Source organism: Anabrus simplex, chromosome 1 (genome assembly GCF_040414725.1).
Source record: "Anabrus simplex isolate iqAnaSimp1 chromosome 1, ASM4041472v1, whole genome shotgun sequence".
Lineage (NCBI taxonomy): Eukaryota > Metazoa > Arthropoda > Insecta > Orthoptera > Tettigoniidae > Anabrus > Anabrus simplex.
The window spans coordinates 1787994615-1788066703 of NC_090265.1; positions in this window are offsets into that span (position 1 = coordinate 1787994615).

Sequence of the window (72089 nt, forward strand, 5' to 3'; positions counted from 1 at the left end):
CTTATGTTATTGTTGCAAGATGGATTGCAACGACGCGTCATACTCCCATTACGCCCCTAGGCGAATAAAATATGGAATTGAAATAAAGAGTATCTAATAAAAGTTATATATTAATTTTATGAGTAAGTGCTGTCCAGGTATTATGTGACTAGAGCGAAGAGGGGGAAATTTTTAAGTGTGTGTGGTTGTTCAGTTTGGTTAAGGTAACCTTTTTTGCGAAGTAAATTTCAATTGCTTCCTTTATATTCAAAGATTTACTTTTATTTTCGAGGTGCAAAATTGTTATTACTCTGTTTATGTCTTTGAAATGGTGTGAAATAACGTAAATGAGCTCCGTAAAGGCTGAATTCCTATTATATCTGATCACAATTCTGTGCTCTTTGTATCCTGTGTGGAAAGTACGTTTTGTTTGACTTATATGTATGACATTGCATGTAGGTTCTTGGAACTTGAGTTCATAGGCTCTTGACTTCGAGAAAGGGTCTTTTCTTGTTAAGGTAGCACTTGTTGATGTGTCTCTGCAGTATGTTGCTCGTTCTAAAGGCTACTTTTAAAACTGGTTTCTTGGAACTATTAGCTACTTTTTATGTGTTTCTGTTAACGTAGTTGAGAATCACGTATTTTTTCCTGTAATATGTGGTGTTTCCCTGATAATTTTTAATGTTTATTTAATAGTTTATCTACTGTGCCTGGAGGGTGGTTGTTTCTTTTCGCAATTTGCTTAATGATTGGTTAGGTAATACTTCAAAGTACTTACATGTAAGGTGGTTAAGGCTGAGATTATTTAAGGCATATAGGTGAAACGTAACTGGAAGTATGTCTATCTATATTTTACCTCGTCCCGAATCTTGTTAGAGAAAATGAGGAATGTGTAGTAGTAGTTTAAAACCTGGAAACAATTTGGTCAGTATTTATATTCTGAGCGGATTTGCTCTGTGATACTCATTTTTATTTTTTATTTGGTAAACCGAAACAATGATATGCCGAAATATAGAATTCCACAATGAAAAATATAATTACAATGGAACAGATCAATGTAAACTTAAAAAATAAATGAAAGAACAACGAAGAAAATCTATTAATAACAGAAAAAGCGGAGGATAATTAAAAACTAACAAGGTAACTGCAGGGGCACAGCAATTAACAATAAATCATAAAGGCAAACAAAGATAATTAGGATAATTAAGGACTGAAATTAAAACGAAGAGAAGAACTTATAGCTAGGCACAGTAAGATATACAGATATGACTCAGATAAGTAACGGTACAGTGCCATAAGAAATAGATATTACATTATGCACAATAGAGGGGACAGCAATGAGAAAAGAAAAAAAGAAATATGAAAGAAATGAGTTAGGTTAAGGAAGAATCGACTAAAGGAGGCATACGAAGAAAAAATATCCAAATTCCTTTCAGAAGGTAAAGAGTTGAGGCCGGTTGGAATGCGGATAAATAAAGTTATTTGAACAAGAGAGAGGCAGGAATACAGAATATGAAGGGGCGGATTTGTGTTCGTTTTGCGAGTTGAAACATGTTAGGGGAAAGAAGGATGCAGATTCAGGAGAATGAAATAGACCGTTAACAGAGTTACATAGGAATTTAAGGCCGGCTATTTTCCTGTGAGTAGATAACGGGTGAAGGTTTAACTTATCTAGTATCTGATTGCTGCTGAAGTTTCGACAATCAGATACTCTGGCTCTAATTATGCCACAGAAGAATGGCTGTACGTGGTGAATGTGATTTAGATTAGTGAGTGAAGAGGCAGATAATTAAACAAGTTGATGAAATGATGAGCCCCTATCTGAAGAGAACAGTTCTAAAATTTGTGCTACCACTGGAAAGTCTAATCATTACACATGCAAGCTCCATGTGCAAATGTGCCAACATGACATTTCCGAAATACATGACTTTTGCTGTTAGCTTAATTATATTGTTGGAATATATAGTATAATCATATGATTTATACAAATTGTGCTTTTATGTTGAGTCCTCAACGCGAAGGCTGTGTGGAACCTCAAAAGATTCACCAACAACTGACATGTGTCTCTGAAAAAGCGTAGTAGGGATATGAGGAGTGAGGTAGTTACCCGTTGCTTTCCTCCCTAGCGAAACAGTCTGCCAAATCCACTGAATTGCATAGACCAACCTACTCTATGAGTTACACTTTCACACCATTCATTACAGGGATTGGCTGCATAAGGAATGGCGTTATTAGCATTACCCATATCTCAGTCATATTATCAAAGTCATTGATGAGACTAAGACAGGTAACAAGTTTTATGTAGCCCAATCCTGAAGGCACAGTCAAGTCTGCACTGTGTCGTCTCAGAACTCTTAAAACTCACGAGTATCAACATTCACGAATTTCAAGAACAGGATTAGTAAGAGCAGGTTTACTTATTTGGACCAGTCGCGAAACTCACGAGCCGGGCCAGTTCTTCTTTGAATAGATAAATGCGGACCGAAACTTCGTAGCTCTTTGCAATTGGCACCTATCTCTTCAAAAGGTGGGCCTGTCGTGTGGACTCGTACAGAGTATATGCAACAAGTGCTTGAGAAACCCACCGACATCAGGTACACACTGGTGGGTTGCTTCACTTAAAACGCTATTGTCACTTGCAATTATAACTTAAACGTCACACGCGGATGACAGTCTTTTATGACAAAAGCACACTGTTTCGCCTGAATTGTTTTCTCTCACCTTACTAAACCTATAACCGTTGTAAATTAAATGTTGGGCACTGCTCGGTGACACCAATCAGTGTTATACTCGGAGAGTTTGCTCTGTGGTATGGAGATAATTCCTGTTAACAATACATGGGATATCCCATTCGAAAATTGCGTGGACAACCAGGGTTTGAAGAGCAGCAGCGTGAGTCATCACAGGGACCTGATGTCCTCAGTCGTAAGTTTTGAGACCTGAGTTTTGAGCCGTAGCCGCCTGCACACTGTATCTAACCAGAGATAGACCCGGACAGATACACAAATCACTCTCTGATATAGTATCCTATGATTTTTCGACATGATAACAGTACTTGAAAAGATAAACAGGCGCCTTGAGTTTGCCTCAATAGTTATTTTCTCATTGAGGAAGTGCGGCAGTCTAAGCCCGGTACAGAACATTAAGACCAGCAGGGAAACTAATGTAGATAAAAAGGAGAACGTTGCTTGTTTGCTACGTACAAGAGATTAACGTAGAAAGTGGCCATTTCTTTGTCCGGTGGAGGGTGAGGGCTGTGTAACAGATAACACTCTGTTCGGCAACGCTTTAAATTACAAGGGAGGAGAAAAAGAAGGAAACTAAATACTTCGGGAGCTCTGAACAATGCACTATTATTTTCATCCATGGTCCGATGTGTAGATGCAAGTCTACATCTTCACCTACAGGGGATAGTTGAAAGGTCAGAATCTTCGGCGACATTTAGTGATATGCATGCAGAGTGAATACAGTTTAATATACCGTGTCATTGCCACTTTAGTTATTCACTACAGCCTTAAGCATGTTTCCTTTTCATCATAGTATAAAACACACTTCGCTTTTATTCCACTAGGAATGTGGATTTCTTAACTCTGGTTGGATTTCATGGTACAGCGGTTCACTAAAATCAAATGAAATCCAGACGTAAATCACGTATCCTATGTTTTAACCAGACAAATGCATAATATTTGGTGTTTATAAAACGTATACGTTTATATTCAAATAGTGATATAGAAACGTCCAAAATAATTTGTATAATTAATATTCTACTTCAGGGATATAAAATATTAATGTTGAGGTGATGAAGAAAATTTCGTATATATACTAGCAAATGTACCCATGCTTTGCTACGGTATTCTACACCATATACGGATATCGAAGTAAATTACTGAACACGCAGCGAATAAGGTTTATTTTTAAACTTCACGTCTCGTAGCGTTATCCAAGAAACAGCGTGGGGAGGTCCCCGTACATTGTTTCCAACGTAAAGTGCGAGTTGCGGAGTTGTAATGATAACGGCAGGCTCACGTGCCTATTGCCATTCTCAATCGACTTAGAAAGTTATCATTTTAACAGAAGGCCATTGTCTACTGTGCGGTCATAATCGATTTCTGGAGTTTTCGTTACAATGCTAGATCTCCTTTCCTACTTCAAGACAAAATCAGGTAGGGGAGATTTGTGGAAAACTGCATGCTTTCTTGCTTTCTGCCAGACAAATTGAGAAGGGAATTATTCAATACAATGGTAGGCCATGCTTACCAATGCTAGTTACACAGGAGTTGCTATATTTTTTTGCTACTTTGCTTTACGTCGCACGGACAAAAATAGGTCTTATGGCGACGGTGGTAAGGGAAAGGTCAAGGAATGGGAAGGATGCGACCGTGGCCTTAATTAAGGTACAGCCCCAGCGTTTTTCTGGTGTGAAAATGGGAAACCACGGTAAACCTTCACGGCTGACGACAGTGGGGTTCGAACCCACTATCTCCCGGATGCGAGCTCACAGCTGCGCGCTCCCAACTGCACGGCCGACTCGTCCGGTACACAGGAGTTGGAGAAGGACCCCATTCCTGCTGCCAGTCAAAGTCGATGTGGAGAGTATTGATTACAAACGCACACACCCTCCTGCTGACAGTCAAAATCGATTTGTAGAGTATTAAGAATAATGAAAGACACACACCCTCTAGATCGCCACAAATCAACTTAAAATAATATACTGTATATAGGTTGACATATACGTTGCTGCTAAACGGTACGTTATATGGACAAACGGATTGCACCATAAGACGCCACTTTTAACTGTCTAAATGACTGACATTTTCTCGTATCTCTTCTATTTATATGTTACATTGAGTTAGAAACTTTGAATAGGGAGAAATTTGTGTAAGGTATTCACACACTGCATTACTTTTCGGACACTTATGTGACAGCTAGGAACATATAATTTGGCTCATATATGGCTACTAAGATGGCCAATGTTTCTGCCTAATTTGATGACTCTTTCTTTCCTATAGGTGTGTCAAACTATGAATTACAAGTGTAAAAACTGAAAAATTTACGTACAAACACAGTCAAATCTAACGCATAAGAGACAGAAATACGACAAAAAGGCATAGGACCAAGGTTGTAGATCACACCAAATTAAATTGAGTGTGTGCCATCCATTTTGTGATACGAATTACGATTTAGCCACGAAATACCTCGAAACGAAGGTCTGCACCATCATTAAAATTGCCTCCGTACGTCGATATTTTGCGGGGATAAAAAGTGAAAAATAAAAACATTACGGAATTTTTCCGTCGGCTACAGGCAAAAACATATAATTTTGCCAAATTTCAATTTTCTACCTCGTCGGGCACATTGTGCCGCCATCTTGATTTAGGGGAGAGGAGTAAAAACTGAAAAAAAAAAAAAAAAAGGAAATGAAAGCTAAAATATATGCAGATGGTCATTATTAGACTTGAAACGGGTAGCTGTACGAAAATTTTGCCACAATAGTCAATGTACAGACACACGGTCGTTGCGAATTTATTTATGTAGATGAGTATCATAATAAAAATACTTCAAACCCTATGTCTCTTCTTTTCAAGCACCACCCCTTCAGTGGATCTTCGGAAAACTAAAAATACGAGTCTCTGTACTTTTAAAAGAGATTCAAATTAACGATATTCATGTCTGTAATATCTTCAGTTTGTGAGATACATGCATCCTCATAAGAGGTATTTAACCCGTTTTTCATTCATTTCCACAGCCTCCTCCCACATCCCTTAGGTGGAGTTTGCGAAAATAAAAAAATATGTGTATCTTTATTTTTAAAGGAGATTCCAAATACGAATGTTGACGTCTGTAACATCTTCAATTTTTGTGATATAAGTATCCTCATAAAGGGTATTGAACCACTCGTTCACCATTTTTCACCCCTCTTAAGGGAATTTCATGAAAACTTAAATGCAGGTTTCTTTGTTTTTAAAGTAGATTACAAATACCAATTTTTGCGTCTGTAAACTGTTAAGTTTTGAGACTCATTTAAACAGTTCACCCCCCACCCCCATCCTTTCACTCCCTTAGCGACGGAATATCCAAATATCACCGCTTAGTTAGCACCTATACTGTTATATCAACATATCCCCAAAATTGCATTTCTTTATGTAACGTAGTTTTGGCTGTACGTTGATTACAGCCAGTCAGAGTTAGCCGTTTATATGAATAATAATAATAATAATAATAATAATAATAATAATAATAATAATAATAATAATAATAATAATAATAATAATAATAATAATGTTATTTGCTTTACGTCCCACTAACTACTTTTACGGTTTTCGGAGACGCCGAAGTGCCGGAATTTCGTCCCGCAGGAGTTCTTTTATGGGCCAGTATCTCTACCGACAAGAGGCTGACGAATTTGAGCACATTCAAATACCACCGGACTGAGCCAGGATCGAACCTGCCAAGTTGGGGTCAGAAGGCCAGCGCCCCAACCGCCTGAGCCACTCAGCCCGGCTTTATATGTAGAGAGAAAAATGTATATGTACAATTTAGGGTCCAACCGAATGAATAGTAGGATATAAAAGGGACAGAACGTGGAAACAAAGAGAACAAATTATTGAAACGCACATTGAAAACGAAGAACAATATATGCATCACCCGCTCCAGCATATCCAATGGGATTTCCTCCACTGCTGCCAGCCTGCATATTGGCGGGAATTAGATAGGGAGTTAGATCTCTCTCTTCCTTAGCATGCCATTCCTCTGAATCACACATATTCTGATGCTACTGGTACGTAACACACTGGTTCATCATAGAATTCCAGGTAATCAATCCCTATTCTAAAGCACTGATTGGAATGAGCAGTGTGTTCATTTAAAGGAATAATGGCAGAGGAGTATTCACGGCAGTCTGCGGCCCTGGAACTTAGGGCTGTTAGATCGGCACTGTAGTACTGTTCGTTAATAGTGAGAAAATGTGCTTTTTAATTTGTTCGAGTATTTTATAACATTGCTTTTAATGGTTGCATTCCTACTGACATCATTGTTAATGACCTATGTTGACATCAGTTGAGAAATCCACAAAGAGAGCCTTTCTGAGAATTCCGTAGCGAATCACGGGTACATCAACTAATTGAGAAGAATAGTAGACTCGATATCTACTCTCAATAACTGTACAAAATGTTGTGAGATGGACAGTAGGCAATGGTATGTTGATAAACGGGGTTAAAAGTCAGGTTGCGAGTTTCATAAATAGTAAAAGTCCTCTCAGTTTTAATTAATGCGTTGATGGGGTGAAAGTTCCTTTTAGGGATCATTGTAAGTATCTAGGTGTTAATATAAGGAAAGATCTTCATTGGGGTAATCACATAAATGGGATTGTAAATAAAGGGTACAGATCTCTGCACATGGTTATGAGGGTGTTTAGGGGTTGTAGTAAAGATGTAAAGGAGAGGGCATATAAGTCTCTGGCAAGACCGCAACTAGAGTATGGTTCCACTGTATGGGACCCTCACCAGGATTACCTGATTCAAGAACTGGAAAAATTCCAAAGAAAAGCAGCTCGATTTGTTCTGGGTGATTTCCGACAAAAGAGTAGCGTTACAAAAATGTTGCAAAGTTTGGCCTGGGAAGAATTGAGAGAAAGAAGAAGAGCTGCTCGACTAAGTGGTATGTTCCGAGCTGTCAGCGGAGAGATGGCGTGGAATGACATTAGTAGATGAATAAGTTTGAGTGGTGTTTATAAAAGTAGGAAAGATCACAATATAAAGATAAAGTTGTAATTCAAGAGGACAAACTGGGGCAAATATTCATTTATAGGAAGGAGAGTTAGGGATTGGAATAACTTACCAAGGAAGATGTTCAATAAATTTCCAATTTCTTTGAAATCATTTAGGAAAAGGCTAGGAAAACAACAGGCAGGGAATCTTCCACCTGAGCGACTGCCCTAAATGCAGATCAGTAGTGATTGATACCAAGTGGTTTCTTTGGGTGCCACACTATATCTCTAAGTGAATGAATTCCTCTTCTTATAAAAACGATTAAACATTACAGATCATCGGGGAAGTATTTCGGGTACTGTATGCTTAAAATATGTATCGTTACGTTTGATTTATACAATACAGAGTGGCTTCTTGTGTAGTTACAGAGGATTATATTATTTTTGATATTGGGTGCCTTACATCCGTTGTTTATTTCTGTTATGGACATATATGATTCCACTCATTACTATAGGAAACATTTGAAAAACATTATAGAAATCGAAAGGATTCATTCACGAAGTTCAAACATTTTAATTCGATCGCGAAATGTCGCTACGTATGAGGAATAAATTAAATGAAAGACATTCTAACGAATAGAACGGTTTGTCAGAAGTCCAAAAGTTCAAAATGGTGAGCATCAAAATAATTATCGGGAGAAATCTGTACGTGTGTTAAGTTATCTAGAGCACCTTCAGCAATTTTCCTGTAAAGCAGCTTGCCCTGCATCAGGTAAACAATGAAGAATTTGAATAAAAATTAATTGTATAATATATTGAACTTTCTTTGTCGTCCACAGTAAGGAGAACAGTGTTACGTAGTTACAGCAAAGAGCTGAACTCACAAATTACACGCGCGGTGTTAAGTTACGGAGATTAATGTATCCTGAGCGTGACAGTCTGGAGTTAATAATAAAGTTTCCTATGAATAATTTTCAGCGAGGCTCATATGCATGTGCCTGTGTTCGAGCACCAAGGGTGACTGCTGAAGGAGAAAGAAAGGCACCAGCTTCACAATTCGAATTCCTCCATATAATGTTAAGGGAGTACAGGGTCACCTCATATAATTCGATAACCGGATAGCACGTTTACTGCCCTCTCTGGCCCAATTTATTCAACCAATATTAAGCGTAAATACTTCTGTTAAGTAGACTTGAGACATAATTTAGCAAAATGGCCGTCTCATCAACAATTGCTAACACTATCAAACCGTTAATATAGTACTAGTCACATAAGGCTAAAAGAGCAAATACCGCCACCCTAATCCCTTTTTTATACTGCTCATCACTGCTGCCAACTTCACTAATTGCACCAGATGTGTGGGATCTGGTAAATGCAGCACGGGTGAAGTTTAAGAAAGCGGAGATTGTTATTAGTGGAATACTGTGTAGGAGGGATACTGACTGGAGGGTGATTGGGGATTTAAATGAGACTATGGAGTGGGTATGTGGGAAACTGGGAGTGAAATTTCTAGATCCTAATGTGTGGGTAGGAGATAGGGATCTGCGCTCGGATGGCCTTCATTTAAACCGCAGTGGTACGTATAAGTTAGGAAATTTGTTTGGAAGGGTAATAGGGAGGTACATTCAGGGAAACGGGATGGCCTAGGGAGCGGTGATAAGGGAACAGGGAACTGGAAATCAAGTAGGGATGACATAAAATTGTTAGTGCTGAACTGTAGAAGTATTGTAAAGAAAGGAATAGAATTAAGTAATTTAATAGATATATATTTACCAGATATTGTAATAGGAGTTGAATCATGGCTGAGAAATGATATAATGGATGCAGAAATTTTCTCACGGCACTGGAGTGTGTACCGTAGGGATAGGATAGGAAAGGTGGGAGGGGGAGTTTTCATTCTGGTGAAAGAAGAATTTGTAAGCTACGAAAAAGTTAAAGATGAGACACATGAAATTTTTCGTGTAAGGCTCATTTCTAAAGATAATAGGCAACTTGATATATTTGGAGTGTACAGATCGGGAAAGGGTAGCACTGATGCGGATTCGGAATTATTTGATAGGATAGTCAGCTATGTGGGAAACGACATGGAAAGAAATGTGATTGTAGCGGAAGATCTGAATTTGCCAGATGTAAATTGGGAAGGAAACGTGAACGACAGGAAGCATGACCAACAAATGGCAAATAAGTTAATATGGGAAGGACAACTCATTCAGAAAGTGATGGAACCAACCAGAGGGAAAAATGTCCTGGATGTGGTGCTGATAAAGCCAGATGAGCTCTATAGGGAAACTGAAGTAATAGATGGTATTAGTGATCATGAAGCTGTTTTTGTGGTAGTTAAAAATAAATGCGATAGAAAGGAAGGTCTTGAAAGTAGGACTGTTAGGCAGTAACATATGGCTGATAAAGCAGGTATGAGGCAGTTTCTAAAAAGTAACTATGATCGGTGGAAAACGGTAAATAAAAATGTAAACAGACTCTGGGATGGGTTTAAAGAAATTGTTGAGGAATGCTAAAACAGGTTCGTACCTTTAAGGGTTTTAAGGAATGGTAAAGACCCACCTTATTATAATAGAGAAATAAAGAGACTAAGAAGGAGGTGCAGACTGGAAAGAAATAGAGTTAGAAATGGCTGTGGAAGTATGGAGAAATTGAAGGAACTTACTAGAAAATTGAATCTAGCAAAGAAGGCAGCTAAGGATAACATGATGGCAAGCATAATTGGCAGTCATACAAATTTTAGTGAAAAATGAAAGGGTATGTATAGGTATTTTAAGGCAGAAACAGGTTCCAAGAAGGACGTTCCAGGAATAATTAATGAACAAGGGGAGTGTGTATGTGAGGATCTTCAAAAGGAAGAAGTATTCAGTCAGCAGTATGTAAAGATTGTTGGTTACAAGGATAATGTCGAGATAGAGGAAGAGACTAAGGCCAAAGAAGTAATAAAATTTACATATGATAACAATGACATTTACAATAAGATACAAAAGTTGAAAACTAGAAAAGCGGCTGGAATTGATCAGATTTCTGGGGATATACTAAAGACAATGGGTTGGAATGTAGTGCCATATCTGAAGTACTTATTTGATTATTGTTTGGTCGGAGGAGCTATACCAGATGAATGGAGAGTTGCTATAGTAGCCCCTGTGTATAAAGGAAAGGGTGATAGACATAAAGCTGAAAATAACAGGCCAGTAAGTTTGACATGCATTGTATGTAAGCTTTGGGAAGGCATTCTTTCTGATTATATTAGACATGTTTGTGAAATTAATAACTGGTTCGATAGACGGCAATTCGGTTTTAGGAAAGGTTATTCCACTGAAGCTCAACTTGTAGGATTCCAGCAAGATATAGCAGATATCTTGGATTCTGGAGGTCAAATGGACTGTATCGCGATTGACAAGTCTAAAGCATTTGATAGGGTGGATCATGGTAGACTACTGGCAAAACTGAGTGCAATTGGACTAGACAAAAGAGTGACTGAAAGGGCTGCTATATTTCTAGAAAATAGGTCTCAGAGAGTTAGAGTAGGTGAAGCTTTGTCTGACCCTGTAATAGTTGAGAGGGGAGTTCCTCAGGGCAGTGTTATCGGACCTTTATGTTTTCTTATATATATAAATGATATGAGTAAAGGAGTGGAATCGGAGGTAAGGCTTTTTGCGGATGATGTTATTCTCTATAGAGTGATAAATAAGTTACAAGATTGTGAGCAACTGCAACGTGACCTCGAAAATGTTGTGAGATGGACAGCAGGCAATGGTATGTTGATAAACGGGGCTAAAAGTCAGGTTGTGAGTTTCACAAATAGGAAAAGTCCTCTCAGTTTTAATTACTGCGTTGATGGGGTGAAATTTCCTTTTGGGGATCATTGTAAGTATCTAGGTGTTAATATAAGGAAAGATCTTCACTGGGGTAATCACATAAATGGGATTGTAAATAAAGGGTACCGATCTCTACACATGGTTATGAGGGTGTTTAGGGGTTGTAGTAAGTATGTAAAGGAGAGTGCATATAAGTCTCTGGTAAGACCCCAACTAGAGTATGGTTCCAGTGTATGGGACCCTCACCAGGATTACCTTATTCAAGAACTGAAAAAATTTCAAAGAAAAGCAGCTCGATTTGTTCTGGGTGATTTCCGACAAAAGAGTAGCGTTACAAAAATGTTGCAATGTTTGGGTTGGGAAGAATTGAGAGAAAGAAGAAGAGCTGCTAGACTAAGTGGTATGTTCCGAGCTGTCAGCGGAGAGATGGCGTGGAATGACATTAGTAGACGAATAGGTTTGAATGGCGTTTATAAAAGTAGGAAAGATCACGATATGAAGATAAAGTTGGAATTCAAGAGGATAAACTGGGGCAAATATTCATTTATAGGAAGGGGAGTTAGGGATTGGAATAACTTACCAAGGGAGATGTTCAATAAATTTCCAATTTCGTAGAAATCATTTCGGAAGAGGCTAGGAAAGCAACAGATAGGGAATTTGCCACCTGGGCGACTGCCCTAAATGCAGATCAGTATTGATTGATTTATTGATTGATTGAAATCACGAGACATACCCATCAACAAACTAACCTCAATGTACGTATCAATAATAATAATGGAGAATCCTTTACCCAAGCAAATTATTAATCAAGATATTCATAACTAAGTCGGCTTTCTAGCTCAATGAGGAATATTAAGGAAATGTACACACTCTCAATACTTCATCTCCCTTGTTAAAATTTGCTATTACTTGCTGGATTGAAGAGAAACCACGCTGTTGTTGTACACACAAGCGAATACATTACATGTACATTTGCCATAAGTCAATAAGAATACACAAAGACTAAGTCTGCAAGCCGTACCGAAGTCCTGACCAGACAAGGTTAGGTTAGGTTGGACCGGGCGAGTTGGGCGTGCGGTTAGGGGCGCGCAGCTGTAAGCTTGTGTCCGGGAGAAAGTGGGTTCGAATCCCACCTTTGGCAGCCCTGAAGATGATTTTCCGTTGTTTCCCAGTTTCACACCAGGAAAATGCTGGGGCTGTGCTTTGATTAAGGCCACGGCCGCTTCCTTCCCATTCCAAACCCTTTCTTATCCCACCGTCGCCATAAGACCTATCTGTGTCGGTGTGACGTAAAGCATATAGCAAAAGAAAATTAAATTGAAAACGAAATTTCCTTCCACTTGAACTGAACTGATCTATTTAGAGGAGGTAATAATGCTGCTTTCCTTTTCGGAGGAGTTCATGCAGATTTTTCTTGCTTCGAAAAAGTCCGGAATTAATAAAATGCTGTGTTCGTCATTTAACCCCAACTACGTTAATAAATGCATTACAAATCGAACATGCCACAGTTCTACTCATAGAGTTAGTAAATGAAACACTAGAGGTAGCATTGGCGCTGCAGTCGCGAGCGAAGTTGAACGAGCGCGCTGTTTGGCAAAAGCTGGATTGTTTGGCACTGTCACTACTGGAGCTTCCCGATAAATTGAAGTATATACTTCTCCGAAGGAAAATGCCAGTCTCCTGTGCAGCTTATGGCTGCGTAGAGAGGTTCGCAAAGGGCCATAGCATATCATTTTACAGGTATTTTCCTTGAAATTAATTTCCGTACATATAAAATAATACTTTGCATGACACTCATTGTCATGTGAATTGGCCTCCTTGGGCTGACTTCGCGACTGATTCCCCTGTCGACGTGAGTGAGATTCTTTGGATCTTACCTTGAAGACTGAAATTAATGTTTTACGAAATATAAGGGATGGCATTACCCTTTCACTGAATGGTCATATGCATGATACCGAGCGAGTGGCTGCAGGTTTTAGGTCACGTAGCTGTCAATCGTTTTCTTTCCACTCCTAGCCCTTTCCTGTCCCATAGCCATCGTAAGCCCTAAGTGTCGGTGCGACGTAAAGCAAATTGGTAGAAAAAATAAAATAAAATAAAATAAAATAAAATAAAATAAGGAAAGATGTGCGTGATAGCCTGGAAACGTGGTTCGTTTTTCACTCTTTGTGTGTATGTATAGTGGGCCTATTAAAAGCTATTGAATGTATTTTCTTTATACACAGTTTGTTGCTTTCCCTTCATACAATACCATACCTTACCACATTTTACAATTTACATGTGCCACACCGTGTGAACAACTGAGTCCTTTACTTTCGTCAATATTATTGTTCCTTTAAATGTCACATAGCACTATATACAATTATAATGTATTATTGACTGAGCGAGTTGGCGGTGCGGTTAGGGCCACGCAGCTGTAAGCTTGCTTTCGGGAAATATTGGGTTCAAACCCCACTGTCGGCAGCCCCGAAGGTGGTTTTCCGTGGTTTCCTATTTTCACACCAGGCAAATGCTGGGGCTATACCTTCATTTCTCTTTAACCATTGTTTCGCAACAAATGTTGGAAATGTGTTCGTGAAACAATGGACTTTTCTCAGAAGTGTTAATAACAATTGTTAGTTAACATTTGTTACGTAAACATTAACACAGAGTTGGAGAAACCGGGCATCTATCATATATATTCCGTTGCTAAGAGTTCTTTTCTCTCCTCCTTTCTTTTGGCTTTCTCCCAATCAACTGGAGATTAAGTCTAGTTTTACGACCAGTTGCCCTTCCTGACGCCAATCGCATGTGAAAGGTTCTATTGACTATTGAGTGTACCTGTAGATGATCATAAATACCCAGTCCCCGAACCAGATGAATTACGCACTTAAGATCCTGCACCCAACCAGGCATCGAACCCGCGGCCCTCTAAGTTGAATGTCAGTACGCTGACAATTAAGCGATGAAGATGGACCTCAAATACGAGGGCTGTAAGTTAAGTAGCTGCAAGGTAGTCCAGACGCTCGCAGGACATCGGGCATGCGCGAATAAAATATGGGAGTGGTCAGGTGGCGCTGTTGTCGATGTGTGCTGTCCATTTGACGGGCATCCATGTGGGAGTGTTGTTTCTGTATGGCGTTGAAGTGAAGAATGTCGATTTCACCGTTCTAAAGCGTGTTTTCAAAAAGTGATCAGCGTTCGTGAATTAAAATCGAGGTAGACCGTGGCAAAAATGTATCATAATGTTATCGAGGATCACGGTTGTACGGTGGATCAGTCCTTATGACTTGAACCTGTTTCGGAAGTTGAAGGAACCCCTCCGAGGCCGCCGATTTCCTGGCGTGGCATCTCAACTCCGCGTAGTAGGGCGCTCCGTCGCTGTCATCAAGAGAGCGCCTTGCCGACGGCCCCCAACGGCTTGCCGACATTTGGCGAAAAACTTTGCGGGTGACTGCATTGAAGGATTGCAATTGTACTTGATAATTCATTAAATATTGCGTTCTATCAATATTGTCAGTACGTTATTTTCAGCCCACGTATGTTATCTATCCATACTAGTTTGCTTATACACGTAGCCGAATCTTAGGAACCACTGGACTGATTTCAGTAATTCTCTTGCCATTAGAAAGCTTATCTATTTCATATTATAATATTATGGTAGCTTGCCAGGGGAGCGGATAATTCAGATATCGTGTGAATCTAGCAAATATTGACATATTTTAGGTGATTGAAAGCATATTAGCGGTTATATTCGTACACAGCATTATATTTCAAAATCAGCTGATTGATATTATAGTGCAGATTCAAGAGGCAAGCGAATATTAAACTAAAGCAGGTATGGGATTTGTGTGTATATCAGATGGATTTACATTCTTCTTTACGTTTCAGGACGAAGAGCATTATACGAGAGCTCTAATATTCTATTACTAAATGCTGAAATGAGTATAATAAGGTAGGAGAGAATGTGCGCAATGACGACTGACGGATACGGATGATTAACTCGAACGAGACAGCATTGATCTCACAAGTTAAGTACGCCTGGACTTGTTTTATTATCTCTCGTAGAGTTGTGAACATCATTCCTCTGTACAGTTTTCCTTTATGTCTTTGTAATAACTTTCTTTCTTTCTTAATACATTTACACTCCATGGTTGGTTTCTCTCTCGGACTCAGCGAGGAATCCCACCTCTACAGCCTCAAGGGCAGTGTCCTGGAGCGTGAGACTTTGGGTGGGAGATACAACTGGACAGTAGGACCAGTATCTCGGGCAGGCAGCCTCACCTGCTATGATGAGCAGGGACCTTGTGGGAGGATGGGAAGATTGCAAGAAATAGGCAGGAAAGAGGAAAGGAAGTGACCGTGGCCTGAAGTTCGGTACCATCCCGGCATTTGCCTGCAGGAGAAGTAGGAAACCACGGAAAATTCACTTCGAGGATAGCTGAGGAGGGAATTGAACCCCCTCTACACAGTTGACCTCCCGAGGCTCTGTGGACTCCGTTTCAGCCCTCGTACCACTTTTCAGATTTTGTGGCAGAGCCGGGAAATAAACCCGCGCCTCCGGGGGCACAGTATTTATTTACTTTTTGGGGGCTTCTTTCTAGTGGCGAAGTTAAGGCGCATGACCCTGTCTTACACTTAACCATATTTTCTACATTTTCTGCCTTGTAATTTAGAAAGAGCAACATCAGCAATAAGAACAATCTACTACATTCAACAACCACAAAATCTTTCAACAGAAAAAGCAATGATACTATTTAAAAGCACCTTTAGCATCTATAGCAACTTACGGACTCCGTATAATCTGGGATAAGCTTAAAATGAATGACCTGACAGCACTATAGAAAGTTAAAGCTCGTTATATGAAACGAATCCTGAGCATCGGGAAGACAGCTCCATCAAGGCTGACCTATGTCTTACTAAAGAAAACTTTCTTCATAGAAGACATAAGAATGCAGATACATCTGCTTACGAGAAAACATCCCAAATTCTCATAGAAATACGCAGCTATATCTGGAACGACTTTTATTCAGCAGACGCCATAATGACGGCTGATATGAAACAAGCAAATTACGAACTTCGACACGTACCAACGCCATATGTAACACGTGATTTTCATCACAAGTTCTGCCAAAATAAGAGATTTCATCACCCAAATGAAAACTGTGCAATGAACACTGCGAAAAACATCACACAAATATTTGCACTAAAAGAAAAATATAAATTAAAAAACTAGCACTAGTGTACTGTAATATAGATTTTGTATTTTGAACATTGTGGACATTTTCGTTAATAATAATTTAGCAGAATTGCATAAGGCTAAAACTCTTAGTCTCAAATTTATAAAATAACTACAGTAATATACTCTACATTAACCAATATGAAATAATATTGCTCAAATGCACACTCATGTAATAAATATAAGCATGTTATTTCTGTTGATTTATAGACTGAAGATGACTTATATATATTTATTGAACGAATCAACGACTTCCCGCAATTACGGGTTGCCACAATGGACAAAGTAAAGCATATCAGGATAGAGAAAGTTTTTATCATATAGAAATATAGTGATAATAAGGATTTCTTAGATTATGGAGGTCCGAACAGGTGAGATTTCAGGATTTGTACTGATCCACGTATGGTGGTGGTAACTATTCTTTCAATGCTGTTGATGGGCAGGTCGAACTTTTTCCAGAATTCTACGAACAAGGCAGGTATTGTGCCACGAGCACCAATCATTAGGCCGATAATCTCTACTTCATTCAGCTGGTATTTATTTTTGTAGAACGGAATGGTGGGCGCGTAGATGTTCTGTTTTTCAAGATGAACTTCAGTAGACTGGCCGACATGGTGCTCGAATCGGATAGTCGGATCGATAATGAAGCCTTTCGTGTCGTTATCTTTAAAGGCAATTATGTCAATTCGTCTTGTGCTCCCTGTCGTAGACAAACCGTGGACTTCTTCATATACACGGAAGTTTTTGCTACGGAGTTCTTCTGCAATCAGTGATCTTATCTTGTGGTGACGTGAGTTTCTCAGTACTTCGCCGTAGGGGCAAGAACCCAGGACGTGAGCCAGTGTTTCTTTCTCTCTGACGCATCTGCGACAGAGGTTTCCGTCCTGAGTTCTGCCCGGGATAGTTCGTACTGCAGAAACATTCGATGTCATCTTGATTGCCTCTCGCCATTCGCTACAAGAAAGTCCCTGGTGATGTCTAATCCAATTATTGGCCGGTGTGTACTCTTTATACAACTCTACACCGATCCCCTTCTGAGGCAAAGAGCACCAAGTTGCCATTTCACGACTTCTTAGTTCTTGGCGGATTTTTCTTGGATTTGGAAGGTCACTGCCTTTATTGGAGAATCGGTTAATATCTGTGATGTTGAGGGCCTGTAGACAATGCGTCGTTTCGGATGTCAGATCACGCATCTTTAAAACGTAGCTATTGCTGGCTCGGCGAAGAGCGTTGCATGCGCTTATTTGTTGCAGGTGTACTTCCCAGGTTGCTTTGAAAAGTCCGAGGCCTTTGAATCTTAAATCAGAATACAGAGAACTATCGGGTGTATCCGTGGGTAATTGCAAAATTTCCTTTAGGGAGCTCTTTACCATTTTGTCGGCGGTTTTCAGGAATCTAAGCGGTACTTGTCTAATTTCAGCGGTCTGAAAAGCATACACGAGAGTGGGACTGACTGCTTTGTTCAAAACAGTGAACTTTTGATCTGCCTTTAACAAAGGTGAGGCTGTAAGAGCATCTAACTTCTTGTGCAAGGTTTTTAAAGAAGTGTTTGCATCAAAGGTGAGTGTTTCGTTAAAAGTGACACCAAGATATCGAATTTCTTCTCTTTCTTTAACAGTACTGACCTTAAAATTGTCATGAATATCGAGCACTCCGTCCACGAGTTTCCCCTTTTCAATACATATGCCCACACATTTGTTGGCATTTATCTGTAGGCCGATTTCCTGGAACAACGTGATAGCGATGCGTGTCAACTCAAGAGCCGCTTCCTTATTTTTGCCAACAATAACTGTGTCATCGGCGAAACCTATAATACTAAGAGGGGGCAATTCTGCAGAAACTGATTTGCCATATGCTTGTAGTAGGTTTTCTTCTGTTATCTCATCAAAAATGAAATCTGTGGCCAAGTTATACAATGCTGGCGATAATGGTGATCCCTGCATAAGTCCTCTCAACAAGCGAATTGGCTTCGTTTTACCCTTAGTGGTTTCGATCTGTGTTGTATTGTCGGTCTGTAGATTGATGATTAGTTCCTTCAGTTTAGATGGAAGTGGCTCGCCAGCTAGTGTTAGATTTAAGTGCTCATGTCCGATGTTGTCAAAGGCTTTTGATATGTCTGGAAAGATCACGGTAACATCTTGCTTATCTGTCTTTGCTGTCTTGAGGAGTTCTCTGAGAATGGAAGTATTTATAAGGCATCCTGGCTGGTCGTTAAAGCCTCTTTGGTGTTCGCTGAAAGTTACAAAGGAGCGCAAATGCTGATCTAATACCCTTTCGATAACACGTCTAATTACCGAACAGATCGTTACCGGTCTCCAGTTTGACATACATTCGACATCGCCTTTCTTATGTATCAAGACGGTTCTAGCACTCTTTAGACACTGGGGTATTTTGCCTGTTGAAAGCATTCTAGTCGCAATGATTGCTATGATTTCGCATACCGTGTCGTCCCTGATGACACGTACTAAGACACGGTCAGGACCAGGAGCGGTATCTACTGCAATTCGACGTGTTGCGGCGGAGATTTCTTCTTTCGTGATTCTGGGGCTGTACGTTTCATCTAGCTCTACACGGTCTACGTCGCTGATTTTGGAGCAGTAATCATGCCTTATATTGGAATTTTCAATGGAAAATAAATCGGAGTAGGTGGCAGATATTTTGGAAATATCGACGTTGCAAGATTCGGATTTTGGATTAAGTACCCTCCGCAAGGCTTTCCTTCGCTGATTGTAGAACTGAAACTGAGTGATCTGATAGTCATATTTACGTTTTCTTTCTTGGCGTTCTCTCTTGGTCGCACGTTGTGGATTCGAGGACTTGCTATATGTTTTACCTTGATGTCCGAGACGTTGTTTTCTCCTGGCTTCGTAATATTTCGGGGTGTTTTGGACCAGGTAAGAGATGGATAGAGTTACTCAGAAATTCCGACAACTTCCACACGAGTGTGTCGAACTCAGAATCGTTTTCACTGGAGAACTGAATGAATTTGTTCTTCCATTCCTTTAATTCTGACTGGAAAGTAGTCTCCTCTTGAACAGGATATTGCTGCTCAATGGGAATAATATCATCTTCTGACTGAGATACGCGTTGACTGAAGTTGGTTAACAAGATAGTTCGATGTATTTGTGGATGAGAGCGACTAATGTGAATGTTTACACCTCTCGCTCCTTGAAAATATCCACCACAGTGAGGGCATTGGGTTCTTCGTGTATCGGAATTATCTTCCGGTCTGTTCACAGTATCCTCGTTTTGTTCATCTTGTACATCTTCACTTTCTGTCTCGGAGTCCGAATATTTATATTGTGGTCTAAAATTTCTTCCTAACGAAGACAATATTCCCGTGGAGCCCTTAGAAGTAGTAGGTCGTTCCATCAGGGCGTAGTACTGATTCTCATTCTGGCGTAACCTATCTTTATGCTTCTTTCCCATGTGGACAAGCAAGCCTTTATGAGAAAAGGTTTTATCACAGATAAGGCATTTATTTCTTGTTTCTAAATCGATCTCCATTCTGAATGAGGACGGTGGTTAAGCGAAGTGCCAAAGTTTAATGGTATAGCAATTCATGGCAGAGTACCTTCTTCGTGGTAAAATCTACATCTAAAAACCCATCGTTCGGTCAGCTTCATTGAGGAAATATGTAGGATGATGTACTTCTAATGTGCTTAGTACACGTCTATAGAGCACAGCCAGTTGAAAATGAAGAGGGGACGAAGAATTCTTCTCACAATGATAGCGTTTATATCATTTCTATTGTATAACTTGAAACCATTGTTGCCAGTGTAATGTGGAATTCCGCTTGATAAGGCAAACACGAATGTGCCATTACTGATTTACTCATGAGCGTGAAGATAAGATGAATTAACTGAATTATCACTTTCGAAATGAAACCTTGTGAATGCCTCATTGAAGTGATTCAATGAGCTAATATTCTAGTTCAGATATCTGTCAGTCACTCTGGAACACTCAATTGGTTTGATGCAGTTTCAATTCTTGTTTTCCCTTGTGTGCAAATCTGGGCTTAGTTGATATTGAGAACATGATGCACAGGATGTTTCAAAACTTTCGTTCAATTATCATAGCCATTTTTATGTGAAACCTATAGATACATACATGATTATAATTATTTCAGAATTTATGCACATTCTGGTTTTCCATCTGAGTAGGATGAAACCTAATCACGATTTTGCAAATAAATATTATTGCTCGGAAACCCAGTATTCGTATTTTAATACCCACCCACTTGCTAACTTCTTCTCCACAACTTCCATGAGTAATGTAACCCCCGTAATGTACTTTTATGGGTCATGATAGGTCGACAGCTCAATGCATCACCACTAAGTCCTCCAGAATAATTGCAGTGAGTCATATACCAGTATTTCATGTGTTCATTTATGAACAGAAATGTAGACACTAACATATGCTCGCATTTTATGTGTGGAACAATAAAGATATGTCTTCAATGATAATATCGCAACAGACTAGTTAGCGTATCCCTAAACTTAACAAGATATGACAGATTCTTTGTAGATATATTGCTGGGGCACGTTAATCTAAATATCATGCAGTTCTAGATGGAAAAGTAAGATGGCGCAAGTTTGTGTTTCGATACCACATTCAGTTTCTTATGGAGAGTTGTGAAGTATAGACAAGTTTCGTCGAAGGAACAAATAGAAGATGTAAGAGAGGGAAATCACTCCAAGAATTTGGTACAAATGTAAACAGATATCATGTAACTGTACAGTGCGTTATAAATAGATAAAAAGTTACATGGTTTGTACCTAATTTCCATGCAATTTGTCCTTTACCCGCTTCGCCGGAGATGAGTTTTGAGACTCCTAAAGCACGATTCTTTTTGTAAAGATTGAAGCAATACTCTCCAGTGTCGACGTGTATGTATCTTAAAAGCTTTTCAGGCTGTCGCACCCACAAGTTCAATATAAACATTACACTATAACATACCTGTAAAAAAAGCACATTATTACACAAGGAATAAAAATACATAGCTAGCAACGTCACAGATATTAACCTCCATATCAAAAAGGTCTGGAATAAAGATCGAACTACTATAGTTCAGTTCTCATGAGATTCAACTTGACATTTGAGCACTGCCTTTTGGCGGAGGCTAAGTTAATTAATAAATAGGCAATAATAGGCAGCCCCGATAGAGCGAGTTAGACTCTAGTTCCTGTTACCAGTGTTGTAGATCTGTTATTTACTATAACCACGTGCTATCAGCCGTGTGTTGTAGTGTCCTCGGTTCTTGTCGCAATCTTTGTCAGTTCACTCAGTCATTCTTGACAAAGCACCAACAATGACGACTAGAAATAACGAGTTGACAGAGCGGTTGAAGGATCTCAATATTTCGGTTCGCGATGACATGAGGTAGGTGGGATCTCATGCACCTTGTGAAACAAAACAAACCCCAGTGCCCAGTTTAAGTTGTGGATGAAATAGCCAGGAGGCATGGGCATAACAATGTTCGCCTTCCACCATACCATTGCCATTTTAAGGCCATGGAATTGAGTTGGGCCGCAATGAAGGAGTATGTAACTGCGAATAACCGGCTGTTCACAGTTTCGGAACTTGAAAGAAATTTTTGGGAAGTCGTAGGCCGTGTAAGTGCAGAAGATTCAAGCAAGGTTGTGAGACATAATCCGAGATAGGTGAAACTTGGGAGATGGAAAGTACCACAGACGATTATGATGAAGACATTATTATCCCATTATGGTCAAGCGAGATGATGATCATGCCGATAGTGACTCGAAATGAGTGGTGTATTCCCTTTGCAGGATTTTATCTTCCTTAGGAGAATTGGAATCGATTAGCAACGCGAGCATTTGTAGATGGTGAGTAGAAGTTTGATTTCATTTTCTCGCGTTTTATCTGTTCGAGCAGTGATCTATTTTTATCCTACAGTCTTATCGTAAATATGTTACGTGTTATTGGTAACCGTAGGTGAGTTATGCTTGGTACTACAAAGAATAATTGATTCTTGACTTACATTCTAGTATATTTGTACATTGTGTCGTGAATCAGCTGTTTGTACTCGTAACAATTTTACACCAATATCTGACTTCCGGTTAATTGTCAAGTCGAAACTCATAGAAACGCAGTTTTCCACCTCAGCTACATGGTCCCAAAGGCACGGGTATAGTGTTGCGTCGCACCTGTAGTCGATGCTTAACAGGACCAGAACCAATTATGGTAGATGTGCTGAATTGTTGTACACATGGGGAAAATATCCTGAGTCCAATATGCGAAAGCGGATCTCTCACGATTAACTTACTTCATGCGAGGTCGCGAACGGCCATTGGTGTTGGCGGAGTTCGAAGCCGGCACAAGAAATCTGTGAGCGAGGATTGCCGCCTTAAATTGCGAGCGTGTTAAGGATTCCAAATAGTGATTTTGGAAATTTAAATTAACATGGAGTGTGAGTGTTTAGTACGCCATTCCAGTGCTGTAGGGGTAGTGGGTCTGCCTCACATCCGAAGGCCCAGCTTCGATTCCCGGCCGGATCTCAGAGAATTAGAGTAGGCAAGGCTTTATCTGACCCTGTAATAATCAAGAGGGGAATTCCACAACGCATTATTATTGAACATTTATGTTTCCTTATATATATGTAAACGATATCGGTGAATGGCAATGGAATCTGAGATAAGGCTTTTTGCAGATGATGATATTCTATATAGAGTAATAAATGAGTTACAAGATTGTGAGCAACTGCAAAATGACCTCGACAATGTTGTGAAACTGACAACAGGCAATGGTATGATGATAAACGTGGTTAAAAGTCAGGTTGTGTGTTTCACAAATAGGAAAAGTCCTCTGAGTTTTAATTACTGCGTTGATGGTGTGAAAGTTCCTTATGTGTATCACAGTAAGTACCTAGGTGTTAATATAAGGAAAGATCTTAATTGGGGTAATCACATAAAACGGATTGTAAATAAAGGGTATTGATCTCTTCACATATATGTGAGAGTGTGTACGGGTTGTAGTAAGGATACAAAGGAGAGGCCATATAAGTCCCTCGTAAGATCCCAACTAGAGTATGGTTCCAGTGTATGGGATTCTTACCACGATTACTTGATTCAAGAACGGGAAAACGTCCAAAGGAGAGCAGCTCGATTTGTTCTGGGTGATTTCCGACAAAAGAGTAGCGTTACAAAAATGTTGCAAAATTTGCGCTGGGATGACTTGGGTGAAAGAAGACGAACTGCACGACTAAGTGGTATGTTCCGAGCTGTCAGCGGAGAGATGGCGTGGAATGGCAATTAGTAGACGAATAAGTTTGAGTGGTGTTTTTAAAAGCAGGAAAGATCACAATATGAAGATAAAGTTGCAATTCAAGAGGACAAATTGGGGCAAATATACATTTATAGGAAGGGGAGTTAGGGATTGGAATAACTTACCAAGGGAGATGTTCAATAAATTTACAATTTCTTTGAAATCATTTAAGAAAAGGCTAGGGAATCTGCCACCTGGACGACTGTCCTAAATGCAGATCAGTAGTGATTTATTGATCAGTTCAGGGATTCTTTCTGGATCTGAATGCTGGTTCGAGGTCTAACCAGGCGACGATATTACAATTGATGAGCCATCTGACGGTGAAATACTGGCCCCACTCTAGAAAGCTAAAGATTCGGCATGCCGACCACATGACTCCTTCGGTCTGAGTTCCCCCTCTGGGTGGGGGCGGTAGGAAAACACCCACGGTATCCCCTGCCTGTCGTATGAGGTGACTAGAAGGGGCCACAGGAGCTCTTAACTTGGGATTGTGGGTTGGTGACCACGAGCCATTAGCTGAGTCCTGGCCTTCCTGCCACTTACATGCACCAGGCTTCTCACTGCCATCTATCCTATCCGACCTAACTTGGTCAATCAACTCTTGTTCTCTTCCGACCCCAACGGTATTAGGTATCGACAGCTGGGGAGTCTTTCATTTTCTCGCCCTTCGTGGCCCTTGTCTTTCTTTGGTCGATAACTTCATTTTTCGAAGTGTCAGACCCATTCCATGTTTTCCCTTTGATTAATGTTAACAGAAGATGTTTGCCTAGATGTACTTCCTCTTAAACCAATAATCACCACACTCAACTATCTTCGGACTGCGCAGGGATCGCTTGGAAGGCTATGCACATTTTTGCGTCATCGGGTTTGATATGGTTTGGTTTGGTGGGTGTTCAGTAGACTAAGTAAAGAAAAGAGTCTTTCAGGAGAAGAGCCTATGCAGAGGAGCTTTAAATAGTGTATTCGTTTCGTATATTATATGCACGAGGAGCGGGTAACCTTAATCATACCAGAAATATATGAATTGGTTTGTTAATAAGAACAACCGAAATGTTCATCTTCGATAAAGGTTAAAATCCACACAGGAGCTGTAAGGATTGAATTACGTTAATATCGATTAAACTGAACAGGAGTTGATGGTTAAACGACCGGAAATTTAATTTTATAGATGCAGTACCAACCCAAATGTATACAGATTCAAATATAGGAAGTGGACATCATCCAAAAGTAGAGTTTTGTGATAGATTGGACCGCATGAGAAGGGAAGAATGAAAAGCTAGAGATTACGGAAGTTTCAATCTCACCCCAGAACCACTGTTGTGCTGTATATCCTGTTGCTAAAACTTTGGTCCCAGTGAGTTGCTGCTAACTCTTGTGAGACGGACTCGCTTTGAAAATAGTCACGTACATCATACTCTGTTCTTTTTATATCATCTGTTACTGCATATAAGTTCTGTTCGTTGTCTTCATTCACTGCCGCAAACAATTCAACTCCTGTGCGTGGGAGTTAATACAGGTTGTAAAAATATTTATTTTAATGGAAAGTTTCACATTCACTTCCATATATGAGTGTAATATTCATACGTGTTCCACCCAGAGGATTGCGATGTGCTGTGATTAAATATCACCCTGAGGCCTGTTTGTGCGTGGAGCGTCAAACGCAGGAAAAATACAACGCACACAAAATTTGCTGATTCATAAATACTGTATGCAATATAGCTGGTTGATATATGCAGTGTGTCAAAGCGATATCGAAGTTGATGCTCTCATTCATTCAAAAAGACATAATACACCAACTTTTCTGTTACGGTGTAAATGACTCGGTATGTGATTACTGCGCAAGTCCAAGTAATGGCACTACCAAATTGGAACTCACTTATTGTATGTGATGTTATGTTTTGGTGTACTGTACAGTGAGACGCACAGTGTTTGTACTCTGCGCTACGGCAGCTGCCTCAGCCCAACTTATGTCGCAAACTGCCGCCCTACATTAAGCGTGTATACAATCTTATATGGAATCTTACCTTCTAACCGGTGCTGGAAATGTCAACCTTCCTGGATTATATAGGCATTGTGTCTCGTAACCACATTCTGTCACTGTGTTGTTTCTGATTTCATGTCCGGCTCCATGGCTAAATGGTTAGCGTGCTGGCCTTCGGTCCAGAGGGTCCAGGTTTCGATTCCCGGCCGTGTCGGGGATTTTAACTTTAATTGGTTAATGCCAATGGCTCGGGGGCTGGATGTGTCTTCAGCATTAGATCTCATCAAAGGTAGGGCACCATCCTCATTGACACGCAGGTCGCCTATACGGCGTCAAATTGAAAGACCTGCACTAGGACTCTCCGGAGGCCACACGCCATTATTATTTCAGTTCCTCCAATGTGTGAGGATTTGTTCGGTACACATTTTGTTTCACTTTACCCCACAAGGAAAAATCGCACACTGTCATATGTGGAGGACGAAGGAGAAATAGACCAGCACTGATCACTCTGTCTGCAAACACTTGCGATATTGCAAGATGGGAATCTTCTGCTGTACGAGCAGGGGCGGAATTTTGTCGAATCCACCCACGCGATTTTTTTCCGCTAACTGATAGACGAACGGCGTTGTTACCGCTCTACATTTACTATTGTCTCGAAAAAATTAGACCCAAATATTGGTCTTGCACAAACAGGACATCTTCCTATCTTAATGACGGAGTTCATAAACACAATTGGGATTGGCGGCCGCGTCGTGATGGGGAGGGCAGAGTTGTTAGACTTCCGATCGCTGGGCGGCCACTGTGGTGCCTAACACTCGCGTTAATTGGAGACATTGCATTGAACCCCGGACCTCAGCACTGTACAATATGCGAAAGCAGTGGGCGTCGTAACTATTTGTGAACTGTAACATTTTTGTTCGTCAAGTAGTCACAGGACATGCGCACAAATTTCTACTTCAGAATACAGGAAATTAAAGAAGGGGAGAAATACGTGGACTTGATGGCAATGCGAAATGCCGCCACTAACGAACTCTTTCTTTTCCAATACCAGTGACTCTATAGATATTTACAACTGTTAATCTGTAAATAATAATCTAACTCTCTTTGCGTTTAACGCACGCAGCATTTCACGTCCAGGTAGAAAAGAATATATCCTTGCTTTGCTCTCAAGCCTAGATCCCTCTATTATGTGTATCAGTGAAACATGGCTTTCAGACACAATTAATGACTCAGAAGTGCTACCAGATTCTTTTTTCCTGCTCCGTACAAACCGGAGTCGTCGCAAACGATGAGCGATGCCTTGTTCTCCTCTCTGGATCCTGTGCAACAAGTACAGAAAAATTACGATGCAACAGTAAATTTAAAAATAACTTCAATACTGACAAGGATGGAGATATGTTCACTACAAGGACAACCCCTCCATTTCCACCCCTAACTAGCTTGTACTTCACTGCTAACGAGGTCGCAACAAGTCTTCGGAGAACTAGACCTCATGCTGCGAACGGCCCAGATAACGTGCCAGCCAGCATTCTCTATCGCTGTGCAGAAGCACTAGCAGTTTCTCTTTGTGCAATGTTTAACATTTCAATGAACAGTGGGACCGTGCCAGAAGATTGGAAAGATCGTTCCAGCTGGTGCCGGAAAAATTATGTGTTGTTCTGGAGTGGAGTTTTGGAGATGGTTTTGTGTAGGTCAAATTAGAAGCCGTGTGGGTGGAAATTAATTGCGGTGGTAATAAATTCGTCATCGAATCAGTGTATCGTATACCGAAGCAAGATGTGGTATTAGAAGATAAAGAAAAAGAAACAGATTTCACCAATCTTTTTCAATCAAACCATGTTATTTTTTTTATCAACTGATAACATTGCAGAAGTACATACTACATCAAAACAAGTCCTTCCGTTCCCTACACATCAACTGTCTACACGTATTAGCAAAATTCTGTTACCCTATGCAGATGTAAGATACTGTAAAGACATTTACGTACTCGTTGAACGATTACAACTCCTAAGAGCTTATCAAGATGCCGAATACACAGTGTATGAACGAGAGATTCAAGAAAGAGAAGATGAATTACGTCGTAGGCGTATTATTGTGTAATAGCTCTCAAGACAACAACAACGAACTCATTGCAGCTACCATTGTAGACGGTAAAATCACATGTAGAAATAGAATAAAAACCCAGTAGTTTGCAAATAAATATTTTATTAAATTTAAAATGTTCTACTTATTGCATTCCCTTTACAGCTATCATAAAGGCTTGAGTTTACTAGAGAATAATCTTGATAAAAAAACATGAGTATAAATGCATAATCATAACGATGGAATCGCTGCGGAGGAGGAGGAGGGACTGAGCTGAACTCCATAACGGTGAGGAGGACGATGAGGTACTTGTTCAACAAGTGCACCTGGTTAGGACCTGTCGTTAAGATGGCAGCAGTGAGATTAGGCCCTGTTAAGATGTTAGCACTGAGGTTAGCAATGTTCACTTGTTCAACACGTGCACGTGGTTAGGACCTGTCAAGGTAGCAGCTGTCAAAAGCACGTGAATTTTAAATTCCGCGCCCTCTACGTCGTTAAAATTACAGCAGTGAGGTTAGGCCCTGTTAGGATGGTAGCACCGAGGATAGCAACATTCAGTTTTTCAAAATGCACGCCCACGGGTTTAGGACCGGTCGAGATGCCAGCTGTCAAAAGCACGTGGATTTTCAATTCCGCGTCCCTACGTGCTTAAGGAGGCAGCAGAGAGGTTAGGCCCTGTTAAGATATTAGCACTGAGTTTAGCAATGTTCATTTATTCAAAATCCGTGCCTACATGGTTAGGACCTGTCATCTTGACAGCTGTCAAAAGCACGTGGATTTTAAATTCCTCATTTTTGAGTGGTCAAGTTGGCAACAGTGAGGTTAGGAGCTGTCAAGATGGCAGCAGTGAGGTTAGCGATGTTGTCTTGCCCAAAAAAGTGAGGTTAGTGTCCGTCAAGATGACAACTGTCAATAAGCACGTGGTTTTGTTTGTTAACAATCGCACGTGGTCGTGACGTCACGCTCACATGGTCATGACGTCATTGTGTCAATGACCTTGGCCGGGGTTAATGTTCTCGTGTGCTGACTCAGCAGGAAAAATGCTGACGCCGTGTTTCAGAACCCGTCTAGCCCTACTACTCATGATGTCTTGGTTGGCGGACACAAAGATCATTCATTTTTATATTGCAGAAAAAAGCTTATTAAAAATAAATCTTTCTGAATTATAGACGAAGAAAATAGAGGAAATTAAAACAAGTCAGTTCGTATAGTTTCAGATAATTCACACGTGAAGTAGACAACGTGGATGGGAAACGTATTGTCACTGATAAACAAATCCACGTTTAATGAATTCTAGTGCCCTGTGACTGCAAAGAGCACACGCCCAACTAATCATTGTTGATTATGAACAATACCGGCTTCCGTAAACCTGTTAATGCAAGCGACTTCAATCCAGCTGATTACCTGTATACAAAACACATTACCTCAGGTAGCGGGAATGAACAGACAAACACATTAGGGGTGTACGGTTTAAGTTGCTATATTACCTCAACTTTGTAATGGTAAAACCAAGTGACTTGTGTCATAAAAATAACTTTCTGTTATCTTACCTTACTAAAATCTCCTCAAATATTCCTTCCCATTCATTCATTTTCGATGGGGCATGGTTGTAAAAGTCCGCTTCTGTGGTTTGTGGGTTAGTGTGATTAGCTGCCACCCCCGTAGGTCCTGGTTCGATTCCCAGTACTGCCATGAAATTTGAAAAGTGGTACGAAAGGTGGAACGGGGTCCACTCAGTCTCGGGAGGTCAACTGAGTAGAGGGGTTTCGATTACCACCTCAGGAATTGACCGGTTGGCTGAGCCTCACCAATACCTGGGACACTTGCTGGCTGTTTCTTTCTGGCAAATCGCGACATAACTTTTACGTGCAAATAATAGATTACCACAGACGTGATTGAGTCGATAATTCAGGAGATGAATGAATTCTCCCAACTTTCCTTTTGTTTCATTAAAACGACTTAGGGGTTTCAGGCATGCACACGACTACCAGAGGACCGTGCGTTTTCCGTGGTTTCCCAATTCTCATCCAGTCAAGAGACGGGATGATTCCTAACTTAAGGCCACGGTCGCTTCCTTCCGTCCTACTTGTCTATTTCTTCCAATCTTCCCATCCCCCAACAAGGCCCCAGTTTATCATAGCAGGTGAGACCGCCAGGATGAGGTAGTGGTCTTCTCCCCAGTTGTATCCCTGATCCAAAATCTCACGCTCCAGGATATTGCCCTTGAGAGGGTAGAGGTGGGAACCCTAGCTGAGTCCAAGGGAGAAACCAACCCTGCAGGGTAAATGGATTAAGAAAAAGAAAGTAAAAAAGATGTGTGTATAAATTATAAAAGGAGGTGTATATGGCCTTGAGTTCCAGGTTAATTCCTGGGGTCAAAAGCGGCCGGGCGTAGAGGTAACTACCCAACCCCACCAAGTGACGAGGTTTCACCCCTCCAAGGGCCTTCATGGCCTGTACGGAGAAGGCGTAGGACGTTGTGCGGTTGTGTGATACAACAATATGCCAAATCAACCCTGGCCAGGTCATCATAACAGGACATCAAGGAACTTCAGCTCATATGAAATGTGGAAACCCATCTGATATCGTGTTTCTCGGAGCAAAACAATAAAGAAATATTGGCTCTATGTTTGACGAAGGCCTCTCAACGGCACAGCGTGTGAAACACACCTGTTCGAGAGTATACCGATCCCTCCATCCGTTGAAAAGAGCCAGAAAATTCCTACATGTAGCAGAAAAAAAGTTAACGTCATCAACACTACAGTGATGTTGTGTACAGAGACCTTGATTCGCAGATAGCCAGTAGATTGCAAGGAGCTCATAACTGAGAAGTGTCTGTTCCAAAGGTGCTATTTCCACTTTGAAAAAAAATCAATATTGCTTCCACGTCATTACAGTAGTTGCATACTACGGAATGCCTTGAGCAGTTCAGACCAGAATGATGCCTTTCCTTAAAAGTTGTACCTCACCCGATCACGGGTGGCGCTTTTCACACAACATTCCTTGTGGTGGAAGTAAGGCCTTATTAAAAGACATTTCTCAATTCTTGCATTATTTTTTCAATTTTAGTATGAAGCCGTGACAATATGTCAGCCAAGTGTCAATGCTAAACGTGCAAACGAGAAAACAACTTCATGCCAAGTGTCTACTGTACAACACTATACTTACAGAGCTCAGCTCGTAGCACCCAAGTACACCAACCTCTTTAAGATTAATCAACTAAACATGTGCTCTCACAACAGAACAATAGAAATAAAAATTAACAACACAATCAATTATAATTTTTAACCAAATTTGGAGCATTTTCCTGTTAAGACAGATACGGTATCTTTCATATTAGGCATATCAAGGCCAAAGCCATTCATTGGCTACAAGTCCACATACTTTACAATGGCTGCTCCCATACAGTAGTGCTCGAGTCCGCTAAAGAAACCTGCCTCTGTTTACCAGAAAACACTTTACAGAATTAGTGCTTACATATGACCCAGAGCAAGATACACTGAAGAGTACTGCGTACAGTAATTGGCGTATTCCGCGATGGAGAAGACGATATAATTATGATTTTTACTTCATGCATAAACATACAGCTATATTAATCTCAGCAAGTACAGATTTGGCTTCGGCTTACCGGTGGGCACGGAAGTTCTGAGAAATGTTTACCGTGTGTTACCATTCTCTTGCACTAAGGCGAATGGCGAGACAGTTCCTAGTATAGGCCAAGACTGCCAATCCCCTCACCTTGTCTGAACATGTCCTTCGCCGAATCAAATGTATCTGGCCTGAGAGACGGCGTCACCGTCTAGGAGGCCCGCCGTCCCCTTCAGGGCCGAAATAAAAACTGTTCAGTAGTAGTTGTAGTGGGCATGTGGTACGGATGAATAATGCGCACGTCCAGCCGGGTGAAGCTTGTGCTGATTGTAACATACGACTGCGAGGGTGATATTCTGTGCCAGACGGACAAACTGTCAACAGTGACTGCTGTTGGTGCGACATCTACGTCCGGCTTATTCCACGTCGGCGTTTATTAAAAGACGATCGTCCTATAATGTAGCATGACATCGAACGTTGTCGTGTTGTAAACAATATCAATCTCTTATTTTAACGATGGCATTGGGAGGTTTTGGAACACCCTCCGTACTCACCACACCTGTTTCCGAGGCCGCCAATTTCGTGACGTGGTCTCTGTACTCCGCGCTCCGTCATCAACAGAGAACACCTTGCCAACGGTTTCAGGACATTTAGCAACAAAACTTTGCGGTGACTACGTCGAAGGACTGTAATGAACTGTACTTGTAAGTTCATTAAATATTGCGTTCAATCAATAGTGCCACTAATTTGTATATAGAGCTCGTATTTCAAGTATACACCTGAGCTCTGCGCGTAAGTTCATAGTGTGAAGTAACTTCTTACATTTTCCTTTCCGAAGAAATACATTTGAATGTTCCATGCTCTCAGTAGCGTTAACAGCAATAACTAATGATCTGTATATCGTAAATCTATGCATCACAACATAGATAGCACGACCTGCGTCTTCCTCTCTGACGCTGTCCTACATAATCATCCATTTCATTATCCTTCATTTTGTCAGAAGAATTCGCATTTGACTAGGCATCTTATTTTACATGAATGTATAGAGGAGAAAAATAATGCTGGAAAATACATATTTTTATCATTTATGGACAAGCAGTAGTTTTGTTTCCCATAAAGACAAATTATATATATATTTGATAAAAGCCACGTATGTTCAAATTTATTTCCAATAATAAAGAATAATATTATTTGAATGATTCGTCATGTAATTTATATGAGAGTCGGTAGTTGGGGATTGCATTACACGTTCCCAGTGTGGCCAGATTAAGGGACATTGCCTACAAATAAGGAAAGATCTTCGTCGGCGTAATCACATAAATGGGAATGCAAAAAATGGGTACAGATCTCTGCACATGGTTATGAGGGTATTGAGAGGTTGTAGTAAGGATGTAAAGGAGAAGGCACATAAGTATCTGGCAGAACCTCAACTAGAGGATGGATCCAGTGTATGGGACCCTCACCAGGATTACTTGATTCAAGAACTGGAAAAATCCAAAGAAAAGCAGCGCGATTTGTTCTGGATGATTTCCGGGAAAAGAGTAGCATTACAAAAATATTGCAAAGTTTGCGCTGGGAAGACTTGGAACAAAGAAGAAGAGCTGCTCGACTAAGCGGTATGTTCTGAGCTGTCAGTGGAAAGATGGCGTGAAATGACAGCAGCAGACGAATAAATTTGAATGGTGTCTTTAAAAGTAGGACGATCAGAATATGAAGGTAAAGTTCGAATTTAAGAGGACAAATTGGGGCAAATTTTCATTTATAGGAAGTGGAGTTAGGGAATGAAATAACTTACCAAGGGAGATGTTCAATTAATTTCCAATTTCTTTCAAATCGTCTAAGATAAGGTTAGGATATCAACAGATAGAGAATCTGCCACGAGGGCGACTCCCCTAAATGCAAATCAGTATTGATTGATTGATTGATTGGTTGATCCTGAGGAAATGGAAAACATTAAAGAATGTCTGAAATGCGTGGGAATTTTAAAAATTCCCGCGCCCTAATTGCATGGAATACTATACTGTTTCTGTACATGCACAAAAAATGAACTGTCCTTTTAACATTGTTGTAACCACAAACACACGCACAGGAGATGCTGTCAGTTGTGTACACAGTTTTATTTAAAAATTATATACACATATTAATAATCAGCCATTTTGGGCAAAGCACTTGTACAAATAATAAGAAGAAGACCGCAACATTAGCATGTCGACCAACTAGCAAAACAACAACATCACAACATGAGTTCACACACTCGGCTAACGACTTCCACTACAAGTCCCGCTAACAACTCAACTCCCAAGACTGCCTCTTTATATACATTGCCTGGCCAAACTTCTAGAAAAGTATGACACAACACGTTTTTTGGTAATTTCTCTTGTCTCCAATAACCTATATAAAGGAATCGAACATTCGTTAAACCCCTGTTGATAAGATGCGTTGTTCTGAATTATACTCTGTGCTGCACAACATTATACTGGATTTATACGTCATAGTTACAGGTAATAATAAATTATATATTATTAATTACATCCTCTTACATTAAATAAACTCGTATTAATATACATACAGCAGACGTGTCGTGACATAACCACACATGTTTTCTTACACAAGACAGATCATATAACACAAAAAAATAAATGATACCACCACAATATACACCAAATAAATTCCATACATAATCACGTAAATAATAATACTAATAGACGTAAAGAACTTCATAGCTACACCTCACAAGTAACAATAAAAACAGTTACTAATCGAGCTCTATAGTTTTACTATTTACCCATGGGTCTAGAGAACTGTTTCCAAGTTACACTAGTCCATTACACTTGCATCAACATTATATCGATATTTTTGTTTTGTCTCTCTGTTACGTCATCAGTCAGAAGGCTGCTTGGTAGGGATGCGATAAACTACTTTTTTTCTTAAAGCAGCTTCAGCTGCTTCTGCATCGTCCGCGAAGCAGCTTCAAGAAGCAGTTTCATTCCCTCGTTGGTAGAACAATTGAAACTCTTTGGTTGAAGCTGTTTATTATGATTCTTTATTCTGCTAGTTGTGAACTGAAAACAGCGGGGTTTTGAGATTTGATACCGCTTTGCAATAACAGTTGTTTAATTTTCATCGTGTGTATTAAATGCTCAATGCTACTTTATCAGCAAATATTTATGTTTTAATTTATACTAAACAAAAATATACAGCTTACTGTTTGTGATAAAATTTGGATTATTGGATAAACTGGGTGATGCCTGTAAATTGACACTGGATTATAATGCTTGTGAAAAGTGATACTTGAAAGAAAGAGAAAAATACAGTTTAAGAATGAATGTACGTCTTGAGGTTCTCCGAGAACACAGAAAAACCCGTAATACCGTGATTTTATATATCTACATACGAAAATGAAAATGAAAATACTATCAAGGTAATTTGTGAAATATGTTGGTACGAATGAAACTTATGGACAGGAAATGGTATTTCCCCCCCTAAATTACCGTAAGTGTACATAGTGATACAAAATTACAATGTTTATCTATATTATGAAAGTGGGCTGGTAATATCAGTCAGTACAAAGAAATAAGTTCTCACTACACCGTCAGGTAGATTAACTGTGACATTGCAGACAGATTAAACTCTTCATATCAATTATTTACTCCTCCTCCTTGTTATTGCCATATACATCCTACACTCTTGCTAATCCATAGTACTGATTATGTAGGCTACTTGCTGAACGCGTTTATAAGTATGGTAGGTGTTATCATTAAACATTGAGATTACCGGGCGAGTTGGCCGTGCGCGTAGAGGCGCGCGGCTGTGAGCTTGCATCCGGGAGATAGTAGGTTCGAATCCCACTATCGGCAGCCCTGACGATGGTTTTCCGTGGTTTCCCATTTTCACACCAGGCAAATGCTGGGGCTGTACCTTAATTAAGGCCACGGCCGCTTCCTTCCAACTCCGAGGCCTTTCCTATCCCATCGTCGCCATAAGACCTATCTGTGTCGGTGCGACGTAAAGCCCGTAGCAAAAAAAAAAAAAAAAAAAAAACATTGAGATTAGTTCTGTACATAATTCTGATGATGTTGACAGGGAGAAAACATTCATTTAAGATCCGTCTGCGCTTTTATAATGCGTAGAATCTGGAAGCTATTCAAGTGGAGGTATGTTCAATTGCCAATCAATTACTTTTCCAAAATCAAAGAATTTATCATATTTGTACAATCAAATTTCGTACATTCTAGGAGGCATGATAAATAACTAAGGTTACAAGGTCAATATTACTGGAGTTTCGTCTGTTACAACTCTAATACATGCCGTAGGCAACTGAGCAGAGCTTCAGCCACACACCACCTAAAACGCTAGTTGTAGATAACCACAAATGGCGACACGTTTGGAAAACTGGCCTCGCGAAGAAATCCGCTCAGATATTCGATTTCTGTTTGCGAAACATGTAACCGTGAATAAAATTCACCGAAAGATAGCAGATGTTTACGGAGAGACTGTATTGCCTCGTCAGGATGTCGCAGATCGTGTCGAGAGTTTGCCGGGGAATCGCAGTGGCCGATCTAGCACGACGTCAATAGATTTGAACACTGCTCGCGTGGAAGAGCTCATTCAGGACAACAGAGTGATAATGTTACGGGATATGACGAGGACGTGAAGCGCTATATGGAGGCTATGTCGAAAAATAACCTAATGTATGTACTGTCAGTTGCCTGTATTCGTTGTGCGAAATAAAGTGAACTCGTTTCACTGCAGGCCTTGTAACCTTGCTTTCTCATCAACGTTCGTAAACTGAGTCTTCAACATACGTATAGAGTTCGCGTAGACCACGACCATACCAAGACTACTAAATTCTGAGTGTGCATTTCGCAACTGCAAAGGAGAAAATCAGTAGCAGTCGGAGCAGATTCAGCAGACGTTGCTTTAGGCTCCGGATTATTCCATGCTTCATAAGCTTGTTTGTGTTCAGTACTACGAAGCAGTTAAAACAGAGTGTTTTATGAAGCTCTAACGATTGGAACCTCAAACAGCACCACTAATAGTTATGTGGTTATAGTGAAACCATAATAACCGATGATGGCAACGAAGTGAAGCGTACTAGGCAGGATGAGGAGTGAGGGAGGTAGTTGGCCATTGCTTTCCTCACTGGGCAGAAAGTGGTATTTCAATACGACCGGCCCTAGCAGCAACACGTTTCGTGACATTTAGACACACTAGCTGTGCTCTGAATGTCATTACTCAGCACACCCCATACCCCAGCAGCTTCAATACTGTCAGCCATGGGTGAGACTAGGACTTATCAAATCAATCACTACTGATCTGCATTTAGGGCAGTCGCCCAGGTGGCAGATTCCCTATCTGTTGTTTTCGTAGCTTTTTCTTAAATGATTTCAAGGAAATTGGAAATTTAATTAACATCTCCTTTGGTAAGTTATTCTAATCCCTAACTTCCTTTCCTATGAACGAATATTTGCCCCAATTTGTCCTCTTGAATTCCAACATTACCTTTACGAGGTATATTGTGATCTTTCCTACTTTTAAAGACATCACTCAAACGTATTCGTCTACTAATGTACTGACAGCTTGGAACATACCACTTAGTCCAGCAGCTCGTCTTCTTTCTCCCAAATATTCCTAGCCCAAACTTTGGAACATTTTTGTAACGCTACTCTTTTGTCGGAAAACATCCTGAACAAATCGAGCTGCTTTTCCTTACATTTCTTCCAGTTCTCCAATCAAGTAATCCTGGTGAGGGTCTCATACACTGGAACCATACTCTAGTTGGGGTCTTACGAGCGACTTATATGTCCTCCTTTACATCCTTACTATAACCCCTAAACAGGTGCAGTGATCTATACCCTTTACCTAAAATCCCATTTATGTGAATGCCAATGAAGACCTTTCCTTATATTAACACCTAGGTACCTGGAATGCTCCCTATAAGGAACTACACTTTGCTCTGGCCTGTGCCGAGTAACAGACGCAAGAGAATTGCATCCATAAAAAAATGACAACAGGCGTTCTGCTTTGTACGGTACAGTATTTTGGTGTTATAAATTGCTGCTACCTATTGTTTTGCTCTGACCGAGAAACAATCCACAGCTGTGTGGCCAGTCTCTCAACGATCGTTTGATATAAATGATCAATAATTAAAATTATTTTACGTTTTCAACACATTTGTGTTACTTAACGTAAAGGCGTACATGAATGTACAGGTTTAATGCTACTAACATAATGAATTATACTGTAAATATGAGCGATAATACATTTTCCATAGCAAAAATATTTAACATTTCAAATTGTAATAATGCAAGATGACAATAACGATGTTTCCTTGATTTTAACGGCCCACAAGATACAGGGTGACCCATAAATCTGTTAACATTTGACGAGGCAATACTTTACGGAGTATTGGAGTAAATGATAATAATTGACACACATGCTTGACATGAAATGGAGTTTTATTGGCGCCAACAACGAGTGCACAAACAGCCCAACAGATGGCGTTGGGCAGCCGCATGAGACCCGTGTACGGTATAAAAGGGGCTGCCGTGAGAGAGGCCGTAACATTCGGCTGCAATCGTGGCATGCCATACTTGGCCTAACCGAACCCCCGACCTCAATCCGTGTGATGATTGGTTGTATGGTTACTTGAAGTAGCAAGTGTACTGTGACGTGCGGCCTCATTCGGCATGCTAAAAGGCAACATCCAACGGCAGTTTCTCACGATACCTACGAATTTGCTGTACACAGCTGTTCATAACATTGTCCCTCGACTACAGGTATTGTTGATGAATGACGGCCGACATGCTGAGAATGTAATCGAAACCGACTTTCAAACTATTAGGTAGCTGCAGTCGCTTAAGTGCGGCCAGTATCCAGTATTCGGGAGATAGTAGGTTCGAACCCCACTGTCGGCAGCCCTGAAAATGGTTTTCCGTGGTTTCCCATTTTCACACCAGGCAAATGCTGGGGCTGTACCTTAATTAAGGCCACGGCCGCTTCCTTCCCACTCCTAGCCCTTTCCTGTCCCATCGTCGCCGTAAGACCTATCTGTGTCGGTGCGACGTAAAACAACTAGCAAAAAAAGCAAACTATTAGGTCGTGTTACGTACATTTAGTACGTATTGGAGAGATGTTAAGTACAGAACAAGAATGGAAAACCGGACACCAGTGGGATCCGAACTCACTACCTCCCGATTTTGCTAAACCTCGATTGTTATGCTAATTATTGCTTGTGTATTGAACGATGCGCTGTGTACTTTCTTGGTGTCAACAAAACCCCATGTCTGTCAATCTTATTATTACCTCTTCACCTCCATTTTCCGTGAGGTATTGGCTCTTCAAACGTGAACGGATATTTAGGTCACCCTGTAGTTCGACGGCATTTGGAAACGCCGAGGTGCCGAAATTTTGTTCCCCATTTAACACGTCATTTTATAACTAGAATGTTAGTAGTTAAAGTAGCTCTCTATGAGTCACTCATTACGACCACTCTTGTCTCAAAATTAATTTGCTTTTGCTTTGCGCTACGAGCTGACTCAGAGAACTTCGTGTTCAATCAGGCGATAAGCTGAACTCGAGGAAAAGGGCAGTTTAATATTTTTGAAGTTGAGGGAGATAGTTCGCCAAGAATGCTGAGGTTTCTAGACAAAAGGTCTGCAGGCAATCGACTAGAAACTACACTTGAGGAACGGGATACTTATGTTCAGTGAATCACTAGCACGCTCGCTAGAGCACAAGAAGGTCTCTTAAATTAAACGCATTCCATGAACGTTAAAAATGAACTCCTAAGACTTACATACCGTATACTTCTGCAAAGGAAAAGTGAGATCCCGAGCAGGGAACGTTGAATCTTCATCAAATTAACCCATTTCAAAAGATAAAGTAAAAAGTGAGCGTTTGACGAATGAGAAACCATTGGTCACAATTAGAATCTCTGCCTGTGCTTGTGGGAAATCCGAAGCATACATTTCACAACCATATACATACACTTAAACGTGCTCAAAGCTGAAACTTGTTTACTGCAAAATATTTTCTCGGTCCCGGAGAACCTTACGGCGTTATAAAGTTCTTACTTTTGTATAATGCAGAATCTCCCCAACGCGGAAACGGAAACGAAAAATGAAGGAAATTTTTAAAATATACTTTACAAAGCGGAACATATTGGGAACTGATGTAGTCCTATGCATGGTATTTTGTATGTGTCTGCTGTTGGCGTAATCGATGTCATTATTTGGACAAACTGACGCATGGTATGGAGAGCAAAAGTTCGAACTGAAGAGGACAAATTCGGGCAAATATTTGTTTATAGGAAATGGAGTCAGGGACTGGAATAACTTACCAAGGGAGATGTTAAATAAATTTCCAAATTCTTTGAAATCATTTAAGACAATTCAAGGAAAACAACAGATAAGAAATCTGCCACCTGGGCGACTGCCATAAATGCAGATCAATGTTGATTGATTGATTGATTGATTGATTGATTGATTGATTGATTGATTGATTGATTGATTGATTGATTGATTGATTGATTGATTGATTGATTGATTGATTGATTGATTGATTGATTGATTGATTGATTGATTGATTGATTGATTGATTGATTGATTGATTGATTGATTGATTGATTGATTGATATTACGGATAGTGGAATGTGTCAAGCAAGAACGTTCCCTGACAGGCAAACAAATTTGTTCGAAGTGATAAACAACTTACGACACAACACAGTTTGGAATCAGCTATAACACTTCTAGCAGCGAGAAAGGCCGGAGGCGGAAAAAGATCAAAACAATATCGGAACCCACGAAGTAAAGTAATTTGGCATTACAGCTATAACTGTTCCACTCTTTTTGAACTAAAGTACTCAGTTCAGCACTGCATTCAGAAAGATATCCCCCAATGGTTGGGGGCGGTAGAATAGCACCCACGGTATCTTCTGCCTGTCGTAACAGGCGATTAAAAGGGGTGCCAGGGCCTCCTAACTCGGAAGCGTGAGTTCGCGATCATGGGGCCCTTAGCTGAGCCGTGGCATTACTTCAACTTACTTGTGCCAGGCTCTTCACTTTCGTCTATCCTATCCGATCTTCCCTGGTCAACTCTTTTTCTTTTCCGACCCCGACGCTATTAGGTTTCCGAGTGCTAGGGTGTCTTTGATTTTCACGCCCTTCATGGCCTTGTATTTCTTTTGGCGATACCTCCATTTCTTGAAGTGTCGCATCCCTTCCATTTTTCTCTCTCTGATTAGTGATATATGGAGGATGGATTGATAATTGTACTTCTCCCACACCACCACCACCACCACCACCACCACCACCACCACCACCACCACCACCACCACCACCACCACCACATAGAAAGGCACGATTAGAAAGAAGAGGGAGCAAGTTTATTTTTTCAGGAGGGTTGGCCACGGCTCTACCGTCGTTCTACACCTATGTATTCGGGAGACGGGACAGGGCTGGACCTCACGGCTGGCCCCAATCGTCGGCTGTTCTGGGAGGGTTTTACGGAGTTTTTCAATCTCCCGCACTAAGGCCGATGCCGGGACAGTTACTAGAATAGGCCATGGCTGACAATCCCCTCACCTTCTCCGAGCATCTCCTTCACCGTAACAAATCTCCCGGCCTGAGGGACAGCGTCACTGTCTAAGAGGCCCGCAGAAAATATTTTAGTAGTAGGAGTTTCTTTGTTTTATATGTGGAAGAAGGCTTAGTATGGTGAAGTAGTGTATAGAGTTTTATGATGGAAATAAGACTAAAGGGCATAAATTGAGTGTACATCCAGGTCACCTACGGGGGTCATATCAAAGGACCTGCATCTGACGAGCCCAACTTGTCCTCGGACACTCCCGGCACTAAAAGCCGTACGCCATTTCATTTCACTTCACCGCACTGCACTGAATCTTATTACACAACACAGTTCGTACAATCTACAAGTTACACAGTTCACCATGAAAGAAAGAGGTTAATAAAGTTCAACGTAAATAATATGATAGTCATTCGATGCACTTGTAGTAACTCAAATTAATGGAATATCACAGTTAACAAAATCTTGAACTTTTCCTGACTCTAAAGCACAATCATACGAAATAAATTAAAGCACAGTTTTAGCGAAACAAATTCTGTCATTGATGCACAGTCTTGTGAAATAAATTAAAGCACAGTTTTTGCGGAATAAGTACTGTTACTATTATGTTACAATTCATTATTATTCGCTCGGAGAAAGAATGTTAATTACTCGAGCTTTTTCAGTTTAACACATAAGTCAATAAACTATTGACGACCCGAGATAGTCTATCACCTCCAATTTTACAACAAAATAGAGTCCAAAGTTTTCACCTCCGATACTTAGGAATTTAGACATGAACACTTTTACTTTTTGACAAAACTATCGTCGGCAATCTGCCGAACAAAATGACGGCCTGAAAAAATTATATCTCCACAGATAACCCGCACACCGTGGCAGCTGGTAATACACGCAGATACCCACTTAAGCGAATTCAACGATCTCCTTTTATATCCGTAAACCGGACAGAGTGGTTTCAAATTCGACAATCTTCTACCTTCAATTACTCAGCTATCCCACCACCAATGTTGATGAAATTTGGTATACTACCCTTTGTTAGTAGGTGCTACACTTTGATGTGATCAGAATTTGTATACCTCATTCAGTTCTGTAGATAATGAGATGGACATAATGGAATGTTCAATGGCTACGTCATATGTTCTTGGCTGGTTCTCCTGCAGCGAGCGGGTTGCCATTCTAGCTGCTACATCCGTTACCCACCCGGTCTTTTGAAACCTCTCGTAAGGTGTTGTTATGAGTTGCCCTTTCTCCATGTACCACCCCTAAATTGTACATGTACAACTTAAGGAAAATAAATAATAATAATAATAATAATAATAATAATAATAATAACGCTACTTGATTTACGTCCCACTAACTACTTTTATGATTTTTGGAGAAACCGAGGTGCCGGAATTTCGTCCCACAGGAGTTCTTTCACGTGCGAGTAAATCTACCGACACGAGCCTGACATATTTGAGCACCTTCAAATATCGCCGGACTGAGTCAGGATCGAACCTGCCAAGTAGAGGTCAGAAGGCCAGCGCCTCAACCGTCTGAATCACTCAGCCCGGCATTACCCATTTTCACAACCAGGAAAATTCTGAGGCGAAGATCAGCTCCATGGCTAAATGGTTAGCGTGCCGGCCTTGGGTCATGGTCACAGGGATCGCCGGTTCGATTCCCGCAAATGTTAACCATAATTGGTTAATTCCACTGCCACGGGAGCTGGATGCATGTATCGTCCGCATGATTTCATCCTCATAAAGGTGCGCAGGTCGCCTACGGGAGTCATCTGGCGAGCAGAACTTGCCGTCGGACACTCCCGGTAATAAAAGCCATACGCCATCCCCATTTCATTCCTGGGGTGAAACCTTAATTAATTAAACTAGAACCAAACACCATGGAACAAAAGCCCCGGAGGCCTTTGGTTTTCCAAGCGACCACAGCTCCGCTCAAAGTCCTGCAGATTACGAGGTGTCGTGTTTTCGACACGACGAATCTTCTCGCCTGTTATTCCTAGCTTCCTAGATCGGGGACGCTATCTCACTCTCAAATAACTCCTCAATTGTAATTAAGTAGGCTGAGAACCAGCCATCAGATCCAGGTAAAATACACTGACCTAGCCGGGATCGAACCCGGGCCTCGGATAAGAGGCAGGCAAGCTAAACCTACACCGAGGGGCCGGATCCTTATTTAATTAATTGTTTAATTATTTGATGATGATGATGATGATGATGATGATGATGATGATGCTTGTTATCTAAAGGGGCCTAACATCTAAGTTTATCGGCCGATTTAATTAATTACACTAAATAAATGTTGAGTAGGAATTCGATTGTGAATTTTAAGTTATAAACAGAATAATAGTATGAATAGTATGAATGAAGAGCTGTTGTCTGGTGGCGGCGGGGGTGATCACGGCAACTACATCAGTAACTAACTAAAACTACAAATGTTCCAAGTAGCTGTTGTGAATATGATTTAAACTTTTACATAATTTATAACACGTCAAATTGATAACGAGACAATACAGAAGATCATCCTACATAATCAAATCATTCAGCAGAGAAATAAATCCAAGATAATAATTCTCTTAGTGTATAAATAAACCATTATTTATTCCTGAACAGCCCTAAATATTTATGAAGGAATACATTTATGGCATTGTATTTAGATAATATTCAACTAGGGGCGTTGACAGTGCATTTACATCATTTATTATATCACTGAGTAGTAGTTTGAGAAACCCGGCATTATCGTGTGCTTATATTACATTGATATGAGATATTTTATTGTGCCGTAGGTTTACTGTATAAATAATTCTGAGACTACATTAATAAACTTGTCTCTGCTTTATTTACACATCTTTAAAACAACACCACGGTAATTCGATATTCACTTTCGTGATGTGTGACGAATCGAAGTCAGTCCAGTCACGACCCTCCATGATTGATGGATTACGGAAGTGTACTTGTATAATAATAATAATAATAATAATAATAATAATAATAATAATAATAATAATAATAATAATAATAATAATAATTGTTATACATTTAGAAGGTAAAAAATTGTTCCAGGTGACTTATAGAGATATATGCTGATATGGAGAGAATGGGCATTAGTCACTATCAGTCAGTCAATACTGATCTGCATTTAGGGCAGTCGCCCAGGTGGCAGATTCCCTATCAGTTGTTTTCCTAGTCTTTTCTTAAATAATCACAAAGAAATTGGAAAATTATTGAACATCTCCCTTGGTAAGTTATTCAAATTCCTAACTCCCCTTCCTATAAACGAATATTTGCCCCAGTTTGTCCTCTTGAATTCTAACTTTATCTCCATATTGTGATCTTTCCTACTTTTAAAGACACCACTCAAACTTTTTCGTCTACTGATGTCCTCCCACACAATCTCTCCACTGACAGCTCGGAACATACCACTTAGTCGAGCAGCTCTTCTTCTTTCTCTCAATTCCTCCCAACCCAAACTTTTGAACATTTTTGTAACGCTACTCTTTTGTCGGAAATCATCCAGAACAAATCGAGCTGCTTTTCTTTAGATTTTTTCCAGTTCTTGAATCAAGTAATCCTGGTGAGGGTCCCATACACTGGAACCATACTCTAGTTGGGGTCTTACCAGAGACTTATATGACCTCACCTTTACATCCTTACTGCAACCCCTAAATACCCTCATAACCATGTGCAGAAATCTGTACCCTTTATTAACAATCATGCTTATGTGATTACCCCAATGAAGATCTTTCCTTATATTAACACCTGGATACTTACGATGATCCCCAAAAGGAACTTTCACCCAATCAACGCAGTAATTAAAACTGAGATGACTTTTCCTATTTGTGAATTTCACAACCTGACTTTTAACCCCGTTTATCATCATACCATTGCCTACTGTCCATCTCACAACACTATCGAGGTCACCCTGCAGCCGCTCACAATCTTGTAACTTATTTATTACTCTGTACAGAATAACATCATCTGCAAACATCCTTATCTCTGATTCCACTTCTTTACACATATCATTGATATACATATATAAGAAAACATAAAGGTCCAATAATACCGCCTTGAGGAATTCCCCTCTTAATAATCACATGGTCAGAAAAAGCTTCGCCTACTCTAATTCTCTGAGTTCTTTTTCTAGAAATATAGCCACCCATTCAGTCACTTTTTTGTCTAGTCCAATAGTCTTGAAGACATCCGAAACATGAACCTCTTTCGACAGCTAGTTCCAGACTTCAGAGGCTTCCGAGAAAAAGGAGAAATCTTCAAAAGTGATTTTGTCAATTGTATCGAAAGGTAAAGGACTATAGGGTCCGGGAAGGTATTAAATTGTGAGTATTGGATAGCCCTTACAAACTAGAAAAATATTCAAAAATTGTTTCCGGCCTAAGTGCACTTCCGAAAAAACTCCCCGAAATCGCTTCTTTCTTTATTAGGGTAGTTTCTTGGTGAAATTGTACATTCTAAATGGATAAATTGTAACTAGAATAAAATATAAATACAAAATTGAGCGCCACCTGCAAAAGATTTTCAGGAATACTCAATTCTGTAGAGGATGAAGGAACTTCGTCTCCCAAGACGACGGTCATCAGGCTGACGAGGCTCCACATTTCCTTACCTGTTACCGTTTTCCCCTGAAATTAAATTTTGGTAGCATACCAGGTTTTACCTTGCTCCACCGATAGAAGATTTAACACAAGTTTTACTACATGAATTTAAACCCAAAACAAAATAACACATGACAAACACCAACAATAATCGTCATGTGATGAGACCAACTCGTCTTTGCCGTGTCAAAAGAGGCAAATATGCAAACATATAAAAAGCACCAGTAAGTCATCTACCCACAATTGAATGGATGAACACCATAACGGTATAAGTGACATTTTTATAAAAAATAAGTTAAGTGCAGGATGTAATTCCGGGGGGATGTATCTTTTCACCAGCAAAGAGATCCAAGTGATAGCGGTAATATTCTGCGCTCTAGTGGTGGGTGGTATAGCTACAAATAGCATGCTTTATATGAGTGTTAAGATGTTTAAATGCCTTTTTCTCTGAATGAACAAAATGCTACTTATACCGTTATGGTTTTCATAAATTCCATTTAGATACAAGTAGATTCGATATATACATTTTATATATGGCATACCTCCAGGTAACAGTCCATCTGCACTGCTTACTGCTGCAGAAGAAAAACCCTTATCTAGTAAAGATAAGTACGACGATTTGCTATATGTACGGATACAGCCTTCTTTATGAAGACCATCCCTTATTTATACTCCCCTGGGTTCGAATCGACAAGGACAATGATTGTGCAAAGTGAGAAAAAGTCGTTAAGGAGAAATCGCTTGGAGAATAAGACTAGAGGGAGTCATGAAAAAAGGAAGGATGTCATTCACATTAGATGCCCTAATACCACAGAGTCGGAAGGGAACAAAGCGTGAAGGGCTACAGTATCGACAGCTCATACAAACGATCAACAATAACATTACATTAATCATTGTTGAGATGTAATTTTTCTCTTCTTCTGCCACTCATCTCCGATAGATGGGATTAAAGCAGCATGCCTCAGTACTGGCGGAAAGTAGCTGGGGAGTGAGATAACTTGAGTATCCCGTCAACAACGAGTACTACAGCTAGTTTTAAATACAATGTTTAATCTACACTACAGTAGGTGTGCGACTTCCAAAACAGGCGATGTTGTGTACATTATTCTCAACACCTGTACAATCCGTCAGCCATGTCTTAGTTTCTCTTCTCCAAGTTTGTCTTACGGAGAGTTCGTGGAGCCTTTTCCTCCTCCCCTTGACACACACGACCATAAATATATATACCAGATACTGGCGGTTAGATTTAAGGGATAAACCTGCACTCATTCACTACTTTATGGAAACCAATAAATTTATAGATCACTGGCTTTCGGTATATGAAAGGTCAGATATATGATCTCCGTTTGCGAACTTGCCTCTAGGCTAACAGGAAGGCTATGTTATTACAAAAAATGTACAGAAAATATATGAAGCATTTATTTCCCGTTTCTGTCAACAAAGTATGTATAAAGAAACTCCGTAACATTCCGATAAATTTAACCAGTTGTTGGTGTTGTACTCTGAATCAGTTAGGAGGAATTAATCAGTAGCTTATTAGACCATAAAATGAATTACATTGTGAAGTGACTGGTGGTGTGTATGACCAAACATTCTTCGGTTTCTCTACGAGGCCGAGTATAAAGTGAGATGAATCTTCGTAGCGAGATTTAACGACCGGGTGCCCATCCTGACGTCCAGCTCATTAGAGGAGTTAGGAGGAGTTAGAGATTAAATGAAGGACATTTATTTATTTATTTATTTATTTATTTATTTATTTATTTATTTATTTATTGTATGATGAAAGGAGGAATATCAACTATTTACAAAATATGTACAAAAAATACACACATATACACACTCTCAAGTTCATAAAATTATTCACAAAACTACGCCCAGATGGTTAATCATTTCAATGGCTTCTTGTGTTAGGTTGTGGAGATCCTTCATTGAGCCTCTAGGGGACATTCAAGCACTATATGATCCATGGTTTGATTCACGTCCACAGATTTCACCTATTCATTACTCTGCACGTGTCCCCCGGGTGGTGCTAAGCCAGCAACAATAATCATGATGAGACCGAACTGTCTTAAACGACCTCTCGGTCAAAGATTAAGGAGAAATAATACCCGAATAGGTCTTTTTCAGGACCCTCAAGTTCGTAATATTGGACCATCAATACAAATAAATGACATGATATATGCTAGTAGGAAGGGAGAAAAAATATAAGACAATAAGTGATGCACCAACGGTTCATATTGTGGTGCACCAGAAATTAGCAACGTCGAGTGCACCTCAATCAGCTCTTTCTCAGTACATGTGGCAGGACAGAGATGGGCCGTAGTCTGTACTTCATCACAGCCACACAAAACAGAATCCACCGAAAATCCCCAAATTAATCTTGCACCTATATTGGTATTACAATAGAATTCCATTAGTCCGGCTTCCAGCAGTCCGAAACGCCCGATGGTCCGGCACAATTTCAGGATTTTTTATGTTAATTTTTTTACATTTGTGGCGGTCAAAGCGCACTGCGCGGTTCGAAACCACCTGCTATTGTTAGACACAGTCTCCATTGTTGGCTGTCACAACACACAGGTTCAGTACATTGTTTTGATTGCGAGAACTTCTAGCTGCATTATTTTTTCTTGCGATTTAGAATCCGTATTACACTAGTGCAGTAGTGTAGATTTTTAAATTTCGTGTGGCTATTTCTAGCCGAGTGCAGCCCTTGAAGGCAGACCTTCCCATTAGGGTGGGCGGCATTTGCCATGTGTAGGTAACTGCGTGTTATTGTGGTGGAGGATAGTGTTATGTGTGGTGTGTGAGTTGCAGGGATGTTGGGGAAACACAAACTTCCAGCCCCCGGGCCATTGGAATTAACCAATGAAGGTTAAAATCCCCGACCCGGTCGGGAATCGAACCCGGGACCCTCTGCACCGAAGGCCAGTACGCTGACCATTCATCGAACGAGTCGGACAGTAGTGTAGTGAACATACATATCAAAGTGCCCTGTGGAAGTTTTCTTGGTATTAAACTCGAAGCCGAAACTTTCTTCAAGTTCCAAATCAGGAGAGAAACGTAAGCACGTAACTCTGACCATCAACCAGAAACTGGAAATCATCAAACACCTGGAGGAAAGCGAGAATAGAAATATTTTGTTGAATGAATTTAAAATTGGCTCGTTGACCATTTATGACATAAAGAAATCAAAAAGCTTTTACTGCAAAACGCCGTGTTACAGCTGTTTTCTCTGTACGCCTTAATCAACATCCTAGTAAGAGGTACCGCCCGATAGTCCGGCATTTTTAGTAATCTAGCAGCGGGCCGGTCCCGAACGTGCCGGACTATCGGACTTCTACAGTATAAATTTACTCATTCGGAACAAATTTCAGGTTCTCTAAGGGAATCAACATTTTTATCATTAGACAGTAATTTATGCCTTCACGATCAACAGAGTCAGTGCCACTTACGTACTCCTGGATTGTAATCATCAGCACTTCTAAAAACCTGACATAAATATCTAAGGGGAAAACAATTATCACTCTCGCACTTACCCATAGTCTTGAAGGGCTAAGCCATATTATTTCCAATACAGGTCTTTAGAGGTGTTAAAAACCGAAAACATGTAGGATTTGTGCTGGAAATGCCGTGCTGTCATATGCAACATATTGCATTTTCTATGCTTTCATATCGTCGCTCGACCGGTAAAAGTTTGTATTCCACAAAGCTCTTCCTATCAATTATTCTCCTTGAGACTTGTCACGCCTCCCAGCCACGTATGGATATGCAGTCCATCAGAACAAATTTTGTTGTGTTCATTTTCCTATGCGCATGTGTAAAGGAAAATGAACCTTACAGTACCCTGCTGTAGGAATGTACGTTTGCATGACGTATTTACGCACTCTTAGTGTACAATGCATGTAAGGTTCATTTTCGTTTAAGCGTCGACATAAGAAAACGAACACAACGGACATTGTTCTGATGGACTGCGTATCCATATGCGGCTGGGAGGCGTGACCAGTCATAAGGAGTATAATGGTTAGGAAGAGTATTGTGGGATACAACGTTTTACCGGTGAAGCGACGACATTAAGATACCTGAATCCTACTTTCTTCTACCGATTCCACAAAATTATAACATATATTATAGTAATCTGCTACCCATCAATGAAACTGAATATGCATGTCTTATCTCTACGAGTTTTAATGTCTCTTATTTTCCAGGTACTAATAACTATCTCTTTCAAAATAGTGTTCCAAAACTCAATGTGTGGAGAATTTCCTGAAAGGGCATATCTATACATCTTACTTTCATGGGAATACTGTTTACAGCTGTTCAAAGAATCCAGAAGGTTGTCACTTGTTTCTAAAAATTCTGCTGTGTATACAGCTTCTGAAGGCAACACTTTGAGTAGCTATGTGTTTCAATTACAGCTGCCACAGTATGCAGCAGCAACTTTAACTTTCATTCTTACATAGCTATCCTGGAAGTGAAATGTTGTTTTCTCAGCTTGAGCAAACTTTTGAATCTTTTCTCTTGCTCTATATCTCAATGTATTTAAATTTTACCACCCTGTGATCATTAACCTGAATCTTATTTTCAATGAAAGCACTTCTGGTACTTTTCAGAAGATGGGGAACAGTATATATGATAACAATTGTTTCACTATTCACAATAAAATGGAATGGACTGGGTCTATCTAAATTATCTTGACAATGCTTTCTGATTTGTCGAGCCATGGTCACAAATTGTGCAAACAACCTTCAACCCTGACTTATAACAAACACAATCAGCTGTTATAAGACTAAATTACTTCCTGGTACTGAATTTTTGATGATGTAATAGGCAATTACAGTATTTGTTTCCAAGTTCTGTGAATACCTCTTAACAAGGAAAGTAATGCGTGATTTGCTAGAGCAGGTGACCTTCCGAAAGGACCAATATCTTCATACCCTCATATACATTGTTCATTAGCCTCATAATATAACTCCTTTTCTAGTGACATTTCATCGTATAGGAAGGCACAGTATTTGTCAATATCGGACATTTTAGAACCTCTACTTTCAGCACTTTAACTGTGGATGGATTAAGACCAGTGTCAAAAGGTAGCCTATATATTTAAGATAGTAGAGTCTTTAAAGGACTGACAGAGGGAAGATTATTGAGTAGCCAAATATCGATATAAGCGAGGCCCACATTTATAAATTGAAAGTGCCATAACCTTGTCGTAAACATTCCACCACATAGCGGATGGAGCTTTGTTACCATTCTGCAACTGAGCACTGATAAATGATTTACTGACAAAAATGATGCTCACCTTCATCCATACCAGTTTGTGTGTTTTCTCCAATCTCCCTCTCTTCAACGTCACTTAATTCTGAAATATCTAGATTGAAAATAAAAATCCTGTTGGTGAAATTACTAAAATTTTATTTAGGCCTACATTCCTATTTTATGCCGTACTATTACTTTACAGGGGCAAGTCCAAGTTACAGGGATTATAGATGTTTAATATGAAGGTAAAGTTGGAATTCAAGAGGGCGGATAGGGACAAATATTAATTTATAGCACGAGGATTAAGGGATTGGAATAAATTATCAAGGGAAATATTCGATTAATTTCCAAGTTTGTTGAAAATATTAAAGGAAAAGCGAGGTAAATGTAAAAATGATGTAAACAACTGAAAGGGAATCTGCCATCTGGGAAATCGCCCTAAACACGGATCATTGATTGATTGATTGATTGATTGATTGATTGATTGATTGATTGATTGATTGATTGATTGATTGATTGATTGATTGATTGATTGATTGATTGAACATTATAATTAAACGGCGCCTAGTGTACCGGTAGTTAATAAAGACCTTGTCAAGAAAATGATCTTCACAAACATAAAAACTAGAACAATTTACACCATCACTCAGACGACACAAATTCTTCCACTGCTTCAGAGAATCCTTCTTTGTTTCGTTAGGAAATTTGTAAAAATGTTTATTCTTGATCGTTGAGGTTGCCAGTCATATCGACATAATAGCCACTTGTACATGCTGGAAACTTGCAGGAGTACTTTAACCTCAAGGTGTTACCTCTCTGAAAACACCCGAGCGCAACCTACTTAAGAGATCTCCAAGTCGTCCAGTACTCCATATGTCCCGCTGGTAAATCTTCACAAGGTGCTTTCCATTGTCCAAGATGCTCAATCCTAGCTCGCCACAAGGTGAGTATTGCGTGTTGTTGTGCTCCTTCAAGTTTCTGTGTGGTCTTCTAGAAAAGTTTGCTTGAACTTAACCGTGATAGTGCTGCTTGGAGTCCATACAGTAGATGAGCTTCTCCTTACGGGCTGCTGGATACCAGGAGGTGCGATGCCATCAAGATAGTACAGTACAACCTTTCTCGCGGTGTAGATCTTAGAGAGCCTGTGATGGTGCGACACGTTTCATTTATTGCCATGAACATGGCCTACTCCTGTTGAATTGCACCAAAATGGCATTCTCAATGATTAACGTCCCCATCCGACGGACTAATCACCACTATCAGCGTCATATGCCCTCACTCCATGTGAATACCGCGGCTTTTGACACTCAATCTATTGACTCTTCTACCCTGCCGACAAACTATTGGATACATTTCTTAAAACTCTACATTAAAACACATTAAAAATTTATTCAGAACCGGTTTTCAGAAACTTAACTCCCTCACCAGTGGGTATATATAAAATTAAAATATTAAAATCCACATAACTGTGTCGTCTTGGTTTTAAAATATCGAGGACAGTTGTGCTGTCATGGAAATAGTAAATCGAATATAAAAGCTAAACTAACATGAATTTTTAAAACGAATGAATATGCTTAAAAATCCACAGCTCTAGACCTTCAGCCAAGCAACGCAATGTTTAAAACATCCTAGGAATATGAGCTATGAATTTTTGGGTAAATAAAATATGATTATATATTCTATGTTTAATCCTAAAAATTACAGTTCTTTTCTTAATCATCGTTATTCGGTCGCGTAGATTAGCAGTTTGCCTTTATTCTACCATTACCACCTACTAAGTTGTGTGTGAATAGGTATATGATGATGCTGGATTTAGAATGACTATTTAGTAGCATTTCTTGTAATATTTTGTTCCCATTGAATTGCTTGTTCTATTCTTGTTGAAGTTCTTGTGGTTTTGTTGGATAATAAAGTTTTTACTTTACGTTATTATCACTTTTAGTGCTAAACTAGCAGTAAGCTCAACCTGTAAAATCAGGGAACATCCGAACAATATGAATTTAGAGGAAGATAACAAAATCAGCAATTTTGGATGTCTATTACACACAAATAACCAAAATGCAGGTCAGATCGGTTAAACACAAGACGAACACCCCCCCAAGTTACATAACAGTGCCACAAATTCCCAGCTGACCGTCGTGCGAGAGGTATGCTACAGATGTTTCGTGCTGCCCCGCGTGGCTCGCGGTTGCCGGGGCGAGGAGAGACTATTGCTTAAAGCGAGGCATATCTATCATGTGGATAGTTAATTTTAGGTGTCTCGGATCGAGCAGGAGCACGTCAGTCACCTTCATAAAGAATAGTGCAATGTATTCAGAACGTCGACAAACTGTTTAAAACAACTTACAATACATTCTTACAGAGTGCATACAGTCGAGTGAATGAAATCAAATATTGTATGTGTCATGTGAGTATCCTAAATTTTCCCATTCACGTTTCATTATTCTCACTTAAGATTATACATTGGTTCCTAAGAATAGAAATAGTAACCTGCTAACACAATAAGATGGTCCTTAGTAAAAAGAGATTTCAAAATGGTAATATTCAGTTCATTTTATGTTGCCTCATATTTAACACAATAAGTATTAGTTTAAGCTAGTTAATATATACTGTAGTATTTAGATATTCTTCAGTTATTCGATTGTGATTTTCTCTTATTGTTTATTCCATACTTTTCCTATACTTTTTAAATAATTGTAATAGTAATTAAATGTATTAATTGAATAGTAGTTAGGACTGTGGGCAGGCGGACAGAATGGAAATCAATTAATGAAGGTGCCACACAAGGATCTGTAATTTCCCCTCTCATATTTATACTCGTAATTTACAAGAATACTGTTATGAAAGAGTGGAAGCAAGGGAAACATGGCTTTATACCGTCGCTGGAACGGTAAAAGGTTATATTCCATAAAGCTCTTCCTATCAATTATTCTCCTTAAGACTGGCCACGCCTCCCAGCTACGTATGGATATGCAGTCCATCAGAACAAATTTTGTTGTGTTCATTTTCCTATGCCCATGTGTAAAGGAAAATGAACCTTACTGTACCGTACTGTAGGAATGCACGTTTGCATTACGTATTTACGCACTCCTAGTGTACAATGCATGTAAGGTTCATTTTCGTTTAATCATCGACATAGGAAAACGAACACAACGGACATTGTTCTGATGGACTGCGTATCCATATGTGGCTGGGAGGCGTGACCAGTCTTAAGGAGAATAATGGATAGGAAGAGCTTTGTGGGATACAACCTTTTACCGTTCCAGCGACGATATATATTAATGAAAACTTGAAGTTAGATGCTATGTTGTTCGCAGATGATATTGCTCTATTTGCCCCTGCAACAATCGGTCCATATAATTTGCTCAAAATTGCATCCGAGTATGATATGAGTGTACCGAAACAGAAAACTAAAACTATGGCCTTTTAACGGCAAAGAATTGATTCCAAAAAAAATTGTTTAAATAGTGAATTAGAGGTAGGAATAAACAATCAGTTATGTTTAGGATTGTACTGAATGTCATCAATTTTGATATAAAACTAATAATCAACTTTTACATTCTTGGAACCAATAATAATAATAATAATAATAATAATAATAATAATAATAATAATAATAATAATAATAATAATAATAATAATATGACAGAGTACCGAGGAAAAAGGTGTTCATCGCACTAGGGGGACACAGGATTAAGGGTAGATTATTAAAATCAATCAAAAGCATTTATGTTAACAATTGAGCTGCGGTGAGAGTTCTTGGTTCAAGGTACATTCAGGGGTTTGGCGAGGCTGTAATATTACGCCATTGTTGTTTATAGTTTACATGGATCATCTGCTGAAAGGCATCAAGTTGCAGGGAGGGATTCAGTTAGATGGAAATGAAGTAAGCAATCTGGCCTATGCTGATGACCTGGTTTTAATGACAGATTGCGCCTATAGCCTGCAATCTAATATCTGGAACTTGAAAATAGGTGCAATGTGTATGGTACGAAAATTAGCCTTTCCAAGAATAAATTGGTGCCAGTAGGTAAGAAATCGAAAAGAACGGAATGTCAGATTGGTGATACAAAGCTGGAAGAGGTAGATAATTTCAAGTGTTTAGGATGTGTGCTCTTCCAGGATGGTAATATACTGTAGTAAATGAGATTGAATCAAGGTGCAGAAAAGGTAATGGCGTGAGCTCGAGGTTGCGATGAACAGTATTCTGTAAGAAGGAAGCCAGCTCCCGGACAAATCTATCTTTACATAGGTCTGTTATCAGACCAACTTTGCTTTACGGGAGCGAAACCTGGGTGGATTCAGAATATCTTAATCATAAGTTAGAAGTGGCAGATATGAAAGTAGCGAGAATGATTGCTGGTACAAACAGGCGGGAACAATGGCAGAAGGGCACTCGGAATGAGGAGAAAAGGCCTAAGTTAAGAATGAACTCGATGGATGGAGCTGTACGCATAATCCGGCTTCGGTGTTAGGTCATGTGAGGATAGGTTACCTAGAAGAATAATGGACTCTGTTATGGAGGGTAAGAGGAATAGAAAGGGACTAAGATGGTTAGACTTAGTTTCTGAACATTTAAAGGTGGTATAGAACTAAAAGAAGTAGTTACATTAGAGGATTGTGGCGGCGTTTAGTAAATTCACAGAGGCTTGCAGACTGAACGCTGAAAGGCCTAAGAGTGTACGATTAATATGTATGTATAGATGATAATAATAACAGTAAAAATAATGATAAAATAATAATAAAATAGTAACAATAAGTGCAGGGCAAGTGATCCCGAAACAGGAGGTTTTATGTTGGCTGTACAAGACCGACCAACCGCCATGAGGGACTTGTGCCGATAAGGCTGCCAAACACAAGATAATACCCAGCATGTTACTTTCGGATGCTCACATTTCTCAAGAAGGGAGTATAAGAAACACCACGACTCGGTTGCCGAGATTTTGCACCAAGAACTTGCTATTAAATACATGCTATAAATGTCTACTGGGACCAAAAAAACAATTATCACAGATAAGACGACTACCTACAACAGAATGGACATAGTGCTGTTAGAGAAGGAAACAAAACGTACCGCTCTGATCGACATAGCTGCTGGAACTCCGAGAAACTCGTTGAAATGTTTATCGAGAAAATCAACAAGTATACACCACTTGGAAGACTATGCCACTGTGAAGAAGTGATAATATTGCACCAATCATCCTTTCGAGTACAGCTGCCACACCTAAACTGAAGAAGTTGGATATCAACACCAACATCTACAAGACCATGCAGGTGGTAGTGATTGCCCCGACTGGACTTGTTCGGAAATTTATGCGTTCAAATTCTGCGTAAAATTATAGTGTAAATTATTGTGCTTTGATTTCCTAAAATCTGTACAATAGCTTGAATATTATTACCACGAAAGTGTGCAAAATAAATAATTAAATGAATCAATAATAGTACAGTAATAATAATAAAGCTGCTCCCGCACTTCGGAATGAACAGTACATCACAGTCTCATTTATATGATTTTGTAAATGCGGTTCTCATTGTTTCTGCACGTAACGAGTCAGTTTTGCATTACGCTATACAGATATTTCATGCAGTCCCGTAATCAACAAAAACCGCAGCATTGTTTCCACTCTGCGGCAGATAATGGGACATAGTAATGGACTACCAAAATCCGCATCATAAAAGGAGTACATTTTGCAGATTATCTGTCCCTTTTCATTACTTCTGAGCACCGACCACAAATGTGGAATAGAAAAATTATGGCACCAATTGTTAGAGTAAAAATGATACTCCTTTGTAAACTTAACACACTTACTGAGTAAACGCCTTTTCACAGTTGGCTACTGTAAAAACACTCATTTGAATCTAAATCCATAATTACCCTGCCTCCCTCCCCCCCCCCCGCGGTGAATAAGTCATAAAATGATATGTTAACTTATCACATATACCAAAATGTACACACATTCGTTGCATGGGACAAGGAGAAGGGTCGATACTTACCTGTTTATGCACGAATGTGGAGGATGTATAGGAGAATAAATCTGTGTCAATATATCTTTTTTGATAGTAATGTAACCGTCATCTCATTCACCGGGTCAGAAAAAATAATTCAAGTCTGTCTTTTTCATCTACGAAACAGACAACCAAGTAGTTAATTGTTAGGATAACGACGTAGAGCACCTGACCGATCCCTCTGTGGATGGGGCATAGAATATGTACTCTGTATCTCCAGCCTGTCGTGAGAGGTGACCAAAAGGGGGCCCTCAGAGGCTCTCAACACGCGAGCGTGCGTTGGCGACCAAGGGGCCTAGATAATTTTTCATCATCACGCCCTTCGTGACTGCTTCCTTTCTTTCGGAAATACCTTGATTCTTCGAAAGGTCACTCTCTTCCCATTCTTGCTCTGTTCAGAGATATGAGTGCCTCTCAGTACTTCCTCTTAAACCAATAAAAGCTATGGTGAGTGTCCTAGACGCTATAGGGCAGGCTTTCCAGCGCAAGTTTCTGGGTTAGATCCTGATTCTCTTTGGTGGAATTTTAAGGTACTAAAACCACCAATATGGACTCAGAAAGTCGGCATCAGTCCGCCTCTGTGGTGTAGTGGTTAGTGTGATTAGCTGCCACCTCCGGAGGCCCGTGTTAGATTCCTGGCTCTACCGCGAAATTTGAAAAATGGTACGAGGGCTGGAACGGGGTCCACTCAGCCTTGGGAAGTCAACTGAGTAGACGGGGTTTTGATTCCCACCTCAGCCATCCTCGAAGAGGTTTTCCGTGGTTTCCAACTTCTCCTCCAGGCAAATTCCGGGATGGTACTTAACTTAAAGCTACGAACTCTTCTTTCCCTCTTCCTTGTCTATCCATTCCGAACATCCCAGCCCTCCACAAGGCCCCTGTTCAGCATAGCAGGTGAAGGCACCTAGGCGAGGATTTATCCTCCACCCCAGTGCTAACCAACCCCCACCCAAAGTCTCACGGTCCAGGACACTGCCCTTGAGGTGGTAGAGGTGGGATTCCTCGCTGAGTCCGAGGGAAAAACCGACCCTGGAGTGTAAACGGATTATGAAAGAAAGAAAGAAAGAAAGAAAGAAAGAAAGAAAGAAAGAAAGAAAGAAAGAAAGAAAGAAAGAAAGAAAGAAAGAAAGAAAGAAAGAAAGTCGCCATCCTACTGTCTGAGCCACTCAGCTTGACTTACCACGGAAATCTAAGTGATGGAACTTGGTGTATTTTGAGGACTACGACGTAGGCAGTAATCATTAAATAAATTATTACATAAATAAATAAATAAATAAATAAATAAATAAATAAATAAATAAATAAATAAATAAATAAATAATGAACAAAACAAACAACACGCTCCATTGTACTATAATCCTAATGAGTCTTGCCCCACCAAGCGACCGCTGCTCAGCCCAAAGTCCTGCAGATTGTGAATACTCTCGGCCGTTAATACTGGCTTTCTATTCCGAGGTTGCTCTTTTACCATAAGGTATCTTCTCAATAATTGTTCTGACTTATGCTGAGTGAACCTTGAAACCAGCCCTCAATCCAGGTAAAAATTCCCAAACTGTCGGGAATCGAACCCTAGACCTTCAAATGAAAGGTTCACTATCGTTAGATCACGGAGCAGACAATAATAATAATAATAATAATAATAATAATAATAATAATAATAATAATAATAATAATAATAATAATAATGAAGAGGATAAATCAGATATAAACAATTCCACAGGGATTTCCTTACTAACAATCGTCTAAAAATGTTCTGTAAAGCCGTACTGAATAGATTAGAAAAGCAAACCGACCACCTCATTGGAGAATAGCACGCAGGATTTTGAAACGGAAGATCATGTCCAGAACAAATCTTCAACCAAAAACTATTTTACAAATTCGTAAAACAAACAAACAATAAATACCTTTGATGACTTCAAAAAAGCTTATGATTCAATAGACCGACAGACTCTATTCAGCACACTTGAGGAATTTAAAGTCGACAGAGAAAGAAGGGAATTGATCAAGGAAACATCTAGTTATGCAAAAAAGTGGTTCTAGAATGGAAAAATGAAACTAAAGGGATCAATATTGGTAGACTTCTCAAAAAAAATCACCTTGATTGCCTAGCCTTTGCAGATGACTTGGGAATCCTCTCCGAAAACAAGCAAGAAGCACTCCAGTCCGTAGAAAAACTTCATGAAATAGTAGCAACAACAGGTCTGCAAATTTCGTATGAAAATACAAAATATATGGATGGTACAAAATCAGGATATATCAACCATCCTTTAATCACTAGACATGGGAAAATCTGCCAACTTGATAAATTAAAATACCTAGGCGAAATTACACAACCAAACGGGATAAATAAGCAAGCAAACAAAGAAAGAATTTCCAAAATTACCAAAAGTATACACAATAGTCTGGAGCAGATACAACAAAAAATCTATATCCCAAAACGGAAAATTACGACCCTTCAACACAATTTTAAAACCAGAAGCCCTTTATGCATCAGAAACTCTGATAATTGGTGGCAGATCGCAAATAAAGCATCGAAAAACAAGAGAGGAAAATTGTAAGGAAAATTCTAGAACATAAATGCGAAAATGGTATTTGGATGAAAAGGAAATCACACGAAATCTATCAAGTAACAGAAAATCACACACACCATTAGAAAAAGAAGATTAAAATTCTATGATCACCTGATCAGGATGGATAACAATAGGCTAACAAAGAAAATACTAAATCTCGCAGAATCTCTAAAATATTACAACTGGCTTACAGAAATAAACCAAAATCATGAGGAAATTAGTATAAATGAAGAAATCTTGCAAGACAGAAAACATTCAGAAATCTCATAAACAAACACAAATTTAAAATCACAGGAATAGAACCAGCTTTTGGGTGGTTAGGCCGTGTGCATTACGCAGAGTTTCGTCCAGACGTGCCATATGGACTCATCAGCCGGAATGGCACGCCCCTCCAGGACTCTTAGCAGTGGCAGACCAAACTGTGTGGCCCCGCCGTCTTAGCAAATCAAGTTTGCTAATCTGCTAAAGGATGGACGGAAGAACTCAAAGAGAAGCGCAGCGAAAGGATGAAGAGATTTTGGGAAGACAAGAAGGAACGTTGTGCTAAATAAGTTCATATGCGCCCGTTAGTTTGGCAAGACGAATCAAAAATAAAATAATAATAATAATAATAATATAAATAGTAATAGTAATAATAACAAGGGTATGGGTTCTGGAAGAAGTGATTAGGATATGGCAAAGTGAAACAAACGGTGTAAATATTGGTAGATGTCTCAATTGCCTAACATTTGCTGATGACATTGTTATGCTATACAACAACAGGGAGGAAGCGATCCAGTTTGTAGAAAAACTCCATGAAATTTCAGACAAAAGAAGACTCCAAATTTCTTATGTTAAGACAAAGTATATGGAAGAGACTAGATCATGTTTCAACAGTCAACCGTTCACTACTAAATGTGGATATACCTCTCAAGTAGACAAATGTATCTAGTTGAAATTATTGAACTAGCTAGATTAAATCAGCAAGCTGACAAAGAAAGAACTGAAAAAATTCAAAGAGCATACGAAATTACTTGGAACAGATACAATAAAATAACTTTTTCTTCTTCTTTGGGAATGGGTCACCTAGGAGCACTCGCAATGAACACTTTTCGACCTTCTTTCTTGCCCAGTAGTTCTTCATCTTCTAGGATTGTGCACGTCTCTGGTCCTCCGACCATGCCGATCGTGTGGGTTTCCTTTCTGGTTCCTAAAACCCCCGTTTTTAAATGATGTTTTGTATTTCATTTCGATCGTGTAGATTTGACGATGCTAATTCAGTGAGTTCTTTCTCTGATAATTTGTAACACTTTGGTCCAGTGGCCTTGTTTTGTAGAAATTTGTTAATTTGATGTGAAAATACTGGGACACCCTGTCTCCTTGGGCTATAAATATGGAGGGCCCATACTACGTCATCTACAGTGGAGAAGATCTCAGAAGTGGGACTATGAGCGCATATCGACTGAAACCCAAGTCAAAAAACTCAACCAAGTAAAACAATATGAAGAAAGCACATTCTAAACTTAATAAAATAACTATATAATGGAAAGGAAAATTTGCGACATTATGACACAGTACATAAAACATAAGCATTTTATTCATCTGAAACTAGTATAATCGGTGGCTAATCTCGAATAAATATGATCGAAATACAAGAAAGAAATGTCTTCAGAAAAGTCTTAGGACCAAAATGCGAAAATGGAATTAGGATGAAAAATCACATCAAATCTATCAAGTTACAGACAAAAATCATGGATACCGTTAGGAAATGACCATTACAATGTTATGGTCACTTACATAGAATGGATGATACCAGGCTAGCAAGGACAGTTTTAAACGTAGCCTTAAGAGTGAAAAATCATAATAATTAGCTAAAATATGTCAGAAAAAAACCTAAATTAAATTGACATTGGAAACCATTCAAGATTGAATAAAATTTAGAACCTTAATTCACAAACACAAATTTTCTGTAAAGCCTACCTGACTAAGTAAATGATGAACGGAGAAATGTGTAAAGGAACACAGCGAAGAGATGTTGGGAAGAGAAGAAGAAAGAACAAAATAGTGTTAATAAGTTCAAACGCGCTCCGTAGTTTGGCAAAAAGAAATAATAATAATAATAATAATAATAATAATAATAATAATAATAATAATAATAATAATAATAATAATAATAATAATAATAATAATAATAATAATAATAATAATAATTCTGGCGCCTCTTCAATATCAACCGATGTACACGAATCATGATACAACACATAACAACAGGTAATTTTTCAATAGCTTGAAATAAGTTTCATTCATGAGACATGATATCGTCGCTCGACCGGTAAAAGGTTGCATTCCACGAAGCTCTTCCTATCAGTTATTCTCCTTACGACTGGTCACGCCTCCCAGCTACGTATGAATATGCAGTCCATCACAACAAATTTGGTTGTGTTCATTTTCCTATGCCCGTGTGTAAAGGAAAATGAACTTTACTGTACCGTACTGTAGGAATGCACGTTTGCATTGCGTATTTACGCACTCCTAGTGTACAATGCATGTAAGGTTCATTTTCGTTTAATCGTCGACATAGGAAAACGAACACAACGGACATTGTTCTGATGGACTGCGTATCCATATGTGGCTGGGAGGCGTGACCAGTCTTAAGGAGAATAATGGATAGGAAGAGTATTGTGGGATACAACGTTTTACCGGTGAAGCGACGATATCTTATAAAAGTATTGATAAACGACGGCCAGTCCAGCTCATTTCCTTATGTGTATGAGTAATACGGGCGGAGATCTTGTGCAAATAGCATCTCAGCCTTCTACATCTGTCATCCGGCGTCAACTCCTAACTGAGTGCCTTTGTAAGTTGAAGACACCATAACTCCTACACCGTTCCCTGTCTGATCTGATTTATAATGCCTATAATTCCACACACGCTCCTCTGGTGAGGAAGAATGACGAACTGATTCCATTATCTCACCTCGGAGGAGGAAAGTATACAAGTTTCCAGAACTTGACGGTGAGAACACCGGTGAAGGCGTGTATATCATTTTTACTATACTTTCAAAATGTTAAGGCGACACTACTGTATAGTGAAGTTTTTGACTTATATATTTTACAGTGAATTTTTACCATTAGCTTTTCTGAGGTGTATCACCTCTGTTGCCAAATTCAATATTGTATAAAACGTTGTCAGTAGGAACTTTTTAACTTTCATTTTATCGTCATCGTTAAAAATATCTCTGACATCATACTTTTTTTTCATTGGCACCAAATTGTGCACAAATCTGCTTGATAGTTACGCTAACAAATATAAGTGTCGAAGTTTGTTGTTTAACGAACGTATTGGCGTGTAGAATTTAACGAATTTGTAAAGCTCAATTTTTTAAATAAATATGTGTACACACAAGATTTCATAACTCGAAAATAATTTTGAATCACCTTCCATCGTAAAATGGACATTATAATTTATGAAGCAGCTATCTAACTACTACTGTGTAAAATTTCATATACATCAGATAAAAATTGCAGGATAAGAAACTGTTTCTTTGAAAAAAAATATGAAGATTCTGCTGAGCCATAAAAATCTGTGAGACTTCACACAATGAGCGTGTCCTTCAGGATTTTTCTTCTCTCCGCCAGTAATATTTTTATCCCCTTCTTCTTTTCCCCGCCGGGCTGAGTGGCTCAGGGGGTTGAGGCGCTGGCCTTGTGATCCTAACTTGGTAGATTCCATCCTGGCTCAGACCGGTGGTATTTGAAGGTGCTGAAATATATCAACCTTGTGTCGGTAGATCTACTGGCACGTAAAACAACTCCTCCGGGACTAAGTTCCGGCACCTTGGCATCTCCAAAACCCATAAAAGTTTATATTAAAATATTATTATTATTATTATTCATTTTCTGAGCTCTTTGCTTTCACCTGAGCTTCACTTCCTGCTTTCTTGAGGCGGGTCCAGCAAGGCATGAGGCAATGAAATGCCAATGCAGCGCCATTTAAAGGGGAAACTGTAGACTTTAGAAATGGAGGCATTTAAAAATTAAAGCAAATTTTTTATAGAGCACACATCAGGGTACCTTTTAGTGTTGTAAACCGAATTTCGATCTTTTTCTTGAAATTCACGAAATGTCTTTATAATGCGCCCGTAAGGGCATGAGAAATTGTGTTGTGGGCTCCCTGTCATTCTTCTTTTCTGGCTGTATATATCTCCGTAAAACGGGCACTCCCGGGCTCACTCAGGATCGGCTCCTCTGACTCGGATAGAGTATGTCCAACGTTCTTGTACCAGATCTAATGGCACTTCACTTTTCCTTGAAGCAGCTTCAGCACTTTGTTTCCATATTGCCTTAGGACGCCCTCTTCCTCTCTTTGGCTCTTCGATGACAAGAGCTTTCCATACTAAATGGTGTGCATTCCTTCTTCTGACGTAACCATACCAGCGGAGCCGTTTCTTCTTCATCTTGTCGCTGATGGGCACACTTTTAAAGGATCCTCGCATGTGTTCATTGCGCACTCTGTCACGCAGAGTGACTCCCGCCGATCTTCGCAACATCCGCATTTCTGTGACATGAATTCGCTGTTCATTCTTTATCTGCCTTGAACGAAATTCGGAGCCCTGAATGAGGGCGGGTCGGACAGTGGTTTTGTACATTCTTTGCGCTTTAATTTGACAGGCATCTAAAAATTGATGGCACCTGCTTGTCACACAGAACACCAGTAAGAGACCGCCATTTCATCCAGCCAACATTGATGCGGTGCTTGACATCTACATCGATATTACCATCAGTTGTGGTGTTTGATCCAAGATATTTGAACATGTCGGTCATCATCAGTGGTTCTTCAGCAAAGAAGACAGTGTTGTATGGGGCTCGCTTTCTCTGGTTGCACTAATAAGAAGAACATTTACTCTGTCTTCTTGTGACTTATTCTTAATCCATTTTCCTCTAGTATTAGTCGCCATCGTTCCAAGACTGCGTCAACCTCCTGACATGACTCAACAACCAAAACAATATCGTCTGCATAAAGTATGGTCTACGGCAAGTCTGTCATCAGCTGCTCCGTCAGGTAGTTGAGGACAATGTTGAACAGTACCGGGCTCAGTGCGAACTCAGGCATAGGCCCCTCAACTGGACACTGCGAAACTGCTCTGTCTCGTGGAAACTTCTCATTTAGTAACCCTTCAAAATACTCCTTCCTGCGGTTGTTAATGGCTTTATCATTAATCAGTAATGTTCCCCGATCATCATGAATATATTTGGTGGCGATGATATCGTCTTTCGTGCTAAAAAGCGGCCTTGTAGATCCACTGCACTTCCCCCGGTGTCTTCAAGACGTCATAGAGGCCTTGCTGCGCTTCATTTTTAGCAATTGCTACCGCTCTCTTGGCCTGTTTTTTGATGGATTTATATTCTTCCTTTAGGTCTTGTCCATTCTGGTTGTCTTTCTCTCTCCACAATGCTTTAAATGCATTCGTTTACTTCTTCAGTGCCGCCTGGACGTTATATTTCTTGTCTATTTTCAGTCTGCCATTAGAAACTCCTTGCCCTGCTGGTACAGTACTTCTGGAATCTCGTCCACATTTCATCTGCAGTGTCGTTGTCGTTCCCCTGCATGTCCTGGATGATATACGCCCCGATATCATAAATGAGTGGTTGCGCTGTCTCTTTATCTCGCAGCTTGAACCTCTTTTTCTTCGTAGTTGGTCTGACTCTGTTTTTTAACCGATACTGTAGCAGTAGCTCTCCGATCGAAAGCCTATGGTGAGATGTCCAGTCGGCGTCCTTCTAGAAAGTCTGCTAGTTAGGAAGTTTTTCCGGTGAGCGTGCCAACGTTTCGCGTGCCGATTCTCAACTTTGGCAACATATTTCCCACTTTCTGCACGGAGACAGGTGTCCTAGCTTCTGCCTCACTTTTTTGGGGAGGCGACTACAAATATGCCGTACTCTCGTGGTCATCAGGGCTTGGCAAAGTGTTTTACAGCCGGTTGCCGTCTGACGCCAAGCCAGATTAGTCTCGCTGACTGAGACCTGGACGCTGCCGTTTACTCAACTGTTGAGTTCATCCGCCGTATATTCTACTGCTGATACTGGCAGTGAGCAGAGTCCCATGGTGAGATGGCTTCTAGTGGCATTTCCTCCACTGAAGGGGCCATCGCTCCACCTAAAGGAGCTCATCCGCCCGAAGCAGCTGATACACTTAGGAAGTTAGGTTATTTACCGCTGCCCAATAATCGGCGTTGAGTCGCTGGCTGTCAGTGTTATTGTAAATGATTTGTGTATTTATTTATTTAATTTATTTGTTCTGGAATGTAAGAGAGATCGCGGCCACCCAAGAAAGTACTGGCTACTGTTCATAAGGAAAGACATGTAAGCCTTTGATATTATGAAAGAACCGACGAAGAACAGGATGGAACCTAAGAGTACGATAAAATAAGCCGATTTGCGATAACTGGGAGAAGATGAAACAGAAAAAGATTTTTATTCCACTTCATTCCATTATAACTTGTACAAACATTCCAGCACAGGACCGAAACAACACATCCTTGGGCCTCCAGCGCAGCGGGAAGAGAAAATTAAGTTCTCTAAAATACTTCTAAATGCTCAGTAACAATAATAATTATTATAATAGTAACAATAATTATTATAATAATAGTCCGCTTCTGTAGTGTAGTGGTTAGTGTGATTTGCTTCCACCCCCGAAGGCCAGGGTTCGATGGCCGGCTCTGCCACGAAATTTGAAAAATTGTACGATGGCTGGAACGGGGTGCACTCAGCCTCGGGAGTTTAACTGAGTATAGGGCGGTTCAATTCCCTCTTCAGCCATCCTCCAAGTGGTTTTCCGTGGTTTTCTGCTTCTCCTCCAGGCAAATGCCGAGATGGTACCTAACTTAAGGCCACGACCGCTTTCTTCCATCTTCTCTATCTATCCTTTCCAATCTTCCCATCCCCCAAAAGGTCCCTGTTCATCATAGCAGGTGAGGCTGCCTTGAGAGGTACTGGTCCTCCTGACCAGTTGTATTCCCTGACTTAAAGTCTCACGCTCTTGGACACCACCCTTCGTTCAATCAATCAATCGATCGATCGATTGCTCAATCAATCAATCTAAGAATCAATCACTACCGATCTGCATTTAGGGCAGTCTATCAGGTGGCAGACTCCCTATCTTTTGGTTTCCTAGCCTCTTCTTAAATGATTTCAAAGAAATTGGAATTTGGATGCGGTAGATGTGGGACCTGTCACTGAGTCCGGGGGATAAACCAACCCTGGATGGTAAATGGATTAAGAAAGAATAAAGATAATAATCCTATACCCCTGGTTTAGAGGATTCGAACAAGATATTCTAAACAAAAATAATTCAGTAATACCACATCACACCAGCCTTACGCTTCCTCATAGCAAAACGAATGTTAGAAATTGAATTATACATTTCGATACTATTTACTAATGAACGACATGATTACATTGCTGCTAGAGCCCGCGGGATACCGCCATTCCTAAATAATAAATCAAGTTTTATAAAAAATATGGCCCTCAACCGAGCCGCCGATCCCAACATACCGAGTGTCACACTGACTCTGCCACGGAGTCCGACACTGACCACGAGTCCTGCCCCAAATTTGACTTACTGTCCGCGGCTAGTCTCCCTTTTTATAGCTCTGACGGTGTGCATCAGAATATTCGCGATCCGGCCAGAGACGGAATATCCTCATTTTATCTCCAGGAAACTTCCAGGTAAGCCAGCTGACGAGAACACTACACGGAAATACCAGCCATGGCCTCCAGGCCGTCTGGGAGCTCCGCGGTCGGCTGACTCACAAATCCCTCCCAAGAAGTACCTAAAGGGCTGGCACGTAACAGTGTCCCGAATTTTAAGGCCACGGCCACTATTTTACTCATTTTAAATGACGTTGTATCTCTGGAGAAAGAAAGCAGTTTAAAATATTTACATGGACAAATTACCTGTAATGACGAATTGCATCGGATCGAGTGCGGGGTATTAGTCACCTTGATAAAAAAATTACTGAAGTTTATTTGAAAGTTTTGCAACCTGTAAATTAGGTACACAAAATAACGACATAGTCCAACTAGGACAATTCTATTCAGCCATGAACTGCCACACTTGCTAATTCCTGTCTGTTTAAAAGTCTCCCTTCTGCAGGAAGTTCCAGCTCGTAGGAATTACCTGAGAGGGCTTCGTTCCCATTCACAAGCTCCCCTTATTTTCACTTCTACAAATCCAGTCACCCTCCACAGCAGCTCGTGCAGACTGCTAGGTTTGAACACAGTGCCACTGGCTACGCAAAGTGAACGACTGTTCCTTGGTTCGACTCCGGATATTTACACGGCCACATGCAGTGAACAGATCAATAATGCTAAACAGTACTCACAAAATGACCGTTAGCGCTGTTCTAATTACACTTACGGTAGCTGCTGACTCACGGCGAACACCAGTCCAAACACAGTACTCCCAGATCCTAGTTGCAGATTGCATGGAACCAGGGAGACAGCACTCTTTTACTGCGTTCATTAAGGTTTGATACGTATATTACATTTTCCTCTTACACTTATTTGACTATTACTGCACTAGACGTTAACAACGCTATATTGCCTAGGACAGGTTGCATCTTCTCTTACCTTATTTAATGCTTATTTTTGTGTCACAAGTCTTTTATTATTTGTAGCACCCTACCAATAACAACATGCCTTACTTGGTAGAATTATGTGTAGATTATATGACACGAGCACAACAATACACCAATTTATATATTACTACATTTGTAATTATCTTCAACCTGCTAGTAATTACACTGACTGACAGTGACAATGCAACACCAAGGAGGAGTAGTTCGAAAGGGATGAAAGTTGGGGAAAAAACAGAGACGGCACGGACGAATAATTGATGTTTATTTCAAACCGATATGCAGGTTACACAATGCGCACGGCATCGACTCAGTAGGATGTAGGACCACCGCGAGCGGCGATGCACGCAGAAACACGTCGAGGTACAGAGTCAATAAGAGTGCGGATGGTGTCCTGAGGGATGGTTCTCCATTCTCTGTCAACCATTTGCCACAGTTGGTCGTCCGTACGAGGCTGGGGCAGAGTTTTCAAACGGCGTCCAATGAGATCCCACACGTGTTCGATTGGTGAGAGATCCGGAGAGTACGCTGGCCACGGAAGCATCTGTACACCTCGTAGAGCCTGTTGGGAGATGCGAGCAGTGTGTGGGCGGGCATTATCCTGCTGAAACAAAGCATTGGGCAGCCCCTGAAGGTACGGGAGTGCCACAGGCCGCAGCACATGCTGCACGTAGCGGTGGGCATTTAACGTGCCTTGAATACGCACTAGAGGTGACGTGGAATCATACGCAATAGCGCCCCAAACCATGATGCCGCGTTGTCTAGCGGTAGGGCGCTCCACAGTTACTACCGGATTTGACCTTTCTCCACGCCGACGCCACACTCGTCTGCGGTGACTATCACTGACAGAACAGAAGCGTGACTCATCGGAGAACACGACGTTCCGCCATTCACTCATCCAAGTCGCTCTAGCCCGGCACCATGCCAGGCGTGCACGTCTATGCTGTGGAGTCAATGGTAGTCTTCTGAGCGGACGCCGGGAGTGCAGGCCTCCTTCAACCAATCGACGGGAAATTGTTCTGGTCGATATTGGAACAGCCAGGGTGTCTTGCACATGCTAAAGAATGGCGGTTGACGTGGCGTGCGGGGCTGCCACCGCTTGGCGGCGGATGCGCCGATCCTCGCGTGCTGACGTCACTCGGGCTGCGCCTGGACCCCTCGCACGTGCCACATGTCCCTGCGCCAACCATCTTCGCCACAGGCGCTGCACCGTGGACACATCCCTATGGGTATCGGCTGCGATTTGACGAAGCGACCAACCTGCCCTTCTCAGCCCGATCACCATACCCCTCGTAAAGTGGTCTGTCTGCTGGAAATGCCTCCGTTGACGGCGGCCTGGCATTCTTAGCTATACACGTGTCCTGTGGCACACGACAACACGTTCTACAATGACTGTCGGCTGAGAAATCACGGTACGAAGTGGGCCATTCGCCAACGCCGTGCCCCATTTATCGTTCGCTACGTGCGCAGCACAGCGGCGCATTTCACATCATGAGCATACCTCAGTGACGTTAGTCTACCCTGCAATTGGCATAAAGTTCTGACCACTCCTTCTTGGTGTTGCATTTGCTCTGTCAGTCAGTGTATATTCATTATTCTAGGATACGCAGGCCTCTTATCCATCTTGTCCTTATCCACCGAACTGGATAACTGCAGTCACTTAAGTGCGGCCAGTATCCAGTAATCGGGGGATAGCGGGTTCTAACCCCACTGTTGGAAGCCCTGAAGTTGGTTTTCCGTGGTTTCCCATTTTCCCACCAGGAAAATGCTGGGGCTGTACCTTAATTAAGGCCACGGCCGCTTCCTTCCCATCCCTAGGCCATTCTTATCCCATCGGCGCCGTAGGACATATCTACGTCGGTGCCTCGTAAAGCAAATAGCAAAAAACTTCGTTATCCTTTCGTTTGTATTTGATTTGATGTCTTCAATTCCCTTTTTTCCACATACTTTTTAAAATACCAAAAATGTTTCTCTTCTTCACGGGGTAATCCAATCTGTATTTATTATTTTAGCAATTGTATAGAATTCTCCCTCTGTTTATATTTTTTACCGGGCGAGTTGGCCGCGCGGTTAGTGGCGCGAGCCATAAGCTTGCATCCGGGAGATAGTTGGTTCTTGCCCCGCTGTCGGCTGGTCTGGAAATGGTTTTCCGTGTTTTCCCATTTTCACACCTGGCTGTCCCTTAATTAACTCCACGGCCACTTACTTCCCACTCCTAGCCCTTTCCTATCCCATCGTCGCCATAACATCTATCTGTGTCGGTGCGACGTTAAGCCAATTGTAAAAAAGAATATTTTTGTTATTTATTCACTTTCGAGATATTTTACTCCCAGTTCTTCGGTTGCCCTACAAACGTTTAACACATGCTCTTCTTCCATTCCTTCTCCACAGAGTGGACACTAATTTTCGTTATCTCTCTCTACCTGACCTTTATTTTTATAAATTCCCATTAGCCACTGCACAATTACTCTCACTTCTCTGTTAGGAAGCCTTACTCTCTTTATTGCCATATTGTGTACGATTTTACAAAATTCCAGCAGTGTCTTTGTAGTTCCTCATTCTTCCATAATAGTCTTCTTCTCAATATTCTTCACTATGACCATTTCTTTCTTACTGATTTCCTTATCTTTATACTGTACCAGGAAATGATTATGGGGCCAGAGCATGGGAAGGATCTCAGGTAGTGTTCGGTTTCTTATTGGAGCAGGTACAGAGATGGATAGTACCTTAGGGCGAATAATAGATGGTAAAATCCTTTTGACAATATTTATTAAAAATATTCATGAAAATCACTCTGCAGTTGAAACTTGAAACTTAAGTTTTCAACCAATATTTCAAAAAATTCAGAAATAAAATATCGATGGTGTTTTATTCTGAGACATCCATTTGCTTAAAATAAATATCACTCTTTCAGAGATCGTAAACACCCTAAGTTCATCTAAGATGGAGTTAAATACCAAAATAGTACTTTGCACATAGAATTTCTGTAAGTCCATCATTCGTGATGCAAGCCTACAGTTTTTCTAATCTTTTGAACATAATATTACCACACACCTTCATGAACAAGTTGATAGTTCAAATAAAAAAAACTTGACCACTTGCTGTATACTCCTACAGTTCATCTAAGAAAGTAAAATAAAATAGAGCACCTGCAAACCCTAGAGTTATAAAAGATTTGAAAGAAGAATTTACAGTTCAAAAACAAGACATGAAGCCTTCTTGAATGATTATAAACAACAATCTGAAATTCATGCGAAGCACTTTTCTGTTGTTGGAGCACTATGATTAACTGAGTGCTTTCTTAAAAGTCAGTTAGTGGAATTACTCACTCTAAATATGGGAAGATCGCCTGGAATCTGCTTATAAGTGTTGGTGTTGTGCCGTCCTGCAACTTGGTGGCTGGAACTTTCTGCAGCGTGCAGCCAAGGCTCGAACTCAGCATCAGCAGCGTGATAGGAATGTTCGGTGAAGATACCACGTTAATATCCCTCCTCGACGTCCCTCGATGGGTACCATGATCGAAGAAACCACGTTAATCCCACGCTGGAAATGACGTTCTACGCAGTAGAATCTCACCACACTTTGCCAAGATTTCCGATGTTCTTTTAGAGATAATGTCGGAACACGGAAAGTTTAGTTGGCAGTATGGAGCACTCAATTATCATTAAGATTGGTATTATACAATGACACGAGTCTCAATGCACAGTTCATATTCTCACGTTTGTTTTACAGTGTTGAATACGTGACTTAGAATATCACAGTCTATGCTACAGTTTGATTTGTAAGTCAAG